The sequence below is a fragment of the Asterias amurensis genome, chromosome 21, assembly GCF_032118995.1.
Source record: "Asterias amurensis chromosome 21, ASM3211899v1".
Taxonomy (NCBI): domain Eukaryota; kingdom Metazoa; phylum Echinodermata; class Asteroidea; order Forcipulatida; family Asteriidae; genus Asterias; species Asterias amurensis.
Genome location: NC_092668.1, coordinates 6,706,200 through 6,778,288, shown reverse-complemented (window position 1 = coordinate 6,778,288; position 72,089 = coordinate 6,706,200).

Below are 72,089 nucleotides of genomic sequence, written 5' to 3'. Positions count from 1 at the left end.
GGAGTCATGCAAAATTCGCAAAACCTTGGGAATTACAACTTTTTGGTGCAAAAGTGACGTCATAATTTGACAAAAAAATCGTCGATTACCGCCAAAGTAAAACATTGATGGGGTTCAAATTTGCACAGGCACACTCGGGTGGGGTGACCGCAAGAAGTAATCACGCTAATTCGGCTTTTCGGGAGCTCGAAAATTAAAAAGTTTATTCCCCGGGCAGGGAAAAGGGAAGAGCGGCCATCTTGTTTTTCTAATAGTCAACTCTGGAAATCGCGTTTTGACGGTGCAAATCGACCAAGTTGAGCATCCTGAACAACTTTCCTGTGTGGAGTCATGCAAAATTCGCAAAACCTTGGGAATTACAACTTTTTGGTGCAAAAGTGAAGTCATAATTTGTCCAAAAATCGTCGATTACCGCCAAAGTAAAACATTGACGGGGTTCAGATTTGCACCGGCACACTCGGGTGGGGTATCCGCAAGAAGTAATCACGCTAATTCGGCTTTTCGGGGTGGCTCGAAAATTAAAAGTTATTCTCCGGTCAGGGAAAATGGAAGAGCGGCCGTCTTGTTTTTCTAATATTCAACTCTGGAAATCGCGTTTTGACGGTGCAGATCGACCAAGTTGAGCATCCTGAACAACTTTCCTGTGTGGAGTCATGCAAAATTCGCAAAACCTAGGGAATTACAACTTTTTGGTGCAAAAGTGACGTCATTATTTGACCAAAAATCGTCGATTACCACCAAAGTAAAACATTGACTGGGTTCAAATTTGCACAGGCACACTCGGGTGGGGGTATCCGCAAGAAGTAATCATGCTAATTCGGCTTTTCGGGAGCTCGAAAATTAAAAAGTTTATTCCCCGGGCAGGGAAAAGGGAAGAGCGGCCATCTTGTTTTTCTAATATTCAACTCTGGAAATCGCGTTTTGACGGTGCATATCGACCAAGTTGAGCATCCTGAACAACTTTCCTGTGTGGAGTCATGCAAAATTCGCAAAACCTTGGGAATTACAACTTTTTGGTGCAAAAGTGACGTCATAGTTTGACAAAAAAATCGTCGATTACCGCCAAAGTAAAACATTGACGGGGTTCAAATTTGCACCGGCACACTCGGTGGGGTATCCGCAAGAAGTAATCACGCTCATTCGGCTTTTCGGGGTGGCTCGAAAATTAAAAAGTTTATTCCCCGGGCAGGGAAAAGGGAAGAGCGGCCATCTTGTTTTTCTAAGAGTCAACTCTGGAAATCGCGTTTTGACGGTGCAAATCGACCAAGTTGAGCATCCTGAACAACTTTCCTGTGTGGAGTCATGCAAAATTCGTAAAACCTTGGGAATTACAACTTTTTGGTGCAAAAGTGACGTCATAGTTTGACAAAAAATCGTCGATTACCGCCAAAGTAAAACATTGATGGGGTTCAAATTTACACAGGCACACTCGGGTGGGGTATCCGCAAGAAGTAATCACGCTCATTTGGCTTTTTGGGAGCTCGAAAATTAAAAAGTTTATTCCCCGGGCAGGGAAAAGGGAAGAGCGGCCATCTTGTTTTTCTAATAGTCAACTCTGGAAATCGCGTTTTGACGGTGCAAATCGACCAAGTTGAGCATCCTGAACAACTTTCCTGTGTGGAGTCATGCAAAATTCGCAAAACCTTGGGAATTACAACTTTTTGGTGCAAAAGTGAAGTCATAATTTGTCCAAAAATCGTCGATTACCGCCAAAGTAAAACATTGACGGGGTTCAGATTTGCACCGGCACACTCGGGTGGGGTATCCGCTAGAAGTAATCACGCTAATTCGGCTTTTCGGGGTGGCTCGAAAATTAAAAAGTTATTCTCCGGTCAGGGAAAATGGAAGAGCGGCCGTCTTGTTTTTCTAATATTCAACTCTGGAAATCGCGTTTTGACGGTGCAGATCGACCAAGTTGAGCATCCTGAACAACTTTCCTGTGTGGAGTCATGCAAAATTCGCAAAACCTAGGGAATTACAACTTTTTTGTTCAAAAGTGACGTCATTATTTGACCAAAAATCGTCGATTACCGCCAAAGTAAAACATTGACTCGGTTCAAATTTGCACAGGCACACTCGGGTGGGGGTATCCGCAAGAAGTAATCATGCTAATTCGGCTTTTCGGGAGCTCGAAAATTAAAAAGTTTATTCCCCGGGCAGGGAAAAGGGAAGAGCGGCCATCTTGTTTTTCTAATATTCAACTCTGGAAATCGCGTTTTGACGGTGCATATCGACCAAGTTGAGCATCCTGAACAACTTTCCTGTGTGGAGTCATGCAAAATTCGCAAAACCTTGGGAATTACAACTTTTTGGTGCAAAAGTGACGTCATAGTTTGACAAAAAATCGTCGATTACCGCCAAAGTAAAACATTGATGGGGTTCAAATTTGCACAGGCACACTCGGTGGGGTATCCGCAAGAAGTAATCACGCTCATTCGGCTTTTCGGGAGCTCGAAAATTAAAAAGTTTATTCCCCGGTCAGGGAAAAGGGAAGAGCAGCCATCTTGTTTTTCTAAGAGTCAACTCTGGAAATCGCGTTTTGACGGTGCAAATCGACCAAGTTGAGCATCCTGAACAACTTTCCTGTGTGGAGTCATGCAAAATTCGCAAAACCTTGGGAATTACAACTTTTTGGTGCAAAAGTGACGTCATAATTTGACAAAAAAAATCGTCGATTACCGCCAAAGTAAAACATTGATGGGGTTCAAATTTGCACAGGCACACTCGGGTGGGGTATCCGCAAGAAGTAATCACGCTAATTTGGCTTTTTTGGAGCTCGAAAATTAAAAAGTTTATTCCCCGGGCAGGGAAAAGGGAAGAGCGGCCATCTTGTTTTTCTAATAGTCATCTCTGGAAATCGCGTTTTGACGGTGCAAATCGACCAAGTTGAGCATCCTGAACAACTTTCCTGTGTGGAGTCATGCAAAATTCGCAAAACCTAGGGAATTACAACTTTTTTGTTCAAAAGTGACGTCATTATTTGACCAAAAATCGTCGATTACCGCCAAAGTAAAACATTGATGGGGTTCAAATTTGCACAGGCACACTCGGTGGGGTATCCGCAAGAAGTAATCACGCTCATTCGGCTTTTCGGGAGCTCGAAAATTAAAAAGTTTATTCCCCGGTCAGGGAAAAGGGAAGAGCAGCCATCTTGTTTTTCTAAGAGTCAACTCTGGAAATCGCGTTTTGACGGTGCAAATCGACCAAGTTGAGCATCCTGAACAACTTTCCTGTGTGGAGTCATGCAAAATTCGCAAAACCTTGGGAATTACAACTTTTTGGTGCAAAAGTGACGTCATAATTTGACAAAAAAAATCGTCGATTACCGCCAAAGTAAAACATTGATGGGGTTCAAATTTGCACAGGCACACTCGGGTGGGGTATCCGCAAGAAGTAATCACGCTAATTTGGCTTTTTTGGAGCTCGAAAATTAAAAAGTTTATTCCCCGGGCAGGGAAAAGGGAAGAGCGGCCATCTTGTTTTTCTAATAGTCATCTCTGGAAATCGCGTTTTGACGGTGCAAATCGACCAAGTTGAGCATCCTGAACAACTTTCCTGTGTGGAGTCATGCAAAATTCGCAAAACCTTGGGAATTACAACATTTTGGTGCAAAAGTGACGTCATAGTTTGACAAAAAATCGTCGATTACCGCCAAAGTAAAACATTGATGGGGTTCAAATTTGCACAGGCACACTCGGGTGGGGTATCCGCAAGAAGTAATCTAGTCTTGGTTCCAAGACCATTGGTGTTGCGCGGTCACACACAACCAACGTTCCCATTAAGCACGGCAAAAACTGTTCACGCTTGTTATGAACGAACGCTAGCGGGCGCTCTGTTTCTCTGATTTACGGATCTCACAATGTTCCGGGCTCACCATGGTCTTGGATATTTGCAAATTGAAGGCGTGGCCAGACTATGTAAATTACTTTTAATGTATGTAATATTCATATCACGTGACGAATTGAAGATGACTATTCAAACTAGATTGAGTCAAAGGTCAATATGATCGGCGGTCTATTTTTAATAATCTTTGCTCAAAGAGTGATTCCGTGGTCATTATAGGCCTATTAAAAGGAAAACAGTGAAATTTTAAGTATAGGTACCTATTCAGATTATGGATACGTGACGATTTGAAATCGTAAATAATGGTCAAAAATCGAACGTAAAATTAGCATTCAGAGAGTCCGTGTATCGGAGGCTGTATGGCCCCACGGCGTGGAGCAATCGGAACGTGAAATAAGCCTTGTGGAATATCACGTACCGCCCATGCCGTGTCTCGTGGTGGTTGGAGGTGTTAAATCCCAGGCGCTATGAACTCCCAGCTTGCGGGTGTCGAATCCGTTGTTTCTTATGATCGCAACGTTCCAATATGCTCCATTTTGATTCATGGGCCCCTAATTTCTTTTTGTTATGAGTTTTCAGGTAATTTTGATGATGTCAAAACGTAGGAATATCGCATTTTGTTATATTGACGGTGTTATTGTGTGAGTAGCTTCAAAAAATTATGAGAATTTTTTATAAAAGGTTTAAATAACAATAATGCTAAAACAAAATTCCCTCAAAGCATAACTTTGTCAAACAAAGTATTATTTTTTAATTCTGTGAATGAAGAGTTGCTTTTGAGGTAATGATAAAACTGGGCAACTAGTGGAATTTAATGACCCGACTATTCGCCGCAAATAACTGGGAGTTGAATAGCAGTAGTCGCAGCTGGACAAGCAATCAAAATTCGAAATTTCTCATGAGTTATTCCAAAAGATATTGTTACGACTACACTCCAAAAAATGTTATATGGTTACGTTCCAAGCTACGCAGCTACTCGGCTACGTTTACGTTCCAAGATACGCTTAGGTCTAGCTACGCGTCAAGCTACGCGTCAAGCTACGCTTACGAGTCAAGCTACGTTTACATTCCAAGATACGCAGCTACGTTTACGTTCCAAGATACGCTTAGGTCTACGTTCCTTCAAGTTACACTATATCAAAAGGTATGCTTTTAAGCCTGAGTCAAGCTATGCCTACGTTTAAAGTTACGCAGCTGCGTTTATGTTCCAAGATGCTACGCTTCAGTCCAAGATATGCTTATGTTCCAAAAGATGTCAACGTTCCAAGCTACACAGCTACTCAGCTGCGCTTACAGATCTGCTTACGTTCCTTCAAGTTACGCTATAATATCAAAAGGTACGCTTTCAATCCCATGTCAAGTTACGCTTACGTTCCAAGATGTGCAGCTACGGTTACGTTTCAAAATACGTTCTCACAAAGACGGTTTTGAATCCCTCAAGATTTCCTTCTCCCAAGATTAAAAAACTTTCACTGTGAATAACACTACTGTTACGTTCCAAGCGACGCATCTACTCAGCTACGCTTATACACTCCAAGATACTATTAGGTTACGCTACAATTATCAAAAAGTACACTTTAAATCCCGAGTCAAGCTACGCTTACGTTCCAAGATGTGCAGCTACGGTTACGTTTCAAAATACGTTCTCACAAAGACGCTTTTGAATCCCTCAAGATTTCCTTCTCCCAAGATTAAAAAACTTTCACTGTGAATAACACTACATGGCCCACCAGTTAATATCTGTTTGGCAGAAAATACTGTACAAAATTTCTTTACTATCCAAAAATTTACTTGGGCACTACAAAATTTCAAATTTAATTAAAAATTGGCTGGCAACCAGTTTCTGCTAAGCAATACTATTTTGTGCTAACTATAAGCAAATTGTTTAGCCAATACAGGCTTCATCAGTGTGGGCCCTGGCACGTCGGGAGCATAACGCCACGATCGCATTTCAAGCTGCTTATCATGGCAATGCAGTAGTCTGGATCTGGACATTATACATAGAAATGTTTGTGCTGGTACCACAAACCTTTCTTTATCGTATTTCCACCATGTGTCAAAGTTTCAAATCCTACTGATCTGGACATTATTATACTCCGATAAAAACATATATACCCACACACAGAGTAAAGCAAAAGTCATGCAACGGAATTACTGCATGCATTGTACACTACATGCACAACACTGATGAATTATTCATGAGCCAACCGCAACGCAGCCTCTAATTGGCTCCACCGGAAAGTCGGGGGAGATTTGCCGAAAAACAATAAAAAAGTTAAGACCCGTCGTTGCAAATATTCAAGACCATGGTGAGATCTAAATCAGAGAAACAGAGCGCCCGCTAGCGTTCGTTCATAACAAGCGTGAACAGTTTTTGCCGTGCATAATCGGAACGTTGGTTGTGTGTGACCGCGCAACACCAATGGTCTTGGAACCAAGACTAGAAGTAATCACGCTAATTCGGCTTTTTGGGAGCTCGAAAATTAAAGAGTTTATTCCCCGGGCAGGGGAAAGGGAAGAGCGGCCATCTTGTTTTTCTAATAGTCATCTCTGGAAATCGCGTTTTGACGGTGCAAATCGACCAAGTTGAGCATCCTGAACAACTTTCCTGTGTGGAGTCATGCAAAATTCGCAAAACCTTGGGAATTACAACTTTTTGGTGCAAAAGTGAAGTCATAATTTGTCCAAAAATCGTCGACTACCGCCAAAGTAAAACATTGACGGGGTTCAGATTTGCACCGGCACACTCGGGTGGGGTATCCGCAAGAAGTAATCACGCTAATTCGGCTTTTCGGGGTGGCTCGAAAATTAAAAAGTTATTCTCCGGTCAGGGAAAATGGAAGAGCGGCCGTCTTGTTTTTCTAATATTCAACTCTGGAAATCGCGTTTTGACGGTGCAGATCGACCAAGTTGAGCATCCTGAACAACTTTCCTGTGTGGAGTCATGCAAAATTCGCAAAACCTAGGGAATTACAACTTTTTGGTGCAAAAGTGACGTCATTATTTGACCAAAAATCGTCGATTACCGCCAAAGTAAAACATTGACTGGGTTCAAATTTGCACAGGCACACTCGGGTGGGGGTATCCGCAAGAAGTAATCATGCTAATTCGGCTTTTCGGGAGCTCGAAAATTAAAAAGTTTATTCCCCGGGCAGGGAAAAGGGAAGAGCGGCCATCTTGTTTTTCTAATATTCGACTCTGGAAATCGCGTTTTGACGGTGCATATCGACCAAGTTGAGCATCCTGAACAACTTTCCTGTGTGGAGTCATGCAAAATTCGCAAAACCTTGGGAATTACAACTTTTTGGTGCAAAAGTGACGTCATAGTTTGACAAAAAATCGTCGATTACCGCCAAAGTAAAACATTGATGGGGTTCAAATTTGCACAGGCACACTCGGTGGGGTATCCGCAAGAAGTAATCACGCTCATTCGGCTTTTCGGGAGCTCGAAAATTAAAAAGTTTATTCCCCGGGCAGGGAAAAGGGAAGAGCAGCCATCTTGTTTTTCTAAGAGTCAACTCTGGAAATCGCGTTTTGACGGTGCAAATCGACCAAGTTGAGCATCCTGAACAACTTTCCTGTGTGGAGTCATGCAAAATTCGCAAAACCTTGGGAATTACAACTTTTTGGTGCAAAAGTGACGTCATAATTTGACAAAAAAATCGTCGATTACCGCCAAAGTAAAACATTGATGGGGTTCAAATTTGCACAGGCACACTCGGGTGGGGTGACCGCAAGAAGTAATCACGCTAATTCGGCTTTTCGGGAGCTCGAAAATTAAAAAGTTTATTCCCCGGGCAGGGAAAAGGGAAGAGCGGCCATCTTGTTTTTCTAATAGTCAACTCTGGAAATCGCGTTTTGACGGTGCAAATCGACCAAGTTGAGCATCCTGAACAACTTTCCTGTGTGGAGTCATGCAAAATTCGCAAAACCTTGGGAATTACAACTTTTTGGTGCAAAAGTGAAGTCATAATTTGTCCAAAAATCGTCGATTACCGCCAAAGTAAAACATTGACGGGGTTCAGATTTGCACCGGCACACTCGGGTGGGGTATCCGCAAGAAGTAATCACGCTAATTCGGCTTTTCGGGGTGGCTCGAAAATTAAAAGTTATTCTCCGGTCAGGGAAAATGGAAGAGCGGCCGTCTTGTTTTTCTAATATTCAACTCTGGAAATCGCGTTTTGACGGTGCAGATCGACCAAGTTGAGCATCCTGAACAACTTTCCTGTGTGGAGTCATGCAAAATTCGCAAAACCTAGTGAATTACAACTTTTTGGTGCAAAAGTGACGTCATTATTTGACCAAAAATCGTCGATTACCACCAAAGTAAAACATTGACTGGGTTCAAATTTGCACAGGCACACTCGGGTGGGGGTATCCGCAAGAAGTAATCATGCTAATTCGGCTTTTCGGGAGCTCGAAAATTAAAAAGTTTATTCCCCGGGCAGGGAAAAGGGAAGAGCGGCCATCTTGTTTTTCTAATATTCAACTCTGGAAATCGCGTTTTGACGGTGCATATCGACCAAGTTGAGCATCCTGAACAACTTTCCTGTGTGGAGTCATGCAAAATTCGCAAAACCTTGGGAATTACAACTTTTTGGTGCAAAAGTGACGTCATAGTTTGACAAAAAAATCGTCGATTACCGCCAAAGTAAAACATTGATGGGGTTCAAATTTGCACAGGCACACTCGGTGGGGTATCCGCAAGAAGTAATCACGCTCATTCGGCTTTTCGGGAGCTCGAAAATTAAAAAGTTTATTCCCCGGGCAGGGAAAAGGGAAGAGCAGCCATCTTGTTTTTCTAAGAGTCAACTCTGGAAATCGCGTTTTGACGGTGCAAATCGACCAAGTTGAGCATCCTGAACAACTTTCCTGTGTGGAGTCATGCAAAATTCGCAAAACCTTGGGAATTACAACTTTTTGGTGCAAAAGTGACGTCATAATTTGACAAAAAAATCGTCGATTACCGCCAAGGTAAAACATTGATGGGGTTCAAATTTGCACAGGCACACTCGGGTGGGGTGACCGCAAGAAGTAATCACGCTAATTTGGGTTTTTTGGAGCTCGAAAATTAAAAAGTTTATTCCCCGGGCAGGGAAAAGGGAAGAGCGGCCATCTTGTTTTTCTAATAGTCAACTCTGGAAATCGCGTTTTGACGGTGCATATCGACCAAGTTGAGCATCCTGAACAACTTTCCTGTGTGGAGTCAGGCAAAATTCGCAAAACCTTGGGAATTACAACTTTTTGGTGCAAAAGTGACGTCATAGTTTGACAAAAAATCGTCGATTACCGCCAAAGTAAAACATTGATGGGGTTCAAATTTGCACAGGCACACTCGGTGGGGTATCCGCAAGAAGTAATCACGCTCATTCGGCTTTTCGGGAGCTCGAAAATTAAAAAAGTTTATTCCCCGGGCAGGGAAAAGGGAAGAGCAGCCATCTTGTTTTTCTAAGAGTCAACTCTGGAAATCGCGTTTTGACGGTGCAAATCGACCAAGTTGAGAATCCTGAACAACTTTCCTGTGTGGAGTCATGCAAAATTCGTAAAACCTTGGGAATTACAACTTTTTGGTGCAAAAGTGACGTCATAATTTGTCCAAAAATCGTCTATTACCGCCAAAGTAAAACATTGACGGGGTTCAGATTTGCACCGGCACACTCGGGTGGGGTATCCGCAAGAAGTAATCACGCTAATTCGGCTTTTCGGGGTGGCTCGAAAATTAAAAAGTTTATTCCCCGGGCAGGGAAAAGGGAAGAGCGGCCATCTTGTTTTCTAATAGTCAACTCTGGAAATCGCGTTTTGACGGTGCAAATCGACCAAGTTGAGCATCCTGAACAACTTTCCTGTGTGAAGTCATGCAAAATTCGCAAAACCTTGGGAATTACAACTTTTTTGGTGCAAAAGTGACGTCATAATTTGACAAAAAATCGTCGATTACCGCCAAAGTAAAACATTGATGGGGTTCAAATTTGCACAGGCACACTCGGGTGGGGTATCCGCAAGAAGTAATCACGCTAATTTGGCTTTTTGGGAGCTCTAAAATTAAAAAGTTTATTCCCCGGGCAGGGAAAAGGGAAGAGCGGCCATCTTGTTTTTCTAATAGTCAACTCTGGAAATCGCGTTTTGACGGTGCAAATCGACCAAGTTGAGCATCCTGAACAACTTTCCTGTGTGAAGTCATGCACAATTCGCAAAACCTTGGGAATTACAACTTTTTTGGTGCAAAAGTGACGTCATAATTTGACAAAAAATCGTCGATTACCGCCAAAGTAAAACATTGATGGGGTTCAAATTTACACAGGCACACTCGGGTGGGGTATCCGCAAGAAGTAATCACGCTCATTTGGCTTTTTGGGAGCTCGATAATTAAAAAGTTTATTCCCCGGGCAGGGAAAAGGGAAGAGCGGCCATCTTGTTTTTCTAATAGTCAACTCTGGAAATCGCGTTTTGACGGTGCAAATCGACCAAGTTGAGCATCCTGAACAACTTTCCTGTGTGGAGTCATGCAAAATTCGCAAAACCTTGGGAATTACAACTTTTTGGTGCAAAAGTGAAGTCATAATTTGTCCAAAAATCGTCGATTACCGCCAAAGTAAAACATTGACGGGGTTCAGATTTGCACCGGCACACTCGGGTGGGGTATCCGCAAGAAGTAATCACGCTAATTCGGCTTTTCGGGGTGGCTCGAAAATTAAAAAGTTATTCTCCGGTCAGGGAAAATGGAAGAGCGGCCGTCTTGTTTTTCTAATATTCAACTCTGGAAATCGCGTTTTGACGGTGCAGATCGACCAAGTTGAGCATCCTGAACAACTTTCCTGTGTGGAGTCATGCAAAATTCGCAAAACCTAGGGAATTACAACTTTTTGGTGCAAAAGTGACGTCATTATTTGACCAAAAATCGTCGATTACCGCCAAAGTAAAACATTGACTGGGTTCAAATTTGCACAGGCACACTCGGGTGGGGGTATCCGCAAGAAGTAATCATGCTAATTCGGCTTTTCGGGAGCTCGAAAATTAAAAAGTTTATTCCCCGGGCAGGGAAAAGGGAAGAGCGGCCATCTTGTTTTTCTAAGAGTCAACTCTGGAAATCGCGTTTTGACGGTGCATATCGACCAAGTTGAGCATCCTGAACAACTTTCCTGTGTGGAGTCATGCAAAATTCGCAAAACCTTGGGAATTACAACTTTTTGGTGCAAAAGTGACGTCATAGTTTGACAAAAAATCGTCGATTACCGCCAAAGTAAAACATTGATGGGGTTCAAATTTGCACAGGCACACTCGGTGGGGTATCCGCAAGAAGTAATCACGCTCATTCGGCTTTTCGGGAGCTCGAAAATTAAAAAGTTTATTCCCCGGTCAGGGAAAAGGGAAAAGCAGCCATCATGTTTTTCTAAGAGTCAACTCTGGAAATCGCGTTTTGACGGTGCAAATCGACCAAGTTGAGCATCCTGAACAACTTTCCTGTGTGGAGTCATGCAAAATTCGCAAAACCTTGGGAATTACAACTTTTTGGTGCAAAAGTGACGTCATAATTTGACAAAAAAATCGTCGATTACCGCCAAAGTAAAACATTGATGGGGTTCAAATTTGCACAGGCACACTCGGGTGGGGTATCCGCAAGAAGTAATCACGCTAATTTGGCTTTTTTGGAGCTCGAAAATTAAAAAGTTTATTCCCCGGGCAGGGAAAAGGGAAGAGCGGCCATCTTGTTTTTCTAATAGTCAACTCTGGAAATCGCGTTTTGACGGTGCAAATCGACCAAGTTGAGCATCCTGAACAACTTTCCTGTGTGGAGTCATGCAAAATTCGCAAAACCTTGGGAATTACAACATTTTGGTGCAAAAGTGACGTCATAGTTTGACAAAAAATCGTCGATTACCGCCAAAGTAAAACATTGATGGGGTTCAAATTTGCACAGGCACACTTGGGTGGGGTATCCGCAAGAAGTAATCACGCTAATTCGGCTTTTCGGGAGCTCGAAAATTAAAAAGTTTATTCCCCGGGCAGGGAAAAGGGAAGAGCGGCCATCTTGTTTTTCTAATAGTCAACTCTGGAAATCGCGTTTTGACGGTGCAAATCGACCAAGTTGAGCATCCTGAACAACTTTCCTGTGTGGAGTCATGCAAAATTCGCAAAACCTTGGGAATTACAACATTTTGGTGCAAAAGTGACGTCATAGTTTGACAAAAAATCGTCGATTACCGCCAAAGTAAAACATTGATGGGGTTCAAATTTACACAGGCACACTCGGGTGGGGTATCCGCAAGAAGTAATCACGCTCATTTGGCTTTTTGGGAGCTCGAAAATTAAAAAGTTTATTCCCCGGGCAGGGAAAAGGGAAGAGCGGCCATCTTGTTTTTCTAATAGTCAACTCTGGAAATCGCGTTTTGACGGTGCAAATCGACCAAGTTGAGCATCCTGAACAACTTTCCTGTGTGGAGTCATGCAAAATTCGCAAAACCTTGGGAATTACAACTTTTTGGTGCAAAAGTGAAGTCATAATTTGTCCAAAAATCGTCGATTACCGCCAAAGTAAAACATTGACGGGGTTCAGATTTGCACCGGCACACTCGGGTGGGGTATCCGCAAGAAGTAATCACGCTAATTCGGCTTTTCGGGGTGGCTCGAAAATTAAAAAGTTATTCTCCGGTCAGGGAAAATGGAAGAGCGGCCGTCTTGTTTTTCTAATATTCAACTCTGGAAATCGCGTTTTGACGGTGCAGATCGACCAAGTTGAGCATCCTGAACAACTTTCCTGTGTGGAGTCATGCAAAATTCGCAAAACCTAGGGAATTACAACTTTTTGGTGCAAAAGTGACGTCATTATTTGACCAAAAATCGTCGATTACCGCCAAAGTAAAACATTGACTGGGTTCAAATTTGCACAGGCACACTCGGGTGGGGGTATCCGCAAGAAGTAATCATGCTAATTCGGCTTTTCGGGAGCTCGAAAATTAAAAAGTTTATTCCCCGGGCAGGGAAAAGGGAAGAGCGGCCATCTTGTTTTTCTAATATTCAACTCTGGAAATCGCGTTTTGACGGTGCATATCGACCAAGTTGAGCATCCTGAACAACTTTCCTGTGTGGAGTCATGCAAAATTCGCAAAACCTTCGGAATTACAACTTTTTGGTGCAAAAGTGACGTCATAGTTTGACAAAAAATCGTCGATTACCGCCAAAGTAAAACATTGATGGGGTTCAAATTTGCACAGGCACACTCGGTGGGGTATCCGCAAGAAGTAATCACGCTCATTCGGCTTTTCGGGAGCTCGAAAATTAAAAAGTTTATTCCCCGGTCAGGGAAAAGGGAAGAGCAGCCATCTTGTTTTTCTAAGAGTCAACTCTGGAAATCGCGTTTTGACGGTGCAAATCGACCAAGTTGAGCATCCTGAACAACTTTCCTGTGTGGAGTCATGCAAAATTCGCAAAACCTTGGGAATTACAACTTTTTGGTGCAAAAGTGACGTCATAATTTGACAAAAAAATCGTCGGTTACCGCCAAAGTAAAACATTGATGGGGTTCAAATTTGCACAGGCACACTCGGGTGGGGTATCCGCAAGAAGTAATCACGCTAATTTGGCTTTTTTGGAGCTCGAAAATTAAAAAGTTTATTCCCCGGGCAGGGAAAAGGGAAGAGCGGCCATCTTGTTTTTCTAATAGTCAACTCTGGAAATCGCGTTTTGACGGTGCAAATCGACCAAGTTGAGCATCCTGAACAACTTTCCTGTGTGGAGTCATGCAAAATTCGCAAAACCTTGGGAATTACAACATTTTGGTGCAAAAGTGACGTCATAGTTTGACAAAAAATCGTCGATTACCGCCAAAGTAAAACATTGATGGGGTTCAAATTTGCACAGGCACACTTGGGTGGGGTATCCGCAAGAAGTAATCACGCTAATTCGGCTTTTCGGGAGCTCGAAAATTAAAAAGTTTATTCCCCGGGCAGGGAAAAGGGAAGAGCGGCCATCTTGTTTTTCTAATAGTCAACTCTGGAAATCGCGTTTTGACGGTGCAAATCGACCAAGTTGAGCATCCTGAACAACTTTCCTGTGTGGAGTCGTGCAAAATTCGCAAAACCTTGGGAATTACAACATTTTGGTGCAAAAGTGACGTCATAGTTTGACAAAAAATCGTCGATTACCGCCAAAGTAAAACATTGATGGGGTTCAAATTTGCACAGGCACACTCGGGTGGGGTATCCGCAAGAAGTAATCACGCTAATTCGGCTTTTCGGGAGCTCGAAAATTAAAAAGTTTATTCCCCGGGCAGGGAAAAGGGAAGAGCGGCCATCTTGTTTTTCTAATAGTCAACTCTGGAAATCGCGTTTTGACGGTGCAAATCGACCAAGTTGAGCATCCTGAACAACTTTCCTGTGTGGAGTCATGCAAAATTCGCAAAACCTAGGGAATTACAACTTTTTGGTGCAAAAGTGACGTCATTATTTGACCAAAAAACGTCGATTACCGCCAAAGTAAAACATTGACGGGGTTCAGATTTGCACAGGCACACTCGGGTGTGGTATCCGCAAGAAGTAATCATGCTAATTCGGCTTTTCGGGAGCTCGAAAATTAAAAAGTTTATTCCCCGGGCAGGGAAAAGGGAAGAGCGGCCATCTTGTTTTTCTAATATTCAACTCTGGAAATCGCGTTTTGACGGTGCATATCGACCAAGTTGAGCATCCTGAACAACTTTCCTGTGTGGAGTCATGCAAAATTCGCAAAACCTTGGGAATTAAAACTTTTTGGTGCAAAAGTGACGTCATAGTTTGACAAAAAATCGTCGATTACCGCCAAAGTAAAACATTGATGGGGTTCAAATTTGCAAAGGCACACCCGCAAGAAGTAATCACGCTAATTTGGCTTATTGGGTGCTCGAAAATTAAAAAGTTTATTCCCCGGTCAGGGAAAAGGGAAGAGCGGCCATCTTGTTTTTCTAATAGTCAACTCTGGAAATCGCGTTTTGACGGTGCAAATCGACCAAGTTGAGCATCCTGAACAACTTTCCTGTGTGGAGTCATGCAAAATTCGCAAAACCTTGGGAATTACAACTTTTTGGTGCAAAAGTGAAGTCATAATTTGTCCAAAAATCGTCGATTACCGCCAAAGTAAAACATTGACGGGGTTCAGAAATGCCCCGGCACACTCGGGTGGGGTATCCGCAAGAAGTAATCACGCTAATTCGGCTTTTCGGGGTGGCTCGAAAATTAAAAAGTTTTTCTCCGGTCAGGGAAAATGGAAGAGCGGCCATCTTGTTTGTCTAATAGTCAACTCTGGAAATCGCGTTTTGACGGTGCAAATCGACCAAGTTGAGCATCCTGAACAACTTTCCTGTGTGGAGTCATGCAAAATTCGCAAAACCTTGGGAATTACAACTTTTTGGTGCAAAAGTGACGTCATAATTTGACAAAAAATCATCGATTACCGCCAAAGTGAAACATTAAATGGGTTCAAATTTGCACCGGCACACTCGGGTGGGGTATCCGCAAGAAGTAATCACGCTAATTCGGCTTTTCGGGAGCTCGAAAGTTAAAAAGTTTATTCCCCGGGCAGGGAAAAGGGAAGAGCGGCCATCTTGTTTTCTAATAGTCAACTCTGGAAATCGCGTTTTGACGGTGCAAATCGACCAAGTTGAGCATCCTGAACAACTTTCCTGTGTGGAGTCATGCAAAATTCGCAAAACCTTGGGAGTTACATCTTTTTGGTGCAAAAGTGACGTCATAATTTGACAAAAAATCGTCGATTAACGCCAAAGTAAAACATTGATGGGGTTCAAATTTGCACGGGCACACTCGGGTGGGGTATCCGCAAGAAGTAATCACGCTAATTTGGCTTTTTGGGAGCTCGAAAATTAAAAAGTTTATTCCCCGGGCAGGGAAAAGGGAAGAGCGGCCATCTTGTTTTTCTAATAGTCAACTCTGGAAATCGCGTTTTGACGGTGCAAATCGACCAAGTTGAGCATCCTGAACAACTTTCCTGTGTGGAGTCATGCAAAATTCGTAAAACCTTGGGAATTACAACTTTTTGGTGCAAAAGTGACGTCATAATTTGTCCAAAAATCGTCGATTACCGCCAAAGTAAAACATTGACGGGGTTCAGATTTGCACCGGCACACTCGGGTGGGGTATCCGCAAGAAGTAATCACGCTAATTCGGCTTTTCCGGGTGGCTCGAAAATTAAAAAGTTTTTTCCCCGGGCAGGGAAAAGATAGAGCGGCCATATTGTTTTCTAATAGTCAACTCTGGAAATCGCGTTTTGACGGTGCAAATCGACCAAGTTGAGCATCCTGAACAACTTTCCTGTGTGGAGTCATGCAAAATTCGCAAAACCTTGGGAATTACAACTTTTTTGGTGCAAAAGTGACGTCATAATTTGACCATTAATCGTCGATTACTGCCAAAGTAAAACATTGATGGGGTTCAAATTTGCACAGGCACACTCGGGTGGGTTATCTGCAAGAAGTAATCACGCTAATTTGGCTTTTTGGGAGCTCTAAAATTAAAAAGTTTATTCCCCGGGCAGGGAAAAGGGAAGAGCGGCCATCTTGTTTTTCTAATAGTCAACTCTGGAAATCGCGTTTTGACGGTGCAAATCGACCAAGTTGAGCATCCTGAACAACTTTCCTGTGTGGAGTCATGCAAAATTCGCAAAACCTTGGGAATTACAACTTTTTGGTGCAAAAGTGACGTCATAGTTTGACAAAAAATCGTCGATTACCGCCAAAGTAAAACATTGATGGGGTTCAAATTTGCACCGGCACACTCGGGTGGGGTATCCGCAAGAAGTAATCACGCTCATTCGGCTTTTCGGGATCTCGAAAATTAAAAAGTTTATTCCCCGGGCAGGGAAAAGGGAAGAGCGGCCATCTTGTTTTTCTAAGAGTCAACTCTGGAAATCGCGTTTTGACGGTGCAAATCGACCAAGTTGAGCATCCTGAACAACTTTCCTGCGTGGAGTCATGCAAAATTCGCAAAACCTTGGGAATTACAACTTTTTGGTGCAAAAGTGACGTCATAATTTGACTAAAAAATCGTCGATTACCGCCAAAGTAAAACATTGATGGGGTTCAAATTTGCACAGGCACACTCGGGTGGGGTATCCGCAAGAAGTAATCACGCTAATTTGGCTTTTTGGGAGCTCGAAAATTAAAAAGTTTATTCCCCGGGCAGGGAAAAGGGAAGAGCGGCCATCTTGTTTTTCTAATAGTCAACTCTGGAAATCGCGTTTTGACGGCGCAAATCGACCAAGTTGAGCATCCTGAACAACTTTCCTGTGTGGAGTCATGCAAAATTCGTAAAACCTTGGGAATTACAACTTTTTGGTGCAAAAGTGACGTCATAATTTGACCAAAAAACGTCGATTACCGCCAAAGTGAAACATTAAATGGGTTCAAATTTGCACCGGCACACTCGGGTGGGGTATCCACAAGAAGTAATCACGCTAATTCGGCTTTTATGGAGCTCGAAAATTAAAAAGTTTATTCCCCGGGCAGGGAAAAGGGAAGAGCGGCCATCTTGTTTTCTAATAGTCAACTCTGGAAATCGCGTTTTGACGGTGCAAATCGACCAAGTTGAGCATCCTGAACAACTTTCCTGTGTGGAGTCATGCAAAATTCGCAAAACCTTGGGAATTACACCTTTTTGGTGCAAAAGTGACGTCATAATTTGACCAAAAATCATCGATTACCGCCAAAGTAAAACATTGATGGGGTTCAAATTTGCACAGGCACACTCGGGTGGGGTATCCGCAAGAAGTAATCACGCTAATTTGGCTAATTGAGTGCTCGAAAATTAAAAAGTTTATTCCCCGGTCAGGGAAAAGGGAAGAGCGGCCATCTTGTTTTTCTAATAGTCAACTCTGGAAATCGCGTTTTGACGGTGCAAATCGACCAAGTTGAGCATCCTGAACAACTTTCCTGTGTGGAGTCATGCAAAATTCGCAAAACCTTGGGAATTACAACTTTTTGGTGCAAAAGTGACGTCATAATTTGTCCAAAAATCGTCGATTACCGCCAAAGTAAAACATTGACGGGGTTCAGATTTGCACCGGCACACTCGGGTGGGGTATCCGCAAGAAGTAATCACGCTAATTCGGCTTTTCGGGGTGGCTCGAAAATTAAAAAGTTATTCTCCGGTCAGGGAAAATGGAAGAGCGGCCATCTTGTTTTCTAATAGTCAACTCTGGAAATCGCGTTTTGACGGTGCAAATCGACCAAGTTGAGCATCCTGAACAACTTTCCTGTGTGGAGTCATGCAAAATTCGCAAAACCTTGGGAATTACAACTTTTTGGTGCAAAAGTGACGTCATAATTTGACCAAAAATCGTCGATTACCGCCAAAGTAAAACATTGATGGGGTTCAAATTTGCACAGGCACACTCGGGTGGGGTATCCGCAAGAAGTAATCACGCTAATTTGGCTTTTTGGGAGCTCTAAAATTAAAAAGTTTATTCCCCGGGCAGGGAAAAGGGAAGAGCGGCCATCTTGTTTTTCTAATAGTCAACTCTGGAAATCGCGTTTTGACGGTGCAAATCGACCAAGTTGAGCATCCTGAACAACTTTCCTGTGTGGAGTCATGCAAAATTCGTAAAACCTTGGGAATTACAACTTTTTGGTGCAAAAGTGACGTCATAATTTGACCAAAAATCGTCGATTACCGCCAAAGTGAAACATTAAATGGGTTCAAATTTGCACCGGCACAGTCGGGTGGGGTATCCGCAAGAAGTAATCACGCTAATTTGGCTTTTCGGGAGCTCGAAAATTAAAAAGTTTATTCCCCGGGCAGGGAAAAGGGAAGAGCGGCCATCTTGTTTTTCTAATAGTCAACTCTGGAAATCGCGTTTTGACGGTGCAAATCGACCAAGTTGAGCATCCTGAACAACTTTCCTGTGTGGAGTCATGCAAAATTCGCAAAACCTTGGGAATTACAACTTTTTTGGTGCAAAAGTGACGTCATAATTTGACAAAAAATCGTCGATTACCGCCAAAGTAAAACATTGATGGGGTTCAAATTTGCACAGGCACACTCGGGTGGGGTATCCGCAAGAAGTAATCACGCTAATTTGGCTTTTTGGGAGCTCTAAAATTAAAAAGTTTATTCCCCGGGCAGGGAAAAGGGAAGAGCGGCCATCTTGTTTTTCTAATAGTCAACTCTGGAAATCGCGTTTTGACGGTGCAAATCGACCAAGTTGAGCATCCTGAACAACTTTCCTGTGTGGAGTCATGCAAAATTCGCAAAACCTTGGGAATTACAACTTTTTGGTGCAAAAGTGACGTCATAATTTGACCAAAAATCATCGATTACCGCCAAAGTAAAACATTGATGGGGTTCAAATTTGCACAGGCACACTCGGGTGGGGTATCCGCAAGAAGTAATCACGCTAATTTGGCTTATTGAGTGCTCGAAAATTAAAAAGTTTATTCCCCGGTCAGGGAAAAGGGAAGAGCGGCCATCTTGTTTTTCTAAGAGTCAACTCTGGAAATCGCGTTTTGACGGTGCAAATCGACCAAGTTGAGCATCCTGAACAACTTTCCTGTGTGGAGTCATGCAAAATTCGCAAAACCTTGGGAATTACAACTTTTTGGTGCAAAAGTGACGTCATAGTTTGACAAAAAATCGTCGATTACCGCCAAAGTAAAACATTGATGGGGTTCAAATTTGCACCGGCACACTCGGGTGGGGTATCCGCAAGAAGTAATCACGCTCATTCGGCTTTTCGGGAGCTCGAAAATTAAAAAGTTTATTCCCCGGGCAGGGAAAAGGGAAGAGCGGCCATCTTGATTTTCTAAGAGTCAACTCTGGAAATCGCGTTTTGACGGTGCAAATCGACCAAGTTGAGCATCCTGAACAACTTTCCTGCGTGGAGTCATGCAAAATTCGCAAAACCTTGGGAATTACAACTTTTTGGTGCAAAAGTGACGTCATAATTTGACTAAAAAATCGTCGATTACCGCCAAAGTAAAACATTGATGGGGTTCAAATTTGCACAGGCACACTCGGGTGGGGTATCCGCAAGAAGTAATCTCGCTAATTCGGCTTTTTGGGCTAGCTCGAAAATTAAAAAGTTTATTCCCCGGGCAGGGAAAAGGGAAGAGCGGCCATCTTGTTTTTCTAATAGTCAACTCTGGAAATCGCGTTTTGACGGTGCAAATCGACCAAGTTGAGCATCCTGAACAACTTTCCTGTGTGGAGTCATGCAAAATTCGTAAAACCTTGGGAATTACAACTTTTTGGTGCAAAAGTGACGTCATAATTTGACCAAAAATCGTCGATTACCGCCAAAGTGAAACATTAAATGGGTTCAAATTTGCACCGGCACACTCGGGTGGGGTATCCGCAAGAAGTAATCACGCTAATTTGGCTTTTCGGGAGCTCGAAAATTAAAAAGTTTATTCCCCGGGCAGGGAAAAGGGAAGAGCGGCCATCTTGTTTTTCTAATAGTCAACTCTGGAAATCGCGTTTTGACGGTGCAAATCGACCAAGTTGAGCATCCTGAACAACTTTCCTGTGTGGAGTCATGCAAAATTCGCAAAACCTTGGGAATTACAACTTTTTTGGTGCAAAAGTGACGTCATAATTTGACAAAAAATCGTCGATTACCGCCAAAGTAAAACATTGATGGGGTTCAAATTTGCACAGGCACACTCGGGTGGGGTATCCGCAAGAAGTAATCACGCTAATTTGGCTTTTTGGGAGCTCTAAAATTAAAAAGTTTATTCCCCGGGCAGGGAAAAGGGAAGAGCGGCCATCTTGTTTTTCTAATAGTCAACTCTGGAAATCGCGTTTTGACGGTGCAAATCGACCAAGTTGAGCATCCTGAACAACTTTCCTGTGTGGAGTCATGCAAAATTCGCAAAACCTTGGGAATTACAACTTTTTGGTGCAAAAGTGACGTCATAATTTGACCAAAAATCATCGATTACCGCCAAAGTAAAACATTGATGGGGTTCAAATTTGCACAGGCACACTCGGGTGGGGTATCCGCAAGAAGTAATCACGCTAATTTGGCTTATTGAGTGCTCGAAAATTAAAAAGTTTATTCCCTGGTCAGGGAAAAGGGAAGAGCGGCCATCTTGTTTTTCTAAGAGTCAACTCTGGAAATCGCGTTTTGACGGTGCAAATCGACCAAGTTGAGCATCCTGAACAACTTTCCTGTGTGGAGTCATGCAAAATTCGCAAAACCTTGGGAATTACAACTTTTTGGTGCAAAAGTGACGTCATAGTTTGACAAAAAATCGTCGATTACCGCCAAAGTAAAACATTGATGGGGTTCAAATTTGCACCGGCACACTCGGGTGGGGTATCCGCAAGAAGTAATCACGCTCATTCGGCTTTTCGGGAGCTCGAAAATTAAAAAGTTTATTCCCCGGGCAGGGAAAAGGGAAGAGCGGCCATCTTGTTTTTCTAATAGTCAACTCTGGAAATCGCGTTTTGACGGTGCAAATCGACCAAGTTGAGCATCCTGAACAACTTTCCTGTGTGGAGTCATGCAAAATTCGCAAAACCTTGGGAATTACAACTTTTTGGTGCAAAAGTGACGTCATAATTTGTCCAAAAATCGTCGATTACCGCCAAAGTAAAACATTGACGGGGTTCAGATTTGCACCGGCACACTCGGGTGGGGTATCCGCAAGAAGTAATCACGCTAATTCGGCTTTTCGGGGTGGCTCGAAAATTAAAAAGTTATTCTCCGGTCAGGGAAAATGGAAGAGCGGCCATCTTGTTTTCTAATAGTCAACTCTGGAAATCGCGTTTTGACGGTGCAAATCGACCAAGTTGAGCATCCTGAACAACTTTCCTGTGTGGAGTCATGCAAAATTCGCAAAACCTTGGGAATTACAACTTTTTGGTGCAAAAGTGACGTCATAATTTGACCAAAAATCGTCGATTAACGCCAAAGTAAAACATTGATGGGGTTCAAATTTGCACAGGCACACTCGGGTGGGGTATCCGCAAGAAGTAATCACGCTAATTTGGCTTTTCGGGAGCTCGAAAATTAAAAAGTTTATTCCCCGGGCAGGGAAAAGGGAAGAGCGGCCATCTTGTTTTTCTAATAGTCAACTCTGGAAATCGCGTTTTGACGGTGCAAATCGACCAAGTTGAGCATCCTGAACAACTTTCCTGTGTGGAGTCATGCAAAATTCGCAAAACCTTGGGAATTACAACTTTTTGGTGCAAAAGTGACGTCATAGTTTGTCAAAAAATCGTCGATTACCGCCAAAGTAAAACATTGATGGGGTTCAAATTTACACAGGCACACTCGGGTGGGGTATCCGCAAGAAGTAATCACGCTCATTTGGCTTTTTGGGAGCTCGAAAATTAAAAAGTTTATTCCCCGGGCAGGGAAAAGGGAAGAGCGGCCATCTTGTTTTTCTAATAGTCATCTCTGGAAATCGCGTTTTGACGGTGCAAATCGACCAAGTTGAGCATCCTGAACAACTTTCCTGTGTGGAGTCATGCAAAATTCGCAAAACCTTGGGAATTACAACTTTTTGGTGCAAAAGTGACGTCATAGTTTGACAAAAAATCGTCGATTACCGCCAAAGTAAAACATTGATGGGGTTCAAATTTGCACCGGCACACTCGGGTGGGGTATCCGCAAGAAGTAATCACGCTCATTCGTCTTTTCGGGAGCTCGAAAATTAAAAAGTTTATTCCCCGGGCAGGGAAAAGGGAAGAGCGGCCATCTTGTTTTTCTAAGAGTCAACTCTGGAAATCGCGTTTTGACGGTGCAAATCGACCAAATTGAGCATCCTGAACAACTTTCCTGCTTGGAGTCATGCAAAATTCGCAAAACCTTGGGAATTACAACTTTTTGGTGCAAAAGTGACGTCATAATTTGACTAAAAAATCGTCGATTACCGCCAAAGTAAAACATTGATGGGGTTCAAATTTGCACAGGCACACTCGGGTGGGGTATCCGCAAGAAGTAATCTCGCTAATTCGGCTTTTTGGGCTAGCTCGAAAATTAAAAAGTTTATTCCCCGGGCAGGGAAAAGGGAAGAGCGGCCATCTTGTTTTTCTAATAGTCAACTCTGGAAATCGCGTTTTGACGGTGCAAATCGACCAAGTTGAGCATCCTGAACAACTTTCCTGTGTGGAGTCATGCAAAATTCGTAAAACCTTGGGAATTACAACTTTTTGGTGCAAAAGTGACGTCATAATTTGACCAAAAATCGTCGATTACCGCCAAAGTGAAACATTAAATGGGTTCAAATTTGCACCGGCACACTCGGGTGGGGTATCCGCAAGAAGTAATCACGCTAATTCGGCTTTTCGGGAGCTCGAAAATTAAAAAGTTTATTCCCCGGGCAGGGAAAAGGGAAGAGCGGCCATCTTGTTTTCTAATAGTCAACTCTGGAAATCGCGTTTTGACGGTGCAAATCGACCAAGTTGAGCATCCTGAACAACTTTCCTGTGTGGAGTCATGCAAAATTCGCAAAACCTTGGGAATTACAACTTTTTGGTGCAAAAGTGACGTCATAATTTGACCAAAAATCATCGATTACCGCCAAAGTAAAACATTGATGGGGTTCAAATTTGCACAGGCACACTCGGGTGGGGTATCCGCAAGAAGTAATCACGCTAATTTGGCTTATTGAGTGCTCGAAAATTAAAAAGTTTATTCCCCGGTCAGGGAAAAGGGAAGAGCGGCCATCTTGTTTTTCTAAGAGTCAACTCTGGAAATCGCGTTTTGACGGTGCAAATCGACCAAGTTGAGCATCCTGAACAACTTTCCTGTGTGGAGTCATGCAAAATTCGCAAAACCTTGGGAATTACAACTTTTTGGTGCAAAAGTGACGTCATAATTTGTCCAAAAATCGTCGATTACCGCCAAAGTAAAACATTGACGGGGTTCAAATTTGCACCGGCACACTCGGGTGGGGTATCCGCAAGAAGTAATCACGCTAATTCGGCTTTTCGGGGTGGCTCGAAAATTAAAAAGTTATTCTCCGGTCACGGAAAATGGAAGAGCGGCCATCTTGTTTTCTAATAGTCAACTCTGGAAATCGCGTTTTGACGGTGCAAATCGACCATGTTGAGCATCCTGAACAACTTTCCTGTGTGGAGTCATGCAAAATTCGCAAAACCTTGGGAATTACAACTTTTTGGTGCAAAAGTGACGTCATAGTTTGACAAAAAATCGTCGATTACCGCCAAAGTAAAACATTGATGGGGTTCAAATTTGCACCGGCACACTCGGGTGGGGTATCCGCAAGAAGTAATCACGCTCATTCGTCTTTTCGGGAGCTCGAAAATTAAAAAGTTTATTCCCCGGGCAGGGAAAAGGGAAGAGCGGCCATCTTGTTTTTCTAAGAGTCAACTCTGGAAATCGCGTTTTGACGGTGCAAATCGACCAAATTGAGCATCCTGAACAACTTTCCTGCTTGGAGTCATGCAAAATTCGCAAAACCTTGGGAATTACAACTTTTTGGTGCAAAAGTGACGTCATAATTTGACTAAAAAATCGTCGATTACCGCCAAAGTAAAACATTGATGGGGTTCAAATTTGCACAGGCACACTCGGGTGGGGTATCCGCAAGAAGTAATCTCGCTAATTCGGCTTTTTGGGCTAGCTCGAAAATTAAAAAGTTTATTCCCCGGGCAGGGAAAAGGGAAGAGCGGCCATCTTGTTTTTCTAATAGTCAACTCTGGAAATCGCGTTTTGACGGTGCAAATCGACCAAGTTGAGCATCCTGAACAACTTTCCTGTGTGGAGTCATGCAAAATTCGTAAAACCTTGGGAATTACAACTTTTTGGTGCAAAAGTGACGTCATAATTTGACCAAAAATCGTCGATTACCGCCAAAGTGAAACATTAAATGGGTTCAAATTTGCACCGGCACACTCGGGTGGGGTATCCGCAAGAAGTAATCACGCTAATTCGGCTTTTCGGGAGCTCGAAAATTAAAAAGTTTATTCCCCGGGCAGGGAAAAGGGAAGAGCGGCCATCTTGTTTTCTAATAGTCAACTCTGGAAATCGCGTTTTGACGGTGCAAATCGACCAAGTTGAGCATCCTGAACAACTTTCCTGTGTGGAGTCATGCAAAATTCGCAAAACCTTGGGAATTACAACTTTTTGGTGCAAAAGTGACGTCATAATTTGACCAAAAATCATCGATTACCGCCAAAGTAAAACATTGATGGGGTTCAAATTTGCACAGGCACACTCGGGTGGGGTATCCGCAAGAAGTAATCACGCTAATTTGGCTTATTGAGTGCTCGAAAATTAAAAAGTTTATTCCCCGGTCAGGGAAAAGGGAAGAGCGGCCATCTTGTTTTTCTAAGAGTCAACTCTGGAAATCGCGTTTTGACGGTGCAAATCGACCAAGTTGAGCATCCTGAACAACTTTCCTGTGTGGAGTCATGCAAAATTCGCAAAACCTTGGGAATTACAACTTTTTGGTGCAAAAGTGACGTCATAATTTGTCCAAAAATCGTCGATTACCGCCAAAGTAAAACATTGACGGGGTTCAAATTTGCACCGGCACACTCGGGTGGGGTATCCGCAAGAAGTAATCACGCTAATTCGGCTTTTCGGGGTGGCTCGAAAATTAAAAAGTTATTCTCCGGTCAGGGAAAATGGAAGAGCGGCCATCTTGTTTTCTAATAGTCAACTCTGGAAATCGCGTTTTGACGGTGCAAATCGACCAAGTTGAGCATCCTGAACAACTTTCCTGTGTGGAGTCATGCAAAATTCGTAAAACCTTGGGAATTACAACTTTTTGGTGCAAAAGTGACGTCATAATTTGACCAAAAATCGTCGATTACCGCCAAAGTGAAACATTAAATGGGTTCAAATTTGCACCGGCACACTCGGGTGGGGTATCCGCAAGAAGTAATCACGCTAATTCGGCTTTTCGGGAGCTCTAAAATTAAAAAGTTTATTCCCCGGGCAGGGAAAAGGGAAGAGCGGCCATCTTGTTTTCTAATAGTCAACTCTGGAAATCGCGTTTTGACGGTGCAAATCGACCAAGTTGAGCATCCTGAACAACTTTCCTGTGTGGAGTCATGCAAAATTCGCAAAACCTTGGGAATTACAACTTTTTGGTGCAAAAGTGACGTCATAATTTGTCCAAAAATCGTCGATTACCGCCAAAGTAAAACATTGACTGGGTTCAAATTTGCACAGGCACACTCGGGTGGGGGTATCCGCAAGAAGTAATCATGTTAATTCGGCTTTTCGGGAGCTCGAAAATTAAAAAGTTTATTCCCCGGGCAGGGAAAAGGGAAGAGCGGCCATCTTGTTTTTCTAACAGTCAACTCTGGAAATCGCGTTTTGACGGTGCAAATCGACCAAGTTGAGCATCCTGAACAACTTTCCTGTGTGGAGTCATGCAAAATTCGTAAAACCTTGGGAATTACAACTTTTTGGTGCAAAAGTGACGTCATAATTTGTCCAAAAATCGTCGATTACCGCCAAAGTAAAACATTGACGGGGTTCAAATTTGCACCGGCACACTCGGGTGGGGTATCCGCAAGAAGTAATCACGCTAATTCGGCTTTTCGGGGTGGCTCGAAAATTAAAAAGTTTATTCCCCGGGCAGGGAAAAGGGAAGAGCGGCCATCTTGTTTTCTAATAGTCAACTCTGGAAATCGCGTTTTGACGGTGCAAATCGACCAAGTTGAGCATACTGAACAACTTTCCTGTGTGGAGTCATGCAAAATTCGCAAAACCTTGGGAATTACAACTTTTTGGTGCAAAAGTGACGTCATAATTTGACAAAAAATCGTCGATTACCGCCAAAGTAAAACATTGATGGGGTTCAAATTTGCACAGGCACACTCGGGTGGGGTAACCGCAAGAAGTAATCACGCTAATTTGGCTTTTTGGGGGCTCGAAAATTAAAAAGTTTATTCCCCGGGCAGGGAAAAGGGAAGAGCGGCCATCTTGTTTTTCTAATGTTCAACTCTGGAAATCGCGTTTTGACGGTGCAAATCGACCGAGTTGAGCATCCTGATCAACTTTCCTGTGTGGAGTCATGCAAAATTCGCAAAACCTAGGGAATTACAACTTTTTGGTGCAAAAGTGACGTCATTATTTGACCAAAAATCGTCGATTACCGCCAAAGTAAAACATTGACTGGGTTCAAATTTGCACAGGCACACTCGGGTGGGGGTATCCGCAAGAAGTAATCATGTTAATTCGGCTTTTCGGGAGCTCGAAAATTAAAAAGTTTATTCCCCGGGCAGGGAAAAGGGAAGAGCGGCCATCTTGTTTTTCTAATAGTCAACTCTGGAAATCGCGTTTTGACGGTGCAAATCGACCAAGTTGAGCATCCTGAACAACTTTCCTGTGTGGAGTCATGCAAAATTCGCAAAACCTTGGGAATTACAACTTTTTTGGTGCAAAAGTGACGTCATAATTTGACCATAAATCGTCGATTACTGCCAAAGTAAAACATTGATGGGGTTCAAATTTGCACAGGCACACTCGGGTGGGGTATCCGCAAGAAGTAATCACGCTAATTTGGCTTTTTGGGAGCTCTAAAATTAAAAAGTTTATTCCCCGGGCAGGGAAAAGGGAAGAGCGGCCATCTTGTTTTTCTAATAGTCAACTCTGGAAATCGCGTTTTGACGGTGCAAATCGACCAAGTTGAGCATCCTGAACAACTTTCCTGTGTGGAGTCATGCAAAATTCGCAAAACCTTGGGAATTACAACTTTTTGGTGCAAAAGTGACGTCATAGTTTGACAAAAAATCGTCGATTACCGCCAAAGTAAAACATTGATGGGGTTCAAATTTGCACCGGCACACTCGGGTGGGGTATCCGCAAGAAGTAATCACGCTCATTCGGCTTTTCGGGAGCTCGAAAATTAAAAAGTTTATTCCCCGGGCAGGGAAAAGGGAAGAGCGGCCATCTTGTTTTTCTAAGAGTCAACTCTGGAAATCGCGTTTTGACGGTGCAAATCGACCAAGTTGAGCATCCTGAACAACTTTCCTGCGTGGAGTCATGCAAAATTCGCAAAACCTTGGGAATTACAACTTTTTGGTGCAAAAGTGACGTCATAATTTGACTAAAAAATCGTCGATTACCGCCAAAGTAAAACATTGATGGGGTTCAAATTTGCACCGGCACACTCGGGTGGGGTATCCGCAAGAAGTAATCACGCTAATTTGGCTTTTTGGGAGCTCGAAAATTAAAAAGTTTATTCCCCGGGCAGGGAAAAGGGAAGAGCGGCCATCTTGTTTTTCTAATAGTCAACTCTGGAAATCGCGTTTTGACGGCGCAAATCGACCAAGTTGAGCATCCTGAACAACTTTCCTGTGTGGAGTCATGCAAAATTCGTAAAACCTTGGGAATTACAACTTTTTGGTGCAAAAGTGACGTCATAATTTGACCAAAAATCGTCGATTACCGCCAAAGTGAAACATTAAATGGGTTCAAATTTGCACCGGCACACTCGGGTGGGGTATCCGCAAGAAGTAATCACGCTAATTCGGCTTTTCGGGAGCTCGAAAATTAAAAAGTTTATTCCCCGGGCAGGGAAAAGGGAAGAGCGGCCATCTTGTTTTCTAATAGTCAACTCTGGAAATCGCGTTTTGACGGTGCAAATCGACCAAGTTGAGCATCCTGAACAACTTTCCTGTGTGGAGTCATGCAAAATTCGCAAAACCTTGGGAATTACAACTTTTTGGTGCAAAAGTGACGTCATAATTTGACCAAAAATCATCGATTACCGCCAAAGTAAAACATTGATGGGGTTCAAATTTGCACAGGCACACTCGGGTGGGGTATCCGCAAGAAGTAATCACGCTAATTTGGCTTATTGAGTGCTCGAAAATTAAAAAGTTTATTCCCCGGTCAGGGAAAAGGGAAGAGCGGCCATCTTGTTTTTCTAATAGTCAACTCTGGAAATCGCGTTTTGACGGTGCAAATCGACCAAGTTGAGCATCCTGAACAACTTTCCTGTGTGGAGTCATGCAAAATTCGCAAAACCTTGGGAATTACAACTTTTTGGTGCAAAAGTGACGTCATAATTTGTCCAAAAATCGTCGATTACCGCCAAAGTAAAACATTGACGGGGTTCAGATTTGCACCGGCACACTCGGGTGGGGTATCCGCAAGAAGTAATCACGCTAATTCGGCTTTTCGGGGTGGCTCGAAAATTAAAAAGTTATTCTCCGGTCAGGGAAAATGGAAGAGCGGCCATCTTGTTTTCTAATAGTCAACTCTGGAAATCGCGTTTTGACGGTGCAAATCGACCATGTTGAGCATCCTGAACAACTTTCCTGTGTGGAGTCATGCAAAATTCGCAAAACCTTGGGAATTACAACTTTTTGGTGCAAAAGTGACGTCATAATTTGACCAAAAATCGTCGATTAACGCCAAAGTAAAACATTGATGGGGTTCAAATTTGCACAGGCACACTCGGGTGGGGTATCCGCAAGAAGTAATCACGCTAACTTGGCTTTTCGGGAGCTCGAAAATTAAAAAGTTTATTCCCCGGGCAGGGAAAAGGGAAGAGCGGCCATCTTGTTTTTCTAATAGTCAACTCTGGAAATCGCGTTTTGACGGTGCAAATCGACCAAGTTGAGCATACTGAACAACTTTCCTGTGTGGAGTCATGCAAAATTCGCAAAACCTTGGGAATTACAACTTTTTTGGTGCAAAAGTGACGTCATAATTTGACAAAAAATCGTCGATTACCGCCAAAGTAAAACATTGATGGGGTTCAAATTTGCACAGGCACACTCGGGTGGGGTATCCGCAAGAAGTAATCACGCTAATTTGGCTTTTTGGGAGCTCTAAAATTAAAAAGTTTATTCCCCGGGCAGGGAAAAGGGAAGAGCGGCCATCTTGTTTTTCTAATAGTCAACTCTGGAAATCGCGTTTTGACGGTGCAAATCGACCAAGTTGAGCATCCTGAACAACTTTCCTGTGTGGAGTCATGCAAAATTCGCAAAACCTTGGGAATTACAACTTTTTGGTGCAAAAGTGACGTCATAATTTGTCCAAAAATCGTCGATTACCGCCAAAGTAAAACATTGACGGGGTTCAGATTTGCACAGGCACACTCGGGTGGGGTATCCGCAAGAAGTAATCACGCTAATTCGGCTTTTCGGGGTGACTCGAAAATTAAAAAGTTATTCTCCGGTCAGGGAAAATGGAAGAGCGGCCATCTTGTTTTCTAATAGTCAACTCTGGAAATCGCGTTTTGACGGTGCAAATCGACCAAGTTGAGCATCCTGAACAACTTTCCTGTGTGGAGTCATGCAAAATTCGTAAAACCTTGGGAATTACAACTTTTTGGTGCAAAAGTGACGTCATAATTTGACCAAAAATCGTCGATTACCGCCAAAGTGAAACATTAAATGGGTTCAAATTTGCACCGGCACACTCGGGTGGGGTATCCGCAAGAAGTAATCACGCTAATTCGGCTTTTCGGGAGCTCTAAAATTAAAAAGTTTATTCCCCGGGCAGGGAAAAGGGAAGAGCGGCCATCTTGTTTTCTAATAGTCAACTCTGGAAATCGCGTTTTGACGGTGCAAATCGACCAAGTTGAGCATCCTGAACAACTTTCCTGTGTGGAGTCATGCAAAATTCGCAAAACCTTGGGAATTACAACTTTTTGGTGCAAAAGTGACGTCATAATTTGTCCAAAAATCGTCGATTACCGCCAAAGTAAAACATTGACTGGGTTCAAATTTGCACAGGCACACTCGGGTGGGGGTATCCGCAAGAAGTAATCATGTTAATTCGGCTTTTCGGGAGCTCGAAAATTAAAAAGTTTATTCCCCGGGCAGGGAAAAGGGAAGAGCGGCCATCTTGTTTTTCTAACAGTCAACTCTGGAAATCGCGTTTTGACGGTGCAAATCGACCAAGTTGAGCATCCTGAACAACTTTCCTGTGTGGAGTCATGCAAAATTCGTAAAACCTTGGGAATTACAACTTTTTGGTGCAAAAGTGACGTCATAATTTGTCCAAAAATCGTCGATTACCGCCAAAGTAAAACATTGACGGGGTTCAAATTTGCACCGGCACACTCGGGTGGGGTATCCGCAAGAAGTAATCACGCTAATTCGGCTTTTCGGGGTGGCTCGAAAATTAAAAAGTTTATTCCCCGGGCAGGGAAAAGGGAAGAGCGGCCATCTTGTTTTCTAATAGTCAACTCTGGAAATCGCGTTTTGACGGTGCAAATCGACCAAGTTGAGCATACTGAACAACTTTCCTGTGTGGAGTCATGCAAAATTCGCAAAACCTTGGGAATTACAACTTTTTGGTGCAAAAGTGACGTCATAATTTGACAAAAAATCGTCGATTACCGCCAAAGTAAAACATTGATGGGGTTCAAATTTGCACAGGCACACTCGGGTGGGGTAACCGCAAGAAGTAATCACGCTAATTTGGCTTTTTGGGGGCTCGAAAATTAAAAAGTTTATTCCCCGGGCAGGGAAAAGGGAAGAGCGGCCATCTTGTTTTTCTAATAGTCAACTCTGGAAATCGCGTTTTGACGGTGCAAATCGACCAAGTTGAGCATCCTGAACAACTTTCCTGTGTGGAGTCATGCAAAATTCGCAAAACCTTGGGAATTACAACTTTTTTGGTGCAAAAGTTACGTCATAATTTGACCATAAATCGTCGATTACTGCCAAAGTAAAACATTGATGGGGTTCAAATTTGCACAGGCACACTCGGGTGGGGTATCCGCAAGAAGTAATCACGCTAATTTGGCTTTTTGGGAGCTCTAAAATTAAAAAGTTTATTCCCCGGGCAGGGAAAAGGGAAGAGCGGCCATCTTGTTTTTCTAATAGTCAACTCTGGAAATCGCGTTTTGACGGTGCAAATCGACCAAGTTGAGCATCCTGAACAACTTTCCTGTGTGGAGTCATGCAAAATTCGCAAAACCTTGGGAATTACAACTTTTTGGTGCAAAAGTGACGTCATAGTTTGACAAAAAATCGTCGATTACCGCCAAAGTAAAACATTGATGGGGTTCAAATTTGCACCGGCACACTCGGGTGGGGTATCCGCAAGAAGTAATCACGCTCATTCGGCTTTTCGGGAGCTCGAAAATTAAAAAGTTTATTCCCCGGGCAGGGAAAAGGGAAGAGCGGCCATCTTGTTTTTCTAAGAGTCAACTCTGGAAATCGCGTTTTGACGGTGCAAATCGACCAAGTTGAGCATCCTGAACAACTTTCCTGCGTGGAGTCATGCAAAATTCGCAAAACCTTGGGAATTACAACTTTTTGGTGCAAAAGTGACGTCATAATTTGACTAAAAAATCGTCGATTACCGCCAAAGTAAAACATTGATGGGGTTCAAATTTGCACCGGCACACTCGGGTGGGGTATCCGCAAGAAGTAATCACGCTAATTTGGCTTTTTGGGAGCTCGAAAATTAAAAAGTTTATTCCCCGGGCAGGGAAAAGGGAAGAGCGGCCATCTTGTTTTTCTAATAGTCAACTCTGGAAATCGCGTTTTGACGGCGCAAATCGACCAAGTTGAGCATCCTGAACAACTTTCCTGTGTGGAGTCATGCAAAATTCGTAAAACCTTGGGAATTACAACTTTTTGGTGCAAAAGTGACGTCATAATTTGACCAAAAATCGTCGATTACCGCCAAAGTGAAACATTAAATGGGTTCAAATTTGCACCGGCACACTCGGGTGGGGTATCCGCAAGAAGTAATCACGCTAATTCGGCTTTTCGGGAGCTCGAAAATTAAAAAGTTTATTCCCCGGGCAGGGAAAAGGGAAGAGCGGCCATCTTGTTTTCTAATAGTCAACTCTGGAAATCGCGTTTTGACGGTGCAAATCGACCAAGTTGAGCATCCTGAACAACTTTCCTGTGTGGAGTCATGCAAAATTCGCAAAACCTTGGGAATTACAACTTTTTGGTGCAAAAGTGACGTCATAATTTGACCAAAAATCATCGATTACCGCCAAAGTAAAACATTGATGGGGTTCAAATTTGCACAGGCACACTCGGGTGGGGTATCCGCAAGAAGTAATCACGCTAATTTGGCTTATTGAGTGCTCGAAAATTAAAAAGTTTATTCCCCGGTCAGGGAAAAGGGAAGAGCGGCCATCTTGTTTTTCTAATAGTCAACTCTGGAAATCGCGTTTTGACGGTGCAAATCGACCAAGTTGAGCATCCTGAACAACTTTCCTGTGTGGAGTCATGCAAAATTCGCAAAACCTTGGGAATTACAACTTTTTGGTGCAAAAGTGACGTCATAATTTGTCCAAAAATCGTCGATTACCGCCAAAGTAAAACATTGACGGGGTTCAGATTTGCACCGGCACACTCGGGTGGGGTATCCGCAAGAAGTAATCACGCTAATTCGGCTTTTCGGGGTGGCTCGAAAATTAAAAAGTTATTCTCCGGTCAGGGAAAATGGAAGAGCGGCCATCTTGTTTTCTAATAGTCAACTCTGGAAATCGCGTTTTGACGGTGCAAATCGACCATGTTGAGCATCCTGAACAACTTTCCTGTGTGGAGTCATGCAAAATTCGCAAAACCTTGGGAATTACAACTTTTTGGTGCAAAAGTGACGTCATAATTTGACCAAAAATCGTCGATTAACGCCAAAGTAAAACATTGATGGGGTTCAAATTTGCACAGGCACACTCGGGTGGGGTATCCGCAAGAAGTAATCACGCTAACTTGGCTTTTCGGGAGCTCGAAAATTAAAAAGTTTATTCCCCGGGCAGGGAAAAGGGAAGAGCGGCCATCTTGTTTTTCTAATAGTCAACTCTGGAAATCGCGTTTTGACGGTGCAAATCGACCAAGTTGAGCATACTGAACAACTTTCCTGTGTGGAGTCATGCAAAATTCGCAAAACCTTGGGAATTACAACTTTTTTGGTGCAAAAGTGACGTCATAATTTGACAAAAAATCGTCGATTACCGCCAAAGTAAAACATTGATGGGGTTCAAATTTGCACAGGCACACTCGGGTGGGGTATCCGCAAGAAGTAATCACGCTAATTTGGCTTTTTGGGAGCTCTAAAATTAAAAAGTTTATTCCCCGGGCAGGGAAAAGGGAAGAGCGGCCATCTTGTTTTTCTAATAGTCAACTCTGGAAATCGCGTTTTGACGGTGCAAATCGACCAAGTTGAGCATCCTGAACAACTTTCCTGTGTGGAGTCATGCAAAATTCGCAAAACCTTGGGAATTACAACTTTTTGGTGCAAAAGTGACGTCATAATTTGTCCAAAAATCGTCGATTACCGCCAAAGTAAAACATTGACGGGGTTCAGATTTGCACAGGCACACTCGGGTGGGGTATCCGCAAGAAGTAATCACGCTAATTCGGCTTTTCGGGGTGACTCGAAAATTAAAAAGTTATTCTCCGGTCAGGGAAAATGGAAGAGCGGCCATCTTGTTTTCTAATAGTCAACTCTGGAAATCGCGTTTTGACGGTGCAAATCGACCAAGTTGAGCATCCTGAACAACTTTCCTGTGTGGAGTCATGCAAAATTCGTAAAACCTTGGGAATTACAACTTTTTGGTGCAAAAGTGACGGTCATAATTTGACCAAAAATCGTCGATTACCGCCAAAGTGAAACATTAAATGGGTTCAAATTTGCACCGGCACACTCGGGTGGGGTATCCGCAAGAAGTAATCACGCTAATTCGGCTTTTCGGGAGCTCTAAAATTAAAAAGTTTATTCCCCGGGCAGGGAAAAGGGAAGAGCGGCCATCTTGTTTTCTAATAGTCAACTCTGGAAATCGCGTTTTGACGGTGCAAATCGACCAAGTTGAGCATCCTGAACAACTTTCCTGTGTGGAGTCATGCAAAATTCGCAAAACCTTGGGAATTACAACTTTTTGGTGCAAAAGTGACGTCATAATTTGTCCAAAAATCGTCGATTACCGCCAAAGTAAAACATTGACTGGGTTCAAATTTGCACAGGCACACTCGGGTGGGGGTATCCGCAAGAAGTAATCATGTTAATTCGGCTTTTCGGGAGCTCGAAAATTAAAAAGTTTATTCCCCGGGCAGGGAAAAGGGAAGAGCGGCCATCTTGTTTTTCTAACAGTCAACTCTGGAAATCGCGTTTTGACGGTGCAAATCGACCAAGTTGAGCATCCTGAACAACTTTCCTGTGTGGAGTCATGCAAAATTCGTAAAACCTTGGGAATTACAACTTTTTGGTGCAAAAGTGACGTCATAATTTGTCCAAAAATCGTCGATTACCGCCAAAGTAAAACATTGACGGGGTTCAAATTTGCACCGGCACACTCGGGTGGGGTATCCGCAAGAAGTAATCACGCTAATTCGGCTTTTCGGGGTGGCTCGAAAATTAAAAAGTTTATTCCCCGGGCAGGGAAAAGGGAAGAGCGGCCATCTTGTTTTCTAATAGTCAACTCTGGAAATCGCGTTTTGACGGTGCAAATCGACCAAGTTGAGCATACTGAACAACTTTCCTGTGTGGAGTCATGCAAAATTCGCAAAACCTTGGGAATTACAACTTTTTGGTGCAAAAGTGACGTCATAATTTGACAAAAAATCGTCGATTACCGCCAAAGTAAAACATTGATGGGGTTCAAATTTGCACAGGCACACTCGGGTGGGGTAACCGCAAGAAGTAATCACGCTAATTTGGCTTTTTGGGGGCTCGAAAATTAAAAAGTTTATTCCCCGGGCAGGGAAAAGGGAAGAGCGGCCATCTTGTTTTTCTAATAGTCAACTCTGGAAATCGCGTTTTGACGGTGCAAATCGACCAAGTTGAGCATCCTGATCAACTTTCCTGTGTGGAGTCATGCAAAATTCGCAAAACCTAGGGAATTACAACTTTTTGGTGCAAAAGTGACGTCATTATTTGACCAAAAATCGTCGATTACCGCCAAAGTAAAACATTGACTGGGTTTAAATTTGCACAGGCACACTCGGGTGGGGGTATCCGCAAGAAGTAATCATGTTAATTCGGCTTTTCGGGAGCTCGAAAATTAAAAAGTTTATTCCCCGGGCAGGGAAAAGGGAAGAGCGGCCATCTTGTTTTTCTAATAGTCAACTCTGGAAATCGCGTTTTGACGGTGCAAATCGACCAAGTTGAGCATCCTGAACAACTTTCCTGTGTGGAGTCATGCAAAATTCGCAAAACCTTGGGAATTACAACTTTTTTGGTGCAAAAGTTACGTCATAATTTGACCATAAATCGTCGATTACTGCCAAAGTAAAACATTGATGGGGTTCAAATTTGCACAGGCACACTCGGGTGGGGTATCCGCAAGAAGTAATCACGCTAATTTGGCTTTTTGGGAGCTCTAAAATTAAAAAGTTTATTCCCCGGGCAGGGAAAAGGGAAGAGCGGCCATCTTGTTTTTCTAATAGTCAACTCTGGAAATCGCGTTTTGACGGTGCAAATCGACCAAGTTGAGCATCCTGAACAACTTTCCTGTGTGGAGTCATGCAAAATTCGCAAAACCTTGGGAATTACAACTTTTTGGTGCAAAAGTGACGTCATAGTTTGACAAAAAATCGTCGATTACCGCCAAAGTAAAACATTGATGGGGTTCAAATTTGCACCGGCACACTCGGGTGGGGTATCCGCAAGAAGTAATCACGCTCATTCGGCTTTTCGGGAGCTCGAAAATTAAAAAGTTTATTCCCCGGGCAGGGAAAAGGGAAGAGCGGCCATCTTGTTTTTCTAAGAGTCAACTCTGGAAATCGCGTTTTGACGGTGCAAATCGACCAAGTTGAGCATCCTGAACAACTTTCCTGCGTGGAGTCATGCAAAATTCGCAAAACCTTGGGAATTACAACTTTTTGGTGCAAAAGTGACGTCATAATTTGACTAAAAAATCGTCGATTACCGCCAAAGTAAAACATTGATGGGGTTCAAATTTGCACCGGCACACTCGGGTGGGGTATCCGCAAGAAGTAATCACGCTAATTTGGCTTTTTGGGAGCTCGAAAATTAAAAAGTTTATTCCCCGGGCAGGGAAAAGGGAAGAGCGGCCATCTTGTTTTTCTAATAGTCAACTCTGGAAATCGCGTTTTGACGGCGCAAATCGACCAAGTTGAGCATCCTGAACAACTTTCCTGTGTGGAGTCATGCAAAATTCGTAAAACCTTGGGAATTACAACTTTTTGGTGCAAAAGTGACGTCATAATTTGACCAAAAATCGTCGATTACCGCCAAAGTGAAACATTAAATGGGTTCAAATTTGCACCGGCACACTCGGGTGGGGTATCCGCAAGAAGTAATCACGCTAATTCGGCTTTTCGGGAGCTCGAAAATTAAAAAGTTTATTCCCCGGGCAGGGAAAAGGGAAGAGCGGCCATCTTGTTTTCTAATAGTCAACTCTGGAAATCGCGTTTTGACGGTGCAAATCGACCAAGTTGAGCATCCTAAACAACTTTCCTGTGTGGAGTCATGCAAAATTCGCAAAACCTTGGGAATTACAACTTTTTGGTGCAAAAGTGACGTCATAATTTGACCAAAAATCATCGATTACCGCCAAAGTAAAACATTGATGGGGTTCAAATTTGCACAGGCACACTCGGGTGGGGTATCCGCAAGAAGTAATCACGCTAATTTGGCTTATTGAGTGCTCGAAAATTAAAAAGTTTATTCCCCGGTCAGGGAAAAGGGAAGAGCGGCCATCTTGTTTTTCTAATAGTCAACTCTGGAAATCGCGTTTTGACGGTGCAAATCGACCAAGTTGAGCATCCTGAACAACTTTCCTGTGTGGAGTCATGCAAAATTCGCAAAACCTTGGGAATTACAACTTTTTGGTGCAAAAGTGACGTCATAATTTGTCCAAAAATCGTCGATTACCGCCAAAGTAAAACATTGACGGGGTTCAGATTTGCACCGGCACACTCGGGTGGGGTATCCGCAAGAAGTAGTCACGCTAATTCGGCTTTTCGGGGTGGCTCGAAAATTAAAAAGTTATTCTCCGGTCAGGGAAAATGGAAGAGCGGCCATCTTGTTTTCTAATAGTCAACTCTGGAAATCGCGTTTTGACGGTGCAAATCGACCATGTTGAGCATCCTGAACAACTTTCCTGTGTGGAGTCATGCAAAATTCGCAAAACCTTGGGAATTACAACTTTTTGGTGCAAAAGTGACGTCATAATTTGACCAAAAATCGTCGATTAACGCCAAAGTAAAACATTGATGGGGTTCAAATTTGCACAGGCACACTCGGGTGGGGTATCCGCAAGAAGTAATCACGCTAACTTGGCTTTTCGGGAGCTCGAAAATTAAAAAGTTTATTCCCCGGGCAGGGAAAAGGGAAGAGCGGCCATCTTGTTTTTCTAATAGTCAACTCTGGAAATCGCGTTTTGACGGTGCAAATCGACCAAGTTGAGCATACTGAACAACTTTCCTGTGTGGAGTCATGCAAAATTCGCAAAACCTTGGGAATTACAACTTTTTTGGTGCAAAAGTGACGTCATAATTTGACAAAAAATCGTCGATTACCGCCAAAGTAAAACATTGATGGGGTTCAAATTTGCACAGGCACACTCGGGTGGGGTATCCGCAAGAAGTAATCACGCTAATTTGGCTTTTTGGGAGCTCTAAAATTAAAAAGTTTATTCCCCGGGCAGGGAAAAGGGAAGAGCGGCCATCTTGTTTTTCTAATAGTCAACTCTGGAAATCGCGTTTTGACGGTGCAAATCGACCAAGTTGAGCATCCTGAACAACTTTCCTGTGTGGAGTCATGCAAAATTCGCAAAACCTTGGGAATTACAACTTTTTGGTGCAAAAGTGACGTCATAATTTGTCCAAAAATCGTCGATTACCGCCAAAGTAAAACATTGACGGGGTTCAGATTTGCACAGGCACACTCGGGTGGGGTATCCGCAAGAAGTAATCACGCTAATTCGGCTTTTCGGGGTGACTCGAAAATTAAAAAGTTATTCTCCGGTCAGGGAAAATGGAAGAGCGGCCATCTTGTTTTCTAATAGTCAACTCTGGAAATCGCGTTTTGACGGTGCAAATCGACCAAGTTGAGCATCCTGATCAACTTTCCTGTGTGGAGTCATGCAAAATTCGCAAAACCTAGGGAATTACAACTTTTTGGTGCAAAAGTGACGTCATTATTTGACCAAAAATCGTCGATTACCGCCAAAGTAAAACATTGACTGGGTTCAAATTTGCACAGGCACACTCGGGTGGGGGTATCCGCAAGAAGTAATCATGTTAATTCGGCTTTTCGGGAGCTCGAAAATTAAAAAGTTTATTCCCCGGGCAGGGAAAAGGGAAGAGCGGCCATCTTGTTTTTCTAATAGTCAACTCTGGAAATCGCGTTTTGACGGCGCAAATCGACCAAGTTGAGCATCCTGAACAACTTTCCTGTGTGGAGTCATGCAAAATTCGTAAAACCTTGGGAATTACAACTTTTTGGTGCAAAAGTGACGTCATAATTTGACCAAAAATCGTCGATTACCGCCAAAGTGAAACATTAAATGGGTTCAAATTTGCACCGGCACACTCGGGTGGGGTATCCGCAAGAAGTAATCACGCTAATTCGGCTTTTCGGGAGCTCGAAAATTAAAAAGTTTATTCCCCGGGCAGGGAAAAGGGAAGAGCGGCCATCTTGTTTTCTAATAGTCAACTCTGGAAATCGCGTTTTGACGGTGCAAATCGACCAAGTTGAGCATCCTGAACAACTTTCCTGTGTGGAGTCATGCAAAATTCGCAAAACCTTGGGAATTACAACTTTTTGGTGCAAAAGTGACGTCATAATTTGACCAAAAATCATCGATTACCGCCAAAGTAAAACATTGATGGGTTTCAAATTTGCACAGGCACACTCGGGTGGGGTATCCGCAAGAAGTAATCACGCTAATTTGGCTTATTGAGTGCTCTAAAATTAAAAAGTTTATTCCCCGGGCAGGGAAAAGGGAAGAGCGGCCATCTTGTTTTTCTAATAGTCAACTCTGGAAATCGCGTTTTGACGGCGCAAATCGACCAAGTTGAGCATCCTGAACAACTTTCCTGTGTGGAGTCATGCAAAATTCGTAAAACCTTGGGAATTACAACTTTTTGGTGCAAAAGTGACGTCATAATTTGACCAAAAATCGTCGATTACCGCCAAAGTGAAACATTAAATGGGTTCAAATTTGCACCGGCACACTCGGGTGGGGTATCCGCAAGAAGTAATCACGCTAATTCGGCTTTTCGGGAGCTCGAAAATTAAAAAGTTTATTCCCCGGGCAGGGAAAAGGGAAGAGCGGCCATCTTGTTTTCTAATAGTCAACTCTGGAAATCGCGTTTTGACGGTGCAAATCGACCAAGTTGAGCATCCTGAACAACTTTCCTGTGTGGAGTCATGCAAAATTCGCAAAACCTTGGGAATTACAACTTTTTGGTGCAAAAGTGACGTCATAATTTGACCAAAAATCATCGATTACCGCCAAAGTAAAACATTGATGGGGTTCAAATTTGCACAGGCACACTCGGGTGGGGTATCCGCAAGAAGTAATCACGCTAATTTGGCTTATTGAGTGCTCGAAAATTAAAAAGTTTATTCCCCGGTCAGGGAAAAGGGAAGAGCGGCCATCTTGTTTTTCTAATAGTCAACTCTGGAAATCGCGTTTTGACGGTGCAAATCGACCAAGTTGAGCATCCTGAACAACTTTCCTGTGTGGAGTCATGCAAAATTCGCAAAACCTTGGGAATTACAACTTTTTGGTGCAAAAGTGACGTCATAATTTGTCCAAAAATCGTCGATTACCGCCAAAGTAAAACATTGACGGGGTTCAGATTTGCACCGGCACACTCGGGTGGGGTATCCGCAAGAAGTAATCACGCTAATTCGGCTTTTCGGGGTGGCTCGAAAATTAAAAAGTTATTCTCCGGTTTGGGAAAATGGAAGAGCGGCCATCTTGTTTTCTAATAGTCAACTCTGGAAATCGCGTTTTGACGGTGCAAATCGACCAAGTTGAGCATCCTGAACAACTTTCCTGTGTGGAGTCATGCAAAATTCGCAAAACCTTGGGAATTACAACTTTTTGGTGCAAAAGTGACGTCATAATTTGACCAAAAATCGTCGATTAACGCCAAAGTAAAACATTGATGGGGTTCAAATTTGCACAGGCACACTCGGGTGGGGTATCCGCAAGAAGTAATCACGCTAACTTGGCTTTTCGGGAGCTCGAAAATTAAAAAGTTTATTCCCCGGGCAGGGAAAAGGGAAGAGCGGCCATCTTGTTTTTCTAATAGTCAACTCTGGAAATCGCGTTTTGACGGTGCAAATCGACCAAGTTGAGCATCCTGAACAACTTTCCTGTGTGGAGTCATGCAAAATTCGCAAAACCTTGGGAATTACAACTTTTTTGGTGCAAAAGTGACGTCATAATTTGACAAAAAATCGTCGATTACCGCCAAAGTAAAACATTGATGGGGTTCAAATTTGCACAGGCACACTCGGGTGGGGTATCCGCAAGAAGTAATCACGCTAATTTGGCTTTTTGGGAGCTCTAAAATTAAAAAGTTTATTCCCCGGGCAGGGAAAAGGGAAGAGCGGCCATCTTGTTTTTCTAATAGTCAACTCTGGAAATCGCGTTTTGACGGTGCAAATCGACCAAGTTGAGCATCCTGAACAACTTTCCTGTGTGGAGTCATGCAAAATTCGCAAAACCTTGGGAATTACAACTTTTTTGGTGCAAAAGTGACGTCATAATTTGACAAAAAATCGTCGATTACCGCCAAAGTAAAACATTGATGGGGTTCAAATTTGCACAGGCACACTCGGGTGGGGTATCCGCAAGAAGTAATCACGCTAATTTGGCTTTTTGGGAGCTCTAAAATTAAAAAGTTTATTCCCCGGGCAGGGAAAAGGGAAGAGCGGCCATCTTGTTTTTCTAATAGTCAACTCTGGAAATCGCGTTTTGACGGTGCAAATCGACCAAGTTGAGCATCCTGAACAACTTTCCTGTGTGGAGTCATGCAAAATTCGTAAAACCTTGGGAATTACAACTTTTTGGTGCAAAAGTGACGTCATAATTTGTCCAAAAATCGTCGATTACCGCCAAAGTAAAACATTGACGGGGTTCAGATTTGCACAGGCACACTCGGGTGGGGTATCCGCAAGAAGTAATCACGCTAATTCGGCTTTTCGGGGTGACTCGAAAATTAAAAAGTTATTCTCCGGTCAGGGAAAATGGAAGAGCGGCCATCTTGTTTTCTAATAGTCAACTCTGGAAATCGCGTTTTGACGGTGCAAATCGACCAAGTTGAGCATCCTGAACAACTTTCCTGTGTGGAGTCATGCAAAATTCGCAAAACCTTGGGAATTACAACTTTTTGGTGCAAAAGTGACGTCATAATTTGACCAAAAATCGTCGATTAACGCCAAAGTAAAACATTGATGGGGTTCAAATTTGCACAGGCACACTCGGGTGGGGTATCCGCAAGAAGTAATCACGCTAATTTGGCTTTTCGGGAGCTCGAAAATTAAAAAGTTTATTCCCCGGGCAGGGAAAAGGGAAGAGCGGCCATCTTGTTTTCTAATAGTCAACTCTGGAAATCGCGTTTTGACGGTGCAAATCGACCAAGTTGAGCATCCTGAACAACTTTCCTGTGTGGAGTCATGCAAAATTCGCAAAACCTTGGGAATTACAACTTGTTGGTGCAAAAGTGACGTCATAATTTGACCAAAAATCATCGATTACCGCCAAAGTAAAACATTGATGGGGTTCAAATTTGCACAGGCACACTCGGGTGGGGTATCCGCAAGAAGTAATCACGCTAATTTGGCTTCTTGAGTGCTCGAAAATTAAAAAGTTTATTCCCCGGTCAGGGAAAAGGGAAGAGCGGCCATCTTGTTTTTCTAATAGTCAACTCTGGAAATCGCGTTTTGACGGTGCAAATCGACCAAGTTGAGCATCCTGAACAACTTTCCTGTGTGGAGTCATGCAAAATTCGCAAAACCTTGGGAATTACAACTTTTTGGTGCAAAAGTGACGTCATAATTTGTCCAAAAATCGTCGATTACCGCCAAAGTAAAACATTGACGGGGTTCAGATTCGCACCGGCACACTCGGGTGGGGTATCCGCAAGAAGTAATCACGCTAATTCGGCTTTTCGGGTGGCTCGAAAATTAAAAAGTTATTCTCCGGTCAGGGAAAATGGAAGAGCGGCCATTTTGTTTTCTAATAGTCAACTCTGGAAATCGCGTTTTGACGGTGCAAATCGACCAAGTTGAGCATCCTGAACAACTTTCCTGTGTGGAGTCATGCAAAATTCGCAAAACCTTGGGAATTACAACTTTTTGGTGCAAAAGTGACGTCATAATTTGACCAAAAATCGTCGATTAACGCCAAAGTAAAACATTGATGGGGTTCAAATTTGCACAGGCACACTCGGGTGGGGTATCCGCAAGAAGTAATCACGCTAATTTGGCTTTTCGGGAGCTCGAAAATTAAAAAGTTTATTCCCCGGGCAGGGAAAAGGGAAGAGCGGCCATCTTGTTTTTCTAATAGTCAACTCTGGAAATCGCGTTTTGACGGTGCAAATCGACCAAGTTGAGCATCCTGAACAACTTTCCTGTGCGGAGTCATGCAAAATTCGCAAAACCTTGGGAATTACAACTTTTTTGGTGCAAAAGTGACGTCATAATTTGACAAAAAATCGTCGATTACCGCCAAAGTAAAACATTGATGGGGTTCAAATTTGCACAGGCACACTCGGGTGGGGTATCCGCAAGAAGTAATCACGCTAATTTGGCTTTTTGGGAGCTCTAAAATTAAAAAGTTTATTCCCCGGGCAGGGAAAAGGGAAGAGCGGCCATCTTGTTTTTCTAATAGTCAACTCTGGAAATCGCGTTTTGACGGTGCAAATCGACCAAGTTGAGCATCCTGAACAACTTTCCTGTGTGGAGTCATGCAAAATTCGCAAAACCTTGGGAATTACAACTTTTTGGTGCAAAAGTGACGTCATAGTTTGTCAAAAAATCGTCGATTACCGCCAAAGTAAAACATTGATGGGGTTCAAATTTACACAGGCACACTCGGGTGGGGTATCCGCAAGAAGTAATCACGCTAATTTGGCTTTTTGGGAGCTCGAAAATTAAAAAGTTTATTCCCCGGGCAGGGAAAAGGGAAGAGCGGCCATCTTGTTTTTCTAATAGTCAACTCTGGAAATCGCGTGTTGACGGTGCAAATCGACCAAGTTGAGCATCCTGAACAACTTTCCTGTGTGGAGTCATGCAAAATTCGCAAAACCTTGGGAATTACAACTTTTTGGTGCAAAAGTGACGTCATAGTTTGACAAAAAATCGTCGATTACCGCCAAAGTAAAACATTGATGGGGTTCAAATTTGCACCGGCACACTCGGGTGGGGTATCCGCAAGAAGTAATCACGCTCATTCGGCTTTTCGGGAGCTCGAAAATTAAAAAGTTTATTCCCCGGGCAGGGAAAAGGAAAGAGCGGCCATCTTGTTTTTCTAATCGTCAACTCTGGAAATCGCGTTTTGACGGTGCAAATCGACCAAGTTGAGCATCCTGAACAACTTTCCTGCGTGGAGTCATGCAAAATTCGCAAAACCTTGGGAATTACAACTTTTTGGTGCAAAAGTGACGTCATCATTTGACTAAAAAATCGTCGATTACCGCCAAAGTAAAACATTGATGGGGTTCAAATTTGCACAGGCACACTCGGGTGGGGTATCCGCAAGAAGTAATCACGCTAATTCGGCTTTTTGGGAGCTCGAAAATTAAAAAGTTTATTCCCCGGGCAGGGAAAAGGGAAGAGCGGCCATCTTGTTTTTCTAATAGTCAACTCTGGAAATCGCGTTTTGACGGTGCAAATCGACCAAGTTGAGCATCCTGAACAACTTTCCTGTGTGGAGTCATGCAAAATTCGTAAAACCTTGGGAATTACAACTTTTTGGTGCAAAAGTGACGTCATAATTTGACCAAAATCCGTCGATTACCGCCAAAGTGAAACATTAAAAGGGTTCAAATTTGCACCGGCACACTCGGGTGGGGTATCCGCAAGAAGTAATCACGCTAATTCGGCTTTTCGGGAGCTCGAAAATTAAAAAGTTTATTCCCCGGGCAGGGAAAAGGGAAGAGCGGCCATCTTGTTTTCTAATAGTCAACTCTGGAAATCGCGTTTTGACGGTGCAAATCGACCAAGTTGAGCATCCTGAACAACTTTCCTGTGTGGAGTCATGCAAAATTCGCAAAACCTTGGGAATTACAACTTTTTGGTGCAAAAGTGACGTCATAATTTGACAAAAAATCATCGATTACCGCCAAAGTAAAACATTGATGGGGTTCAAATTTGCACAGGCACACTCGGGTGGGGTATCCGCAAGAAGTAATCACGCTAATTTGGCTTATTGAGTGCTCGAAAGTTAAAAAGTTTATTCCCCGGTCAGGGAAAAGGGAAGAGCGGCCATCTTGTTTTTCTAATAGTCAACTCTGGAAATCGCGTTTTGACGGTGCAATTCGACCAAGTTGAGCATCCTGAACAACTTTCCTGTGTGGAGTCATGCAAAATTCGCAAAACCTTGGGAATTACAACTTTTTGGTGCAAAAGTGACGTCATAATTTGTCCAAAAATCGTCGATTACCGCCAAAGTAAAACATTGACGGGGTTCAGATTTGCACCGGCACACTCGGGTGGGGTATCCGCAAGAAGTAATCACGCTAATTCGGCTTTTCGGGGTGGCTCGAAAATTAAAAAGTTATTCTCCGGTCAGGGAAAATGGAAGAGCGGCCATCTTGTTTTCTAATAGTCAACTCTGGAAATCGCGTTTTGACGGTGCAAATCGACCAAGTTGAGCATCTTGAACAACTTTCCTGTGTGGAGTCATGCAAAATTCGTAAAACCTTGGGAATTACAACTTTTTGGTGCAAAAGTGACGTCATAATTTGACCAAAAATCGTCGATTACCGCCAAAGTGAAACATTAAATGGGTTCAAATTTGCACCGGCACACTCGGGTGGGGTATCCGCAAGAAGTAATCACGCTAATTCGGCTTTTCGGGAGCTCGAAAATTAAAAAGTTTATTCCCCGGGCAGGGAAAAGGGAAGAGCGGCCATCTTGTTTTCTAATAGTCAACTCTGGAAATCGCGTTTTGACGGTGCAAATCGACCAAGTTGAGCATCCTGAACAACTTTCCTGTGTGGAGTCATGCAAAATTCGCAAAACCTTGGGAATTACAACTTTTTGGTGCAAAAGTGACGTCATAATTTGACCAAAAATCATCGATTACCGCCAAAGTAAAACATTGATGGGGTTAAAATTTGCACAGGCACACTCGGGTGGGGTATCCGCAAGAAGTAATCACGCTAATTTGGCTTATTGAGTGCTCGAAAATTAAAAAGTTTATTCCCCGGTCAGGGAAAAGGGAAGAGCGGCCATCTTGTTTTTCTAATAGTCAACTCTGGAAATCGCGTTTTGACTGTGCAAATCGACCAAGTTGAGCATCCTGAACAACTTTCCTGTGTGGAGTCATGCAAAATTCGCAAAACCTTGGGAATTACAACTTTTTGGTGCAAAAGTGACGTCATAATTTGTCCAAAAATCGTCGATTACCGCCAAAGTAAAACATTGACGGGGTTCAGATTTGCACCGGCACACTCGGGTGGGGTATCCGCAAGAAGTAATCACGCTAATTCGGCTTTTCGGGGTGGCTCGAAAATTAAAAAGTTATTCTCCGGTCAGGGAAAATGGAAGAGCGGCCATCAAGTTTGTCTAATAGTCAACTCTGGAAATCGCGTTTTGACGGTGCAAATCGACCAAGTTGAGCATCCTGAACAACTTTCCTGTGTGGAGTCATGCAAAATTCGCAAAACCTTGGGAATTACAACTTGTTGGTGCAAAAGTGACGTCATAATTTGACCAAAAATCATCGATTACCGCCAAAGTAAAACATTGATGGGGTTCAAATTTGCACAGGCACACTCGGGTGGGGTATCCGCAAGAAGTAATCACGCTAATTTGGCTTCTTGAGTGCTCGAAAATTAAAAAGTTTATTCCCCGGTCAGGGAAAAGGGAAGAGCGGCCATCTTGTTTTTCTAATAGTCAACTCTGGAAATCGCGTTTTGACGGTGCAAATCGACCAAGTTGAGCATCCTGAACAACTTTCCTGTGTGGAGTCATGCAAAATTCGCAAAACCTTGGGAATTACAACTTTTTGGTGCAAAAGTGACGTCATAATTTGTCCAAAAATCGTCGATTACCGCCAAAGTAAAACATTGACGGGGTTCAGATTCGCACCGGCACACTCGGGTGGGGTATCCGCAAGAAGTAATCACGCTAATTCGGCTTTTCGGGTGGCTCGAAAATTAAAAAGTTATTCTCCGGTCAGGGAAAATGGAAGAGCGGCCATTTTGTTTTCTAATAGTCAACTCTGGAAATCGCGTTTTGACGGTGCAAATCGACCAAGTTGAGCATCCTGAACAACTTTCCTGTGTGGAGTCATGCAAAATTCGCAAAACCTTGGGAATTACAACTTTTTGGTGCAAAAGTGACGTCATAATTTGACCAAAAATCGTCGATTAACGCCAAAGTAAAACATTGATGGGGTTCAAATTTGCACAGGCACACTCGGGTGGGGTATCCGCAAGAAGTAATCACGCTAATTTGGCTTTTCGGGAGCTCGAAAATTAAAAAGTTTATTCCCCGGGCAGGGAAAAGGGAAGAGCGGCCATCTTGTTTTTCTAATAGTCAACTATGGAAATCGCGTTTTTACGGTGCAAATCGACCAAGTTGAGCATCCTGAACAACTTTCCTGTGCGGAGTCATGCAAAATTCGCAAAACCTTGGGAATTACAACTTTTTTGGTGCAAAAGTGACGTCATAATTTGACAAAAAATCGTCGATTACCGCCAAAGTAAAACATTGATGGGGTTCAAATTTGCACAGGCACACTCGGGTGGGGTATCCGCAAGAAGTAATCACGCTAATTTGGCTTTTTGGGAGCTCTAAAATTAAAAAGTTTATTCCCCGGGCAGGGAAAAGGGAAGAGCGGCCATCTTGTTTTTCTAATAGTCAACTCTGGAAATCGCGTTTTGACGGTGCAAATCGACCAAGTTGAGCATCCTGAACAACTTTCCTGTGTGGAGTCATGCAAAATTCGCAAAACCTTGGGAATTACAACTTTTTGGTGCAAAAGTGACGTCATAGTTTGTCAAAAAATCGTCGATTACCGCCAAAGTAAAACATTGATGGGGTTCAAATTTACACAGGCACACTCGGGTGGGGTATCCGCAAGAAGTAATCACGCTAATTTGGCTTTTTGGGAGCTCGAAAATTAAAAAGTTTATTCCCCGGGCAGGGAAAAGGGAAGAGCGGCCATCTTGTTTTTCTAATAGTCAACTCTGGAAATCGCGTGTTGACGGTGCAAATCGACCAAGTTGAGCATCCTGAACAACTTTCCTGTGTGGAGTCATGCAAAATTCGCAAAACCTTGGGAATTACAACTTTTTGGTGCAAAAGTGACGTCATAGTTTGACAAAAAATCGTCGATTACCGCCAAAGTAAAACATTGATGGGGTTCAAATTTGCACCGGCACACTCGGGTGGGGTATCCGCAAGAAGTAATCACGCTCATTCGGCTTTTCGGGAGCTCGAAAATTAAAAAGTTTATTCCCCGGGCAGGGAAAAGGAAAGAGCGGCCATCTTGTTTTTCTAATCGTCAACTCTGGAAATCGCGTTTTGACGGTGCAAATCGACCAAGTTGAGCATCCTGAACAACTTTCCTGCGTGGAGTCATGCAAAATTCGCAAAACCTTGGGAATTACAACTTTTTGGTGCAAAAGTGACGTCATCATTTGACTAAAAAATCGTCGATTACCGCCAAAGTAAAACATTGATGGGGTTCAAATTTGCACAGGCACACTCGGGTGGGGTATCCGCAAGAAGTAATCACGCTAATTCGGCTTTTTGGGAGCTCGAAAATTAAAAAGTTTATTCCCCGGGCAGGGAAAAGGGAAGAGCGGCCATCTTGTTTTTCTAATAGTCAACTCTGGAAATCGCGTTTTGACGGTGCAAATCGACCAAGTTGAGCATCCTGAACAACTTTCCTGTGTGGAGTCATGCAAAATTCGTAAAACCTTGGGAATTACAACTTTTTGGTGCAAAAGTGACGTCATAATTTGACCAAAATCCGTCGATTACCGCCAAAGTGAAACATTAAAAGGGTTCAAATTTGCACCGGCACACTCGGGTGGGGTATCCGCAAGAAGTAATCACGCTAATTCGGCTTTTCGGGAGCTCGAAAATTAAAAAGTTTATTCCCCGGGCAGGGAAAAGGGAAGAGCGGCCATCTTGTTTTCTAATAGTCAACTCTGGAAATCGCGTTTTGACGGTGCAAATCGACCAAGTTGAGCATCCTGAACAACTTTCCTGTGTGGAGTCATGCAAAATTCGCAAAACCTTGGGAATTACAACTTTTTGGTGCAAAAGTGACGTCATAATTTGACAAAAAATCATCGATTACCGCCAAAGTAAAACATTGATGGGGTTCAAATTTGCACAGGCACACTCGGGTGGGGTATCCGCAAGAAGTAATCACGCTAATTTGGCTTATTGAGTGCTCGAAAGTTAAAAAGTTTATTCCCCGGTCAGGGAAAAGGGAAGAGCGGCCATCTTGTTTTTCTAATAGTCAACTCTGGAAATCGCGTTTTGACGGTGCAATTCGACCAAGTTGAGCATCCTGAACAACTTTCCTGTGTGGAGTCATGCAAAATTCGCAAAACCTTGGGAATTACAACTTTTTGGTGCAAAAGTGACGTCATAATTTGTCCAAAAATCGTCGATTACCGCCAAAGTAAAACATTGACGGGGTTCAGATTTGCACCGGCACACTCGGGTGGGGTATCCGCAAGAAGTAATCACGCTAATTCGGCTTTTCGGGGTGGCTCGAAAATTAAAAAGTTATTCTCCGGTCAGGGAAAATGGAAGAGCGGCCATCTTGTTTTCTAATAGTCAACTCTGGAAATCGCGTTTTGACGGTGCAAATCGACCAAGTTGAGCATCTTGAACAACTTTCCTGTGTGGAGTCATGCAAAATTCGTAAAACCTTGGGAATTACAACTTTTTGGTGCAAAAGTGACGTCATAATTTGACCAAAAATCGTCGATTACCGCCAAAGTGAAACATTAAATGGGTTCAAATTTGCACCGGCACACTCGGGTGGGGTATCCGCAAGAAGTAATCACGCTAATTCGGCTTTTCGGGAGCTCGAAAATTAAAAAGTTTATTCCCCGGGCAGGGAAAAGGGAAGAGCGGCCATCTTGTTTTCTAATAGTCAACTCTGGAAATCGCGTTTTGACGGTGCAAATCGACCAAGTTGAGCATCCTGAACAACTTTCCTGTGTGGAGTCATGCAAAATTCGCAAAACCTTGGGAATTACAACTTTTTGGTGCAAAAGTGACGTCATAATTTGACCAAAAATCATCGATTACCGCCAAAGTAAAACATTGATGGGGTTAAAATTTGCACAGGCACACTCGGGTGGGGTATCCGCAAGAAGTAATCACGCTAATTTGGCTTATTGAGTGCTCGAAAATTAAAAAGTTTATTCCCCGGTCAGGGAAAAGGGAAGAGCGGCCATCTTGTTTTTCTAATAGTCAACTCTGGAAATCGCGTTTTGACTGTGCAAATCGACCAAGTTGAGCATCCTGAACAACTTTCCTGTGTGGAGTCATGCAAAATTCGCAAAACCTTGGGAATTACAACTTTTTGGTGCAAAAGTGACGTCATAATTTGTCCAAAAATCGTCGATTACCGCCAAAGTAAAACATTGACGGGGTTCAGATTTGCACCGGCACACTCGGGTGGGGTATCCGCAAGAAGTAATCACGCTAATTCGGCTTTTCGGGGTGGCTCGAAAATTAAAAAGTTATTCTCCGGTCAGGGAAAATGGAAGAGCGGCCATCAAGTTTGTCTAATAGTCAACTCTGGAAATCGCGTTTTGACGGTGCAAATCGACCAAGTTGAGCATCCTGAACAACTTTCCTGTGTGGAGTCATGCAAAATTCGTAAAACCTTGGGAATTACAACTTTTTGGTGCAAAAGTGACGTCATAATTTGACCAAAAATCGTCGATTACCGCCAAAGTGAAACATTAAATGGGTTCAAATTTGCACCGGCACACTCGGGTGGGGTATCTGCAAGAAGTAATCACGCTAATTCGGCTTTTCGGGAGCTCGAAAATTAAAAAGTTTATTCCCCGTGCAGGGAAAAGGGAAGAGCGGCCATCTTGTTTTTCTAATAGTCAACTCTGGAAATCGCGTTTTGACGGTGCAAATCGACCAAGTTGAGCATCCTGAACAACTTTCCTGTGTGGAGTCATGCAAAATTCGCAAAACCTAGGGAATTACAACTTTTTGGTGCAAAAGTGACGTCATAATTTGTCCAAAAATCGTCGATTACCGCCAAAGTAAAACATTGACGGGGTTCAGATTTGCACCGGCACACTCGGGTGTGGTATCCGCAAGAAGTAATCACGCTAGTTCGGCTTTTCGGGGTGGCTCGAAAATTAAAAAGTTTATTCCCCGGGCAGGGAAAAGGGAAGAGCGGCCATCTTGTTTTCTAATAGTCAACTCTGGAAATCGCGTTTTGACGGTGCAAATCGACCAAGTTGAGCATACTGAACAACTTTCCTGTGTGGAGTCATGCAAAATTCGCAAAACCTTGGGAATTACAACTTTTTGGTGCAAAAGTGACGTCATAATTTGACAAAAAATCGTCGATTACCGCCAAAGTAAAACATTGATGGGGTTCAAATTTGCACAGGCACACTCGGGTGGGGGTATCCGCAAGAAGTAATCACGCTAATTTGGCTTTTTGGGGGCTCGAAAATTAAAAAGTTTATTCCCCGGGCAGGGAAAAGGGAAGAGCGGCCATCTTGTTTTTCTAATGTTCAACTCTGGAAATCGCGTTTTGACGGTGCAAATCGACCAAGTTGAGCATCCTGATCAACTTTCCTGTGTGGAGTCATGCAAAATTCGCAAAACCTAGGGAATTACAACTTTTTGGTGCAAAAGTGACGTCATTATTTGACCAAAAATCGTCGATTACCGCCAAAGTAAAACATTGACTGGGTTCAAATTTGCTCAGGCACACTCGGGTGGGGGTATCCGCAAGAAGTAATCATGTTAATTCGGCTTTTCGGGAGCTCGAAAATTAAAAAGTTTATTCCCCGGTCAGGGAAAAGGGAAGAGCGGCCATCTTGTTTTTCTAATAGTCAACTCTGGAAATCGCGTTTTGACGGTGCAAATCGACCAAGTTGAGCATCCTGAACAACTTTCCTGTGTGGAGTCATGCAAAATTCGTAAAACCTTGGGATATACAACTTTTTGGTGCAAAAGTGACGTCATAATTTGTCCAAAAATCGTCGATTACCGCCAAAGTAAAACATTGACGGGGTTCAAATTTGCACCGGCACACTCGGGTGGGGTATCCGCAAGAAGTAATCACGCTAATTCGGCTTTTCGGGGTGGCTCGAAAATTAAAAAGTTTATTCCCCGGGCAGGGAAAAGGGAAGAGCGGCCATCTTGTTTTCTAATAGTCAACTCTGGAAATCGCGTTTTGACGGTGCAAATCGACCAAGTTGAGCATACTGAACAACTTTCCTGTGTGGAGTCATGCAAAATTCGCAAAACCTTGGGAATTACAACTTTTTGGTGCAAAAGTGACGTCATAATTTGACAAAAAATCGTCGATTACCGCCAAAGTAAAACATTGATGGGGTTCAAATTTGCACAGGCACACTCGGGTGGGGTATCCGCAAGAAGTAATCACGCTAATTTGGCTTTTTGGGGGCTCGAAAATTAAAAAGTTTATTCCCCGGGCAGGGAAAAGGGAAGAGCGGCCATCTTGTTTTTCTAATGTTCAACTCTGGAAATCGCGTTTTGGAGGTGCAAATCGACCAAGTTGAGCATCCTGATCAACTTTCCTGTGTGGAGTCATGCAAAATTCGCAAAACCTAGGGAATTACAACTTTTTGGTGCAAAAGTGACGTCATTATTTGACCAAAAATCGTCGATTACCGCCAAAGTAAAACATTGACTGGGTTCAGATTTGCACCGGCACACTCGGGTGGGGGTATCCGCAAGAAGTAATCATGTTAATTCGGCTTTTCGGGAGCTCGAAAATTAAAAAGTTTATTCCCCGGGCAGGGAAAAGGGAAGAGCGGCCATCTTGTTTTTCTAATAGTCAACTCTGGAAATCGCGTTTTGACGGTGCAAATCGACCAAGTTGAGCATCCTGAACAACTTTCCTGTGTGGAGTCATGCAAAATTCGTAAAACCTTGGGAATTACAACTTTTTGGTGCAAAAGTGACGTCATAATTTGTCCAAAAATCGTCGATTACCGCCAAAGTAAAACATTGACGGGGTTCAAATTTGCACCGGCACACTCGGGTGGGGTATCCGCAAGAAGTAATCACGCTAATTCGGCTTTTCGGGGTGGCTCGAAAATTAAAAAGTTTATTCCCCGGGCAGGGAAAAGGGAAGAGCGGTCATCTTGTTTTCTAATAGTCAACTCTGGAAATCGCGTTTTGACGGTGCAAATCGACCAAGTTGAGCATACTGAACAACTTTCCTGTGTGGAGTCATGCAAAATTCGCAAAACCTTGGGAATTACAACTTTTTGGTGCAAAAGTGACGTCATAATTTGACAAAAAATCGTCGATTACCGCCAAAGTAAAACATTGATGGGGTTCAAATTTGCACAGGCACACTCGGGTGGGGTATCCGCAAGAAGTAATCACGCTAATTTGGCTTTTTGGGGGCTCGAAAATTAAAAAGTTTATTCCCCGGGCAGGGAAAAGGGAAGAGCGGCCATCTTGTTTTTCTAATGTTCAACTCTGGAAATCGCGTTTTGACGGTGCAAATCGACCAAGTTGAGCATCCTGATCAACTTTCCTGTGTGGAGTCATGCAAAATTCGCAAAACCTAGGGAATTACAACTTTTTGGTGCAAAAGTGACGTCATTATTTGACCAAAAATCGTCGATTACCGCCAAAGTAAAACATTGACTGGGTTCAAATTTGCACAGGCACACTCGGGTGGGGGTATTCGCAAGAAGTAATCATGTTAATTCGGCTTTTCGGGAGCTCGAAAATTAAAAAGTTTATTCCCCGGGCAGGGAAAAGGGAAGAGCGGCCATCTTGTTTTTCTAATCGTCAACTCTGGAAATCGCGTTTTGACGGTGCAAATCGACCAAGTTGAGCATCCTGAACAACTTTCCTGTGTGGAGTCATGCAAAATTCGTAAAACCTTGGGAATTACAACTTTTTGGTGCAAAAGTGACGTCATAATTTGTCCAAAAATCGTCGATTACCGCCAAAGTAAAACATTGACGGGGTTCAAATTTGCTCCGACACACTCGGTGGGGTATCCGCAAGAAGTAATCACGCTAATTCGGCTTTTCGGGGTGCCTCGAAAATTAAAAAGTTTATTCCCCGGGCAGGGAAAAGGGAAGAGCGGCCATCTTGTTTTCTAATAGTCAACTCTGGAAATCGCGTTTTGACGGTGCAAATCGACCAAGTTGAGCATCCTGAACAACTTTCCTGTGTAGAGTCATGCAAAATTCGCAAAACCTTGGGAATTACAACTTTTTGGTGCAAAAGTGACGTCATAATTTGACAAAAAATCGTCGACTACCGCCAAAGTAAAACATTGATGGGGTTCAAATTTGCACAGGCACACTCGGGTGGGGTATCCGCAGGAAGTAATCACGCTAATTTGGCTTTTTGGGGGCTCGAAAATTAAAAAGTTTATTCCCCGGGCAGGGAAAAGGGAAGAGCGGCCATCTTGTTTTTCTAATGTTCAACTCTGGAAATCGCGTTTTGACGGTGCAAATCGACCAAGTTGAGCATCCTGATCAACTTTCCTGTGTGGAGTCATGCAAAATTCGCAAAACCTAGGGAATTACAACTTTTTGGTGCAAAAGTGACGTCATTATTTGACCAAAAATCGTCGATTACCGCCAAAGTAAAACATTGACTGGGTTCAAATTTGCACAGGCACACTCGGGTGGGGGTATCCGCAAGAAGTAATCATGTTAATTCGGCTTTTCGGGAGCTCGAAAATTAAAAAGTTTATTCCCCGGGCAGGGAAAAGGGAAGAGCGGCCATCTTGTTTTTCTAATAGTCAACTCTGGAAATCGCGTTTTGACGGTGCAAATCGACCAAGTTGAGCATCCTGAACAACTTTCCTGTGTGGAGTCATGCAAAATTCGTAAAACCTTGGGAATTACAACTTTTTGGTGCAAAAGTGACGTCATAATTTGTCCAAAAATCGTCGATTACCGCCAAAGTAAAACATTGACGGGGTTCAAATTTGCACCGACACACTCGGGTGGGGTATCCGCAAGAAGTAATCACGCTAATTCGGCTTTTCGGGGTGCCTCGAAAATTAAAAAGTTTATTCCCCGGGCAGGGAAAAGGGAAGAGCGGCCATCTTGTTTTCTAATAGTCAACTCTGGAAATCGCGTTTTGACGGTGCAAATCGACCAAGTTGAGCATCCTGAACAACTTTCCTGTGTGGAGTCATGCAAAATTCGCAAAACCTTGGGAATTACAACTTTTTGGTGCAAAAGTGACGTCATAATTTGACAAAAAATCGTCGACTACCGCCAAAGTAAAACATTGATGGGGTTCAAATTTGCACAGGCACACTCGGGTGGGGTATCCGCAAGAAGTAATCACGCTAATCTGGCTTTTTGGGAGCTCGAAAATTAAAAAGTTAATTCCCCGGGCAGGGAAAAGGGAAGAGCGGCCATCTTGTTTGTCTAATAGTCAACTCTGGAAATCGCGTTTTGACGGTGCAAATCGACCAAGTTGAGCATCCTGAACAACTTTCCTGTGTGGAGTCATGCAAAATTCGTAAAACCTTGGGAATTACAACTTTTTGGTGCAAAAGTGACGTCATAATTTGTCCAAAAATCGTCGATTACCGCCAAAGTAAAACATTGACGGGGTTCAAATTTGCACCGACACACTCGGGTGGGGTATCCGCAAGAAGTAATCACGCTAATTCGGCTTTTCGGGGTGCCTCGAAAATTAAAAAGTTTATTCCCCGGGCAGGGAAAAGGGAAGAGCGGCCATCTTGTTTTCTAATAGTCAACTCTGGAAATCGCGTTTTGACGGTGCAAATCGACCAAGTTGAGCATCCTGAACAACTTTCCTGTGTGGAGTCATGCAAAATTCGCAAAACCTTGGGAATTACAACTTTTTGGTGCAAAAGTGACGTCATAATTTGACAAAAAATCGTCGACTACCGCCAAAGTAAAACATTGATGGGGTTCAAATTTGCACAGGCACACTCGGGTGGGGTATCCGCAAGAAGTAATCACGCTAATCTGGCTTTTTGGGAGCTCGAAAATTAAAAAGTTAATTCCCCGGGCAGGGAAAAGGGAAGAGCGGCCATCTTGTTTGTCTAATAGTCAACTCTGGAAATCGCGTTTTGACGGTGCAAATCGACCAAGTTGAGCATCCTGAACAACTTTCCTGTGTGGAGTCATGCAAAATTCGTAAAACCTTGGGAATTACAACTTTTTTGGTGCAAAAGTGACGTCATAATTTGTCCAAAAATCGTCGATTACCGCCAAAGTAAAAAATTGACGGGGTTCAATTTTGCACAGGCACACTCAGGTGGGGTATCCGCAAGAAGTAATCACGCTAATTTGGCTTTTTGGGAGCTCGAAAATTTAACAGTTATTCTCCGGGCAGGGAAAATGGAAGAGCGGCCATCTTGTTTTTCTAATATTCAACTCTGGAAATCGCGTTTTGACGGTGCAAATCGACCAAGTTGAGCATCCTGAACAACTTTTCTGTGTGGAGTCATGCAAAATTCGCAAAACCTAGGGAATTACAACTTTTTGGTGCAAAAGTGACGTCATTATTTGACCAAAAATCGTCGATTACCGCCAAAGTAAAATGTTGACTGGGTTCAAATTTGCACCGGCACACTCGGGTGGGGTATCCGCAAAAAGTAATCACGCTAATTTGGCTTTTTGGGGGCTCGAAAATTAAAAAGTTTATTCTCCGGGCAGGGAAAATGGAAGAGCGGCCATCTTGTTTTTCTAATATTCAACTCTGGAAATCGCGTTTTGACGGTGCAAATCGACCAAGTTGAGCATCCTGAACAACTTTTCTGTGTGGAGTCATGCAAAATTCGCAAAACCTAGGGAATTACATTTTTTTGGTGCAAAAGTGACGTCATAATTTGACAAAAAAAATCGTCGATTACCGCCAAAGTAAAACATTGACGGGGTTCAAATTTGCACCGGCACACTCGGTGGGGTATCCGCAAGAAGTAATCACGCTAATTCGGCTTTTCGGGGTGGCTCGAAAATTAAAAAGTTATTCTTCGGGCAGGGAAAAGGGAAGAGCGGCCATCTTGTTTTTCTAATATTCAACTCTGGAAATCGCGTTTTGATGGTGCAAATCGACCAAGTTGAGCATCCTGAACAACTTTCCTGTGTGGAGTCATGCAAAATTCGTAAAACCTTGGGAATTACAACTTTTTGGTGCAAAAGTGACGTCATAATTTGACCAAAAATCGTCGATTACCGCCAAAGTGAAACATTAAATGGGTTCAAATTTGCACCGGCACACTCGGGTGGGGTATCCGCAAGAAGTAATCACGCTAGTTTGGCTTTTTGGGAGCTCGAAAATTAAAAAGTTTATTCCCCGGGCAGGGAAAATGGAAGAGCGGCCATCTTGTTTTTCTAATATTCAACTCTGGAAATCGCGTTTTGACGGAGCAAATCGACCAAGTTGAGCATCCTGAACAACTTTCCTGTGTGGAGTCATGCAAAATTCGCAAAACCTAGGGAATTACAACTTTTTGGTGCAAAAGTGACGTCATAATTTGACAAAAAATCGTCGATTACCGCCAAAGTAAAACATTGATGGGGTTCAAATTTGCACAGGCACACTCGGGTGGGGTATCCGCAAGAAGTAATCACGCTAATTCGGCTTTTTGGGAGCTCGAAAATTAAAAAGTTTATTCCCCGGGCAGGGAAAAGGGAAGAGCGGCCATCTTGTTTTTCTAATAGTCAACTCTGGAAATCGCGTTTTGACGGTGCAAATCGACCAAGTTGAGCATCATGAACAACTTTCCTGTGTAGAGTCATGCAAAATTCGTAAAACCTTGGGAATTACAACTTTTTGGTGCAAAAGTGACGTCATAATTTGACCAAAAATCGTCGATTACCGCCAAAGTGAAAAATTAAATAAGTTCAAATTTGCACCGGCACACTCGGGTGGGGTATCCGCAAGAAGTAATCACGCTAATTCGGCTTTTCGGGAGCTCGAAAATTAAAAAGTTTATTCCCCGGGCAGGGAAAAGGGAAGAGCGGCCATCTTGCTTTTCTAATAGTCAACTCTGGAAATCGCGTTTTGACGGTGCAAATCGACCAGTTGAGCATCCTGAACAACTTTCCTGTGTGGAGTCATGCAAAATTCGTAAAACCTTGGGAATAACAACTTTTTGGTGCAAAAGTGACGTCATAATTTGTCCAAAAATCGTCGATTACCGCCAATGTAAAACATTGACGGGGTTCAGATTTGCACCGGCACACTCGGGTGGGGTATCCGCAAGAAGTAATCACGCTAATTCGGCTTTTCGGGGTGGCTCGAAAATTAAAAAGTTATTCTCCGGTCAGGGAAAATGGAAGAGCGGCCATCTTGTTTTTCTAATATTCAACTCTGGAAATCGAGTTTTCACGGTGCAAATCGACCAAGTTGAGCATCCTGAACAACTTTCCTGTGTGGAGTCATGCAAAATTCGTAAAACCTTGGGAATTACAACTTTTTGGTGCAAAAGTGACGTCATAATTTGTCCAAAAATCGTCGATTACCGCCAAAGTAAAACATTGACGGGGTTCAAATTTGCACCGGCACACTCGGGTGGGGTATGCGCAAGAAGTAATCACGCTAATTTGGCTTTTCGGGGTGGCTCGAAAATTAAAAAGTTATTCTCCGGTCAGGGAAAATGGAAGAGCGGCCATTTTGTTTTCTAATAGTCAACTCTGGAAATCGCGTTTTGACGGTGCAAATCGACCAAGTTGAGCATCCTGAACAACTTTCCTGTGTGGAGTCATGCAAAATTCGCAAAACCTTGGGAATTACAACTTTTTGGTGCAAAAGTGACGTCATAATTTGACAAAAAATCGTCGATTACCGCCAAAGTAAAACATTGATGGGGTTCAAATTTGCACAGGCACACTCAGGTGGGGTATCCGCAAGAAGTAATCACGCTAATTTGGCTTTTTGGGAGCTCTAAAATTAAAAAGTTTATTCCCCGGGCAGGGAAAAGGGAAGAGCGGCCATTTTGTTTTTCTAATAGTCAACTCTGGAAATCGCGTGTTGACGGTGCAAATCGACCAAGTTGAGCATCCTGAACAACTTTCCTGTGTGGAGTCATGCAAAATTCGCAAACCTTGGGAATTACAACTTTTTGGTGCAAAAGTGACGTCATAGTTTGACAAAAAATCGTCGATTACCGCCAAAGTAAAACATTGATGGGGTTCAAATTTGCACCGGCACACTCGGGTGGGGTATCCGCAAGAAGTAATCACGCTCATTCGGCTTTTCGGGAGCTCGAAAATTAAAAAGTTTATTCCCCGGGCAGGGAAAAGGGAAGAGCGGCCATCTTGTTTTTCTAAGAGTCAACTCTGGAAATCGCGTTTTGACGGTGCAAATCGACCAAGTTGAGCATCCTGAACAACTTTCCTGCGTGGAGTCATGCAAAATTCGCAAAACCTTGGGAATTACAACTATTTGGTGCAAAAGTGACGTCATCATTTGACTAAAAAATCGTCGATTACCGCCAAAGTAAAACATTGATGGGGTTCAAATTTGCACAGGCACACTCGGGTGGGGTATCCGCAAGAAGTAATCACGCTAATTCGGCTTTTTGGGAGCTCGAAAATTAAAAAGTTTATTCCCCGGGCAGGGAAAAGGGAAGAGCGGCCATCTTGTTTTTCTAATAGTCAACTCTGGAAATCGCGTTTTGACGGTGCAAATCGACCAAGTTGAGCATCCTGAACAACTTTCCTGTGTGGAGTCATGCAAAATTCGTAAAACCTTGGGAATTACAACTTTTTGGTGCAAAAGTGACGTCATAATTTGACCAAAAATCGTCGATTACCGCCAAAGTGAAACATAAAATGGGTTCAAATTTGCACCGGCACACTCGGGTGGGGTATCCGCAAGAAGTAATCACGCTAATTCGGTTTTTCGGGAGCTCGAAAATTAAAAAGTTTATTCCCCGGGCAGGGAAAAGGGAAGAGCGGCCATCTTGTTTTCTAATAGTCAACTCTGGAAATCGCGTTTTGACGGTGCAAATCGACCAAGTTGAGCATCCTGAACAACTTTCCTGTGTGGAGTCATGCAAAATTCGCAAAACCTTGGGAATTACAACTTTTTGGTGCAAAAGTGACGTCATAATTTGACAAAAAATCATCGATTACCGCCAAAGTAAAACATTGACTGGGTTCAAATTTGCACAGGCACACTCGGGTGGGGTATCCGCAAGAAGTAATCACGCTAATTTGGCTTATTGAGTGCTCGAAAATTAAAAAGTTTATTCCCCGGTCAGGGAAAAGGGAAGAGCGGCCATCTTGTTTTTCTAATAGTCAACTCTGGAAATCGCGTTTTGACGGTGCAATTCGACCAAGTTGAGCATCCTGAACAACTTTCCTGTGTGGAGTCATGCAAAATTCGCAAAACCTTGGGAATTACAACTTTTTGGTGCAAAAGTGACGTCATAATTTGTCCCAAAATCGTCGATTACCGCCAAAGTAAAACATTGACGGGGTTCAGATTTGCACCGGCACACTCGGGTGGGGTATCCGCAAGAAGTAATCACGCTAATTCGGCTTTTCGGGGTGGCTCGAAAATTAAAAAGTTATTCTCCGGTCAGGGAAAATGGAAGAGCGGCCATCTTGTTTTCTAATAGTCAACTCTGGAAATCGCGTTTTGACGGTGCAAATCGACCAAGTTGAGCATCCTGAACAACTTTCCTGTGTGGAGTCATGCAAAATTCGTAAAACCTTGGGAATTACAACTTTTTGGTGCAAAAGTGACGTCATAATTTGACCAAAAATCGTCGATTACCGCCAAAGTGAAACATTAAATGGGTTCAAATTTGCACCGGCACACTCGGGTGGGGTATCCGCAAGAAGTAATCACGCTAATTCGGCTTTTCGGGAGCTCGAAAATTAAAAAGTTTATTCCCCGGGCAGGGAAAAGGGAAGAGCGGCCATCTTGTTTTCTAATAGTCAACTCTGGAAATCGCGTTTTGACGGTGCAAATCGACCAAGTTGAGCATCCTGAACAACTTTCCTGTGTGGAGTCATGCAAAATTCGCAAAACCTTGGGAATTACAACTTTTTGGTGCAAAAGTGACGTCATAATTTGACCAAAAATCATCGATTACCGCCAAAGTAAAACATTGATGGGGTTAAAATTTGCACAGGCACACTCGGGTGGGGTATCCGCAAGAAGTAATCACGCTAATTTGGCTTATTGAGTGCTCGAAAATTAAAAAGTTTATTCCCCGGTCAGGGAAAAGGGAAGAGCGGCCATCTTGTTTTTCTAATAGTCAACTCTGGAAATCGCGTTTTGACTGTGCAAATCGACCAAGTTGAGCATCCTGAACAACTTTCCTGTGTGGAGTCATGCAAAATTCGCAAAACCTTGGGAATTACAACTTTTTGGTGCAAAAGTGACGTCATAATTTGTCCAAAAATCGTCGATTACCGCCAAAGTAAAACATTGACGGGGTTCAGATTTGCACCGGCACACTCGGGTGGGGTATCCGCAAGAAGTAATCACGCTAATTCGGCTTTTCGGGGTGGCTCGAAAATTAAAAAGTTATTCTCCGGTGAGGGAAAATGGAAGAGCGGCCATCAAGTTTGTCTAATAGTCAACTCTGGAAATCGCGTTTTGACGGTGCAAATCGACCAAGTTGAGCATCCTGAACAACTTTCCTGTGTGGAGTCATGCAAAATTCGTAAAACCTTGGGAATTACAACTTTTTGGTGCAAAAGTGACGTCATAATTTGACCAAAAATCGTCGATTACCGCCAAAGTGAAACATTAAATGGGTTCAAATTTGCACCGGCACACTCGGGTGGGGTATCTGCAAGAAGTAATCACGCTAATTCGGCTTTTCGGGAGCTCGAAAATTAAAAAGTTTATTCCCCGTGCAGGGAAAAGGGAAGAGCGGCCATCTTGTTTTTCTAATAGTCAACTCTGGAAATCGCGTTTTGACGGTGCAAATCGACCAAGTTGATCATCCTGAACAACTTTCCTGTGTGGAGTCATGCAAAATTCGCAAAACCTAGGGAATTACAACTTTTTGGTGCAAAAGTGACGTCATAATTTGTCCAAAAATCGTCGATTACCGCCAAAGTAAAACATTGACGGGGTTCAGATTTGCACCGGCACACTCGGGTGTGGTATCCGCAAGAAGTAATCACGCTAATTCGGCTTTTCGGGGTGGCTCGAAAATTAAAAAGTTTATTCCCCGGGCAGGGAAAAGGGAAGAGCGGCCATCTTGTTTTCTAATAGTCAACTCTGGAAATCGCGTTTTGACGGTGCAAATCGACCAAGTTGAGCATACTGAACAACTTTCCTGTGTGGAGTCATGCAAAATTCGCAAAACCTTGGGAATTACAACTTTTTGGTGCAAAAGTGACGTCATAATTTGACAAAAAATCGTCGATTACCGCCAAAGTAAAACATTGATGGGGTTCAAATTTGCACAGGCACACTCGGGTGGGGTATCCGCAAGAAGTAATCACGCTAATTTGGCTTTTTGGGGGCTCGAAAATTAAAAAGTTTATTCCCCGGGCAGGGAAAAGGGAAGAGCGGCCATCTTGTTTTTCTAATGTTCAACTCTGGAAATCGCGTTTTGACGGTGCAAATCGACCAAGTTGAGCATCCTGATCAACTTTCCTGTGTGGAGTCATGCAAAATTCGCAAAACCTAGGGAATTACAACTTTTTGGTGCAAAAGTGACGTCATTATTTGACCAAAAATCGTCGATTACCGCCAAAGTAAAACATTGACTGGGTTCAAATTTGCACAGGCACACTCGGGTGGGGGTATCCGCAAGAAGTAATCATGTTAATTCGGCTTTTCGGGAGCTCGAAAATTAAAAAGTTTATTCCCCGGTCAGGGAAAAGGGAAGAGCGGCCATCTTGTTTTTCTAATAGTCAACTCTGGAAATCGCGTTTTGACGGTGCAAATCGACCAAGTTGAGCATCCTGAACAACTTTCCTGTGTGGAGTCATGCAAAATTCGTAAAACCTTGGGAATTACAACTTTTTGGTGCAAAAGTGACGTCATAATTTGTCCAAAAATCGTCGATTACCGCCAAAGTAAAACATTGACGGGGTTCAAATTTGCACCGGCACACTCGGGTGGGGTATCCGCAAGAAGTAATCACGCTAATTCGGCTTTTCGGGGTGGCTCGAAAATTAAAAAGTTTATTCCCCGGGCAGGGAAAAGGGAAGAGCGGCCATCTTGTTTTCTAATAGTCAACTCTGGAAATCGCGTTTTGACGGTGCAAATCGACCAAGTTGAGCATACTGAACAACTTTCCTGTGTGGAGTCATGCAAAATTCGCAAAACCTTGGGAATTACAACTTTTTGGTGCAAAAGTGACGTCATAATTTGACAAAAAATCGTCGATTACCGCCAAAGTAAAACATTGATGGGGTTCAAATTTGCACAGGCACACTCGGGTGGGGTATCCGCAAGAAGTAATCACGCTAATTTGGCTTTTTGGGGGCTCGAAAATTAAAAAGTTTATTCCCCGGGCAGGGAAAAGGGAAGAGCGGCCATCTTGTTTTTCTAATGTTCAACTCTGGAAATCGCGTTTTGGAGGTGCAAATCGACCAAGTTGAGCATCCTGATCAACTTTCCTGTGTGGAGTCATGCAAAATTCGCAAAACCTAGGGAATTACAACTTTTTGGTGCAAAAGTGACGTCATTATTTGACCAAAAATCGTCGATTACCGCCAAAGTAAAACATTGACTGGGTTCAGATTTGCACCGGCACACTCGGGTGGGGGTATCCGCAAGAAGTAATCATGTTAATTCGGCTTTTCGGGAGCTCGAAAATTAAAAAGTTTATTCCCCGGGCAGGGAAAAGGGAAGAGCGGCCATCTTGTTTTTCTAATAGTCAACTCTGGAAATCGCGTTTTGACGGTGCAAATCGACCAAGTTGAGCATCCTGAACAACTTTCCTGTGTGGAGTCATGCAAAATTCGTAAAACCTTGGGAATTACAACTTTTTGGTGCAAAAGTGACGTCATAATTTGTCCAAAAATCGTCGATTACCGCCAAAGTAAAACATTGACGGGGTTCAAATTTGCACCGGCACACTCGGGTGGGGTATCCGCAAGAAGTAATCACGCTAATTCGGCTTTTCGGGGTGGCTCGAAAATTAAAAAGTTTATTCCCCGGGCAGGGAAAAGGGAAGAGCGGTCATCTTGTTTTCTAATAGTCAACTCTGGAAATCGCGTTTTGACGGTGCAAATCGACCAAGTTGAGCATCCTGAACAACTTTCCTGTGTGGAGTCATGCAAAATTCGCAAAACCTTGGGAATTACAACTTTTTGGTGCAAAAGTGACGTCATAATTTGACCAAAAATCATCGATTACCGCCAAAGTAAAACATTGATGGGGTTAAAATTTGCACAGGCACACTCGGGTGGGGTATCCGCAAGAAGTAATCACGCTAATTTGGCTTATTGAGTGCTCGAAAATTAAAAAGTTTATTCCCCGGTCAGGGAAAAGGGAAGAGCGGCCATCTTGTTTTTCTAATAGTCAACTCTGGAAATCGCGTTTTGACTGTGCAAATCGACCAAGTTGAGCATCCTGAACAACTTTCCTGTGTGGAGTCATGCAAAATTCGCAAAACCTTGGGAATTACAACTTTTTGGTGCAAAAGTGACGTCATAATTTGTCCAAAAATCGTCGATTACCGCCAAAGTAAAACATTGACGGGGTTCAGATTTGCACCGGCACACTCGGGTGGGGTATCCGCAAGAAGTAATCACGCTAATTCGGCTTTTCGGGGTGGCTCGAAAATTAAAAAGTTATTCTCCGGTGAGGGAAAATGGAAGAGCGGCCATCAAGTTTGTCTAATAGTCAACTCTGGAAATCGCGTTTTGACGGTGCAAATCGACCAAGTTGAGCATCCTGAACAACTTTCCTGTGTGGAGTCATGCAAAATTCGTAAAACCTTGGGAATTACAACTTTTTGGTGCAAAAGTGACGTCATAATTTGACCAAAAATCGTCGATTACCGCCAAAGTGAAACATTAAATGGGTTCAAATTTGCACCGACACACTCGGGTGGGGTATCTGCAAGAAGTAATCACGCTAATTCGGCTTTTCGGGAGCTCGAAAATTAAAAAGTTTATTCCCCGTGCAGGGAAAAGGGAAGAGCGGCCATCTTGTTTTTCTAATAGTCAACTCTGGAAATCGCGTTTTGACGGTGCAAATCGACCAAGTTGATCATCCTGAACAACTTTCCTGTGTGGAGTCATGCAAAATTCGCAAAACCTAGGGAATTACAACTTTTTGGTGCAAAAGTGACGTCATAATTTGTCCAAAAATCGTCGATTACCGCCAAAGTAAAACATTGACGGGGTTCAGATTTGCACCGGCACACTCGGGTGTGGTATCCGCAAGAAGTAATCACGCTAATTCGGCTTTTCGGGGTGGCTCGAAAATTAAAAAGTTTATTCCCCGGGCAGGGAAAAGGGAAGAGCGGCCATCTTGTTTTCTAATAGTCAACTCTGGAAATCGCGTTTTGACGGTGCAAATCGACCAAGTTGAGCATACTGAACAACTTTCCTGTGTGGAGTCATGCAAAATTCGCAAAACCTTGGGAATTACAACTTTTTGGTGCAAAAGTGACGTCATAATTTGACAAAAAATCGTCGATTACCGCCAAAGTAAAACATTGATGGGGTTCAAATTTGCACAGGCACACTCGGGTGGGGTATCCGCAAGAAGTAATCACGCTAATTTGGCTTTTTGGGGGCTCGAAAATTAAAAAGTTTATTCCCCGGGCAGGGAAAAGGGAAGAGCGGCCATCTTGTTTTTCTAATGTTCAACTCTGGAAATCGCGTTTTGACGGTGCAAATCGACCAAGTTGAGCATCCTGATCAACTTTCCTGTGTGGAGTCATGCAAAATTCGCAAAACCTAGGGAATTACAACTTTTTGGTGCAAAAGTGACGTCATTATTTGACCAAAAATCGTCGATTACCGCCAAAGTAAAACATTGACTGGGTTCAAATTTGCACAGGCACACTCGGGTGGGGGTATCCGCAAGAAGTAATCATGTTAATTCGGCTTTTCGGGAGCTCGAAAATTAAAAAGTTTATTCCCCGGTCAGGGAAAAGGGAAGAGCGGCCATCTTGTTTTTCTAATAGTCAACTCTGGAAATCGCGTTTTGACGGTGCAAATCGACCAAGTTGAGCATCCTGAACAACTTTCCTGTGTGGAGTCATGCAAAATTCGTAAAACCTTGGGAATTACAACTTTTTGGTGCAAAAGTGACGTCATAATTTGTCCAAAAATCGTCGATTACCGCCAAAGTAAAACATTGACTGGGTTCAAATTTGCACCGGCACACTCGGGTGGGGTATCCGCAAGAAGTAATCACGCTAATTCGGCTTTTCGGGGTGGCTCGAAAATTAAAAAGTTTATTCCCCGGGCAGGGAAAAGGGAAGAGCGGTCATCTTGTTTTCTAATAGTCAACTCTGGAAATCGCGTTTTGACGGTGCAAATCGACCAAGTTGAGCATCCTGAACAACTTTCCTGTGTGGAGTCATGCAAAATTCGCAAAACCTTGGGAATTACAACTTTTTGGTGCAAAAGTGACGTCATAATTTGACCAAAAATCATCGATTACCGCCAAAGTAAAACATTGATGGGGTTAAAATTTGCACAGGCACACTCGGGTGGGGTATCCGCAAGAAGTAATCACGCTAATTTGGCTTATTGAGTGCTCGAAAATTAAAAAGTTTATTCCCCGGTCAGGGAAAAGGGAAGAGCGGCCATCTTGTTTTTCTAATAGTCAACTCTGGAAATCGCGTTTTGACTGTGCAAATCGACCAAGTTGAGCATCCTGAACAACTTTCCTGTGTGGAGTCATGCAAAATTCGCAAAACCTTGGGAATTACAACTTTTTGGTGCAAAAGTGACGTCATAATTTGTCCAAAAATCGTCGATTACCGCCAAAGTAAAACATTGACGGGGTTCAGATTTGCACCGGCACACTCGGGTGGGGTATCCGCAAGAAGTAATCACGCTAATTCGGCTTTTCGGGGTGGCTCGAAAATTAAAAAGTTATTCTCCGGTGAGGGAAAATGGAAGAGCGGCCATCAAGTTTGTCTAATAGTCAACTCTGGAAATCGCGTTTTGACGGTGCAAATCGACCAAGTTGAGCATCCTGAACAACTTTCCTGTGTGGAGTCATGCAAAATTCGTAAAACCTTGGGAATTACAACTTTTTGGTGCAAAAGTGACGTCATAATTTGACCAAAAATCGTCGATTACCGCCAAAGTGAAACATTAAATGGGTTCAAATTTGCACCGGCACACTCGGGTGGGGTATCTGCAAGAAGTAATCACGCTAATTCGGCTTTTCGGGAGCTCGAAAATTAAAAAGTTTATTCCCCGTGCAGGGAAAAGGGAAGAGCGGCCATCTTGTTTTTCTAATAGTCAACTCTGGAAATCGCGTTTTGACGGTGCAAATCGACCAAGTTGATCATCCTGAACAACTTTCCTGTGTGGAGTCATGCAAAATTCGCAAAACCTAGGGAATTACAACTTTTTGGTGCAAAAGTGACGTCATAATTTGTCCAAAAATCGTCGATTACCGCCAAAGTAAAACATTGACGGGGTTCAGATTTGCACCGGCACACTCGGGTGTGGTATCCGCAAGAAGTAATCACGCTAATTCGGCTTTTCGGGAGCTCGAAAATTAAAAAGTTTATTCCCCGGTCAGGGAAAAGGGAAGAGCGGCCATCTTGTTTTTCTAATAGTCAACTCTGGAAATCGCGTTTTGACGGTGCAAATCGACCAAGTTGAGCATCCTGAACAACTTTCCTGTGTGGAGTCATGCAAAATTCGTAAAACCTTGGGAATTACAACTTTTTGGTGCAAAAGTGACGTCATAATTTGTCCAAAAATCGTCGATTACCGCCAAAGTAAAACATTGACTGGGTTCAAATTTGCACCGGCACACTCGGGTGGGGTATCCGCAAGAAGTAATCACGCTAATTCGGCTTTTCGGGGTGGCTCGAAAATTAAAAAGTTTATTCCCCGGGCAGGGAAAAGGGAAGAGCGGTCATCTTGTTTTCTAATAGTCAACTCTGGAAATCGCGTTTTGACGGTGCAAATCGACCAAGTTGAGCATCCTGAACAACTTTCCTGTGTGGAGTCATGCAAAATTCGCAAAACCTTGGGAATTACAACTTTTTGGTGCAAAAGTGACGTCATAATTTGACCAAAAATCATCGATTACCGCCAAAGTAAAACATTGATGGGGTTAAAATTTGCACAGGCACACTCGGGTGGGGTATCCGCAAGAAGTAATCACGCTAATTTGGCTTATTGAGTGCTCGAAAATTAAAAAGTTTATTCCCCGGTCAGGGAAAAGGGAAGAGCGGCCATCTTGTTTTTCTAATAGTCAACTCTGGAAATCGCGTTTTGACTGTGCAAATCGACCAAGTTGAGCATCCTGAACAACTTTCCTGTGTGGAGTCATGCAAAATTCGCAAAACCTTGGGAATTACAACTTTTTGGTGCAAAAGTGACGTCATAATTTGTCCAAAAATCGTCGATTACCGCCAAAGTAAAACATTGACGGGGTTCAGATTTGCACCGGCACACTCGGGTGGGGTATCCGCAAGAAGTAATCACGCTAATTCGGCTTTTCGGGGTGGCTCGAAAATTAAAAAGTTATTCTCCGGTGAGGGAAAATGGAAGAGCGGCCATCAAGTTTGTCTAATAGTCAACTCTGGAAATCGCGTTTTGACGGTGCAAATCGACCAAGTTGAGCATCCTGAACAACTTTCCTGTGTGGAGTCATGCAAAATTCGCAAAACCTAGGGAATTACAACTTTTTGGTGCAAAAGTGACGTCATTATTTGACCAAAAATCGTCGATTACCGCCAAAGTAAAACATTGACTGGGTTCAAATTTGCACAGGCACACTCGGGTGGGGGTATCCGCAAGAAGTAATCATGTTAATTCGGCTTTTCGGGAGCTCGAAAATTAAAAAGTTTATTCCCCGGTCAGGGAAAAGGGAAGAGCGGCCATCTTGTTTTTCTAATAGTCAACTCTGGAAATCGCGTTTTGACGGTGCAAATCGACCAAGTTGAGCATCCTGAACAACTTTCCTGTGTGGAGTCATGCAAAATTCGTAAAACCTTGGGAATTACAACTTTTTGGTGCAAAAGTGACGTCATAATTTGTCCAAAAATCGTCGATTACCGCCAAAGTAAAACATTGACTGGGTTCAAATTTGCACCGGCACACTCGGGTGGGGTATCCGCAAGAAGTAATCACGCTAATTCGGCTTTTCGGGGTGGCTCGAAAATTAAAAAGTTTATTCCCCGGGCAGGGAAAAGGGAAGAGCGGTCATCTTGTTTTCTAATAGTCAACTCTGGAAATCGCGTTTTGACGGTGCAAATCGACCAAGTTGAGCATCCTGAACAACTTTCCTGTGTGGAGTCATGCAAAATTCGCAAAACCTTGGGAATTACAACTTTTTGGTGCAAAAGTGACGTCATAATTTGACCAAAAATCATCGATTACCGCCAAAGTAAAACATTGATGGGGTTAAAATTTGCACAGGCACACTCGGGTGGGGTATCCGCAAGAAGTAATCACGCTAATTTGGCTTATTGAGTGCTCGAAAATTAAAAAGTTTATTCCCCGGTCAGGGAAAAGGGAAGAGCGGCCATCTTGTTTTTCTAATAGTCAACTCTGGAAATCGCGTTTTGACTGTGCAAATCGACCAAGTTGAGCATCCTGAACAACTTTCCTGTGTGGAGTCATGCAAAATTCGCAAAACCTTGGGAATTACAACTTTTTGGTGCAAAAGTGACGTCATAATTTGTCCAAAAATCGTCGATTACCGCCAAAGTAAAACATTGACGGGGTTCAGATTTGCACCGGCACACTCGGGTGGGGTATCCGCAAGAAGTAATCACGCTAATTCGGCTTTTCGGGGTGGCTCGAAAATTAAAAAGTTATTCTCCGGTGAGGGAAAATGGAAGAGCGGCCATCAAGTTTGTCTAATAGTCAACTCTGGAAATCGCGTTTTGACGGTGCAAATCGACCAAGTTGAGCATCCTGAACAACTTTCCTGTGTGGAGTCATGCAAAATTCGTAAAACCTTGGGAATTACAACTTTTTGGTGCAAAAGTGACGTCATAATTTGACCAAAAATCGTCGATTACCGCCAAAGTGAAACATTAAATGGGTTCAAATTTGCACCGGCACACTCGGGTGGGGTATCTGCAAGAAGTAATCACGCTAATTCGGCTTTTCGGGAGCTCGAAAATTAAAAAGTTTATTCCCCGTGCAGGGAAAAGGGAAGAGCGGCCATCTTGTTTTTCTAATAGTCAACTCTGGAAATCGCGTTTTGACGGTGCAAATCGACCAAGTTGATCATCCTGAACAACTTTCCTGTGTGGAGTCATGCAAAATTCGCAAAACCTAGGGAATTACAACTTTTTGGTGCAAAAGTGACGTCATAATTTGTCCAAAAATCGTCGATTACCGCCAAAGTAAAACATTGACGGGGTTCAGATTTGCACCGGCACACTCGGGTGTGGTATCCGCAAGAAGTAATCACGCTAATTCGGCTTTTCGGGAGCTCGAAAATTAAAAAGTTTATTCCCCGGTCAGGGAAAAGGGAAGAGCGGCCATCTTGTTTTTCTAATAGTCAACTCTGGAAATCGCGTTTTGACGGTGCAAATCGACCAAGTTGAGCATCCTGAACAACTTTCCTGTGTGGAGTCATGCAAAATTCGTAAAACCTTGGGAATTACAACTTTTTGGTGCAAAAGTGACGTCATAATTTGTCCAAAAATCGTCGATTACCGCCAAAGTAAAACATTGACTGGGTTCAAATTTGCACCGGCACACTCGGGTGGGGTATCCGCAAGAAGTAATCACGCTAATTCGGCTTTTCGGGGTGGCTCGAAAATTAAAAAGTTTATTCCCCGGGCAGGGAAAAGGGAAGAGCGGTCATCTTGTTTTCTAATAGTCAACTCTGGAAATCGCGTTTTGACGGTGCAAATCGACCAAGTTGAGCATCCTGAACAACTTTCCTGTGTGGAGTCATGCAAAATTCGCAAAACCTTGGGAATTACAACTTTTTGGTGCAAAAGTGACGTCATAATTTGACCAAAAATCATCGATTACCGCCAAAGTAAAACATTGATGGGGTTAAAATTTGCACAGGCACACTCGGGTGGGGTATCCGCAAGAAGTAATCACGCTAATTTGGCTTATTGAGTGCTCGAAAATTAAAAAGTTTATTCCCCGGTCAGGGAAAAGGGAAGAGCGGCCATCTTGTTTTTCTAATAGTCAACTCTGGAAATCGCGTTTTGACTGTGCAAATCGACCAAGTTGAGCATCCTGAACAACTTTCCTGTGTGGAGTCATGCAAAATTCGCAAAACCTTGGGAATTACAACTTTTTGGTGCAAAAGTGACGTCATAATTTGTCCAAAAATCGTCGATTACCGCCAAAGTAAAACATTGACGGGGTTCAGATTTGCACCGGCACACTCGGGTGGGGTATCCGCAAGAAGTAATCACGCTAATTCGGCTTTTCGGGGTGGCTCGAAAATTAAAAAGTTATTCTCCGGTGAGGGAAAATGGAAGAGCGGCCATCAAGTTTGTCTAATAGTCAACTCTGGAAATCGCGTTTTGACGGTGCAAATCGACCAAGTTGAGCATCCTGAACAACTTTCCTGTGTGGAGTCATGCAAAATTCGTAAAACCTTGGGAATTACAACTTTTTGGTGCAAAAGTGACGTCATAATTTGACCAAAAATCGTCGATTACCGCCAAAGTGAAACATTAAATGGGTTCAAATTTGCACCGGCACACTCGGGTGGGGTATCTGCAAGAAGTAATCACGCTAATTCGGCTTTTCGGGAGCTCGAAAATTAAAAAGTTTATTCCCCGTGCAGGGAAAAGGGAAGAGCGGCCATCTTGTTTTTCTAATAGTCAACTCTGGAAATCGCGTTTTGACGGTGCAAATCGACCAAGTTGATCATCCTGAACAACTTTCCTGTGTGGAGTCATGCAAAAT